The following is a 70,820-nucleotide window of genomic DNA, read 5'->3' as shown; positions in this document are numbered from 1 at the left end:
CTATCGAGCTCACATCGAGCCAGTATGAAACAGTAAAAATAACCTACTTTAACATCCCTATCGAACTACCTATCGAGCTCACATCGAGCCATCATGAAATAGTAAAGACAACCTATTTTAACATCCCTATCGAGCTCCATCGAGCTCACATCGAGCCACTTTGTTAAGGGAATTTTCACTATCGAACTCATATCGAACTCACATCGAGCTTTTAACATCCCTATCGAACTAATATCGAGCTCACATCGAGCCACTCTAAAACAGTAGAAAAACAATCTATTTTAACATCCCTATCGAACTACATATCGAGCTCACATCGAGCCACTCTGAAATAGTAAAGAACAACCCCTATTTTAACATCCATGTCGAACTACTATCGAACTCCTATCGAGCTCACATCGAGTCAGTAAAAATAAAACATGTAAAATTGAAAACAGTCCATAATTAGGTATAAATTGCTTACCCCATCATTGAGCCACGACTGGGGTGTCTTCAACGTCAGAAACCATGCTGGACCGTGACTCCCAGTCTTTACATCCCGTGGGGTCTTGTTGGGCATGTCTCCAAGAAGCCACTTGCACATTGTCCTATACTGTTTGGGATCTGGCTTCTTGAGAGGGTCCAGCACATGTGTAGCCTCTTGTGTAGCCTCGTCTGCTGGTGCAGCTGCAGCAGTGCGAGGTCTTTTCCTCGTGGGATCCGTATAGTCCTCAAACCAATCTGGCTTGCGTCTTTGGCGTCTAGCCCTCTGAAACTGAACCCCAGCAACATCCTCAGGGTTGACAATAACGACTCCCGGAGTCTCAGCATCTGGTGTCACAATGATGGTAGGGGGCGTCGTTGGATCATCAACATAGTCTAGCGGAAGATCCAATGACTCTGACTCTGAATCTTCATTGGACCCCCTCGGTTTCTCCTTAACAAATGTCAGGATCTGACTGAGTACGTCCAAGATCACTGACTGGTTCTTCAAGAGGGTCTCCTGTCGACCCTCGACTCTGTCCAACCGCTCAATCAAGTCGGCCAGCTCAGGGGCTGAGGCTGAGGCTGGTGGTGGGGTTGGTGTTGGGGCTGACACTGAGGCTGAGGCTGAGGCTGGGGCTGATGTTGGGGCACAGGTTGAGGCTGGGGCTGAGGCTGGGGCTGATGTTGGGGCACAGGTTGAGGCTGGGGCTGAGGCTGGGGGAATAGGAGGGGTGGGACCTGCAACCTCCTCCCCCGGGGCAGCATCAACAAATATCTTGGTTGCCTCGGCAGCCTGAGAAACTTTCTCTGCCATTTTCTCAAAAGTCGCATCCTCCTCCTCATCAGTCTCCGAGGGATCCTGGCCAAGCCCAGGATAAAGGGGAAGATCTCCCTCAGTCAAAGACAAGTAATAGTCTTTTTCTGCTGGCCGAGGCTTCAACATCAGAAGAACAATTAACTGCAAACAACATAAAACATTTGGTTAGCTCAAATAATGATAAAAGATAAGCATATAGATAAAAAAAAAACAACATAACTTACATTCTTCTTCAATAATATCGGTGCGATGACGGACTTGGTGAAATCCTTGTTCTTCCGATGCGACCAGCTAAGCATCCTCGGGAACATGTTTCCCGAGCTCACAACAAGCTCCACCGCAAGCTGTTGGATAGCCTCATATGCCCAGTACTGTAAGGCGGGGGCATAACCATACATACTGTATTTGGACTCTTGCTACACCTTGGCATCCTTCTTGGCATCATAGTTGGCCTTTTGCTTCACCATGTCCTTCTTACAAGAATGCAATAGCCTCCTATAAGAGTACTTCCCCCATGGATAGCTGAAGAAGTACTCTACATTCTCAACAATTTTTAGAATATCTCGCCAAATGTGCAGTTTTCCCTCAATGGCATTCAGAACCCCCTCAACAAACAGACATAGACCAAGCTTGTACACATCTTCCACAACCGTACAAGTCTTGAAAGCATGGTCCACCTGTGACAGCTTTACTTTCTCAGCATCGTTGAAATACTCCTTTATCAACCGATCGCTGAGATTATGCCCTTCCAACTCTTCTGGTGACGGGAAGGCACTGAAATCCAACCCCGTCACCAGGGCAAACTCTCCCATGCCGAATCTACAAGACTTCGACCCCAAGAAAAAATGCACCTCATCTTCGTTGTTGCTGGCGATTTTCCTCAGCAACAGTTGATGCACCAAGACTCTGGAGAAAGTAAACTCCGAAGCCAAAAAGAATTGCTTAAAAGGGGATTCCTTAGCCCTTTCAAGCAGCCCGAGCTCCAAAAACCTGGTCTTGATGTGATTTAAAGTACTACTACCCCGATATGTCACTCGACCAGGAAAGTGATCACTGAACGGAACAAGCAACTTAGGCATCTGTAACAACACATGAAATTTTTTTTGTAAGAAAACAGAATAAAAAAATTTTCAAAAAAACACTGAAATAAGTTGTCATCGAGCTCTATCGATCTCTATCGAGCTATCATCGAGCTGAAACATACCCTATCGAGCACTATCGAAAAACTATCGAGTTCCATCGAGAAATATCAACAACCTAAATTTATCGAGCCTATCGAGCCAGCATCGAGCCTATCGAGCTAAGAAAAATCTGTCTGTCTAGATAAATAACCATCGAGCTACAGTCTAGTCTCATATCGAACCATTATCGAACCTATCGAGCTATGAAAAATCTGTCTGTCTAGATAAATAACCATCGAGCTACAGTCTAGTCTCATATCGAACCATTATCGAACTTATCGAGCCCTTGTAATATAATACAACATATCCTACCGAGCTCTTATCGAGCTCCTATCGAGCTCATGTCGAGCTCATATCGAGCCATAATCGATCCATCATCGAACTGTTCAAACTACCTTATCGAGCCTACTATCGAACCATAATCGAACCTATCGAGCCACTGGTTCAAACCCATAAAAAATTTCCCACAAAATCGGACAACCCATTCCACAAATCACAGATTCAACAACGATATAAAGCAAATATGGACTTGGGTTCAAGATTTTACCTTAGTTTTTTAAACTTTGAAGGAAATATGCTCCGTGGGTCTCGGGTTTGACAGAAAAATGGGAGTTTGCAGTGGGCTCGAGATCGCCGGAGAAATGGGAGAAGGTGGGGGCTCGACGGAGAAGGTGGGAGCTCGACGGAGATGCGGGCTCGATGGCTCGACGGAGATGGCGGCTCGACGGCTCGACGGAGGTGGGGGTTCGATGGTTTTTGGGGGATTTTTGTGAGACTGAAAGAGAGAGAAACCGAGACTTAGAGAGAGAAGGCTGAGATTGAATGGGAAGGGTATTTTCGGTAGGAGGGAAAAGCTTAGCATTAATTTGAAAATATTATTAATGTTGGGATTTTTTGGTAATATTAGGTATTATTAGAGATAAAAAGTGAAATTTCCCTTTTGGAAAGGAGGCCAAAAACAAAATGGCCTTTTTATATATAATTGTATAAAAAGAATTATTTTTGTTAGAAAAAAAAAACACATCTATTACAATTAAAAATATATATTTTTAAATAGTTTTTGTAAAAAGAAAATGTAATTTTTATAGTTTTTTTTTTCATTTTTAACATGTATTTAGTATTGTAGTGACTAAAAACCACTCAAAGCAAAGGCCCAAATCGAAGTACCATTGTCCAAGTGGTTACAGTAGCCCACGAAGGCACCAATAAACCCCCTTACTTAGTCAGTAGGTAGTTTTTCTACACTAAACGAACCACAACCCATTCAATGATGAGAACAGATCAAGCACGTGGAATAAAACACCATGAGCTGGACCCATCTAACACTAGCCTAAGAAAATTAGGGTGTGATTTGAAAACAAAATATTTGAATTGTTAATGTTGATTGCATTTTTTGCTATCAACCTAATAACAGATCTTAAAGAAAATAAAAAAGATTAACACCAAGATTTTATGTAACTCAGATTATAAAACAACTGTGACAATCAGAATCTCGTGATCCATACGGGGAAAGACCAGGTAAAGCTGTGTAATCCCACACTGCCTGGGGAAGGTCAGGTGTGATGATTCTAAGACTGTGTAGGTATGAGACTACATAGTTGAAGATGACTTAAATGGATTAATGGGTATTACCTATATCAACAAGATGCATCTTCTTTTCGGTAGCCCATCACTTGAGAACTCCAAAGTTAAGTGTGCTTGACTTGGAGTAATCTCAAGATGGTTCCCAGGAAGCGTGCAAGTGAGGACAAAGCACGCTGGAAAGACTCGTGTTGGTTTGTAGGGTCAGTCGTCAATCCAGTAAGCAATCATAGTGACGTGGAACATTATAACAACCCTAGTCCACAAGTCTTTAGTAATGTTGTTTTTGAAGCTTCAGATGACAAACTTTAATGGAGGTTTTCTCAGGAGGCGTATAGAGTGTTCCGGGTACAAAAATTGTGAATCATTTTACAATTTTTCCCTAGCCCTATTTATAGAGTCTGAGGGTCATTAACTCTCTTAATGAGAAGTTATTACAAGAATATTCTCACATGAGTGAGATTAAAAGCCTAATTAGAAAACCTTTATATGACAAAAGTGGCGGTGGGCCCATGCAGATTGCACGGGGCTCGATTTGCAGGTTGCAACCCACTCTTTCAGGGAAGGCATGTCCCTGACACTATTAGAATACAGCTACATGTTTTCCTGTGTCAATCGGTGTTGTGGTAAATACCAATTGTCGAGTATATGAACTCGACACCACTACTCGAGACACCCAAAAAGTTGTCAGACAATCTTGTGGTGGCCCAAGGCTGCAGTGACTGACACCTGATGCTCTCTCCACGCCTGAGGACAAATTCCTAGACCTGGAGGACTATCGGGTCAAGAAGGCGGGAAGACCGCTAGGGTGGTCCTCGGGACGTGGCCTCACTTGGAAACATCCACGCCTAAAAATGGATGACGGCTTATTGAGGGGAGACTACTCTTCGAGGAGCTTGGGCGAGCTCTACAGATCTTTACTCTCTCCCGAGAAGCTTAATTACTTCTCTAATGACTGACACATGTCCAATGATAAAATTACGAACAACAGTTAATTTGATTTAAAAATAATATTTTAACATTTTAATTGTTTGAGTGATTTGTAGTTTTGCAGTTAAAATGGAGGTGGACCCCATTTGTTTTAGGCATTTGTAGAGAACAATGTATTATCTTTTTCCACTTCTAAAAATTATCTCATTTTCAAAAACTGATTTTAGGTTTGTTTTAGAAAACCAATCAAATTTCATGTGGACCATTTATATTATAAGGAGTCAATAACTTAAAATTCTATTTCAATTCCTAACCACTTTTCACACTCATTTATCTAGGCCTAGCCTTAGGGCATCACAATTTCAATCACTCAAGTCAAGCATTACTTTCTAAAAAGTTCTCTAAAATAACTAAAGAGTTGATTACTTAGATCAGACCTTCACCACCTTGCTAAGAGCAACTCCAACAGGAGTTGCTTTAGGAAAAAACTTGTCAGATGTGGGGTATATTAAATGAGGTGGATAGATGATTTTAAAAAAAAATTGGCAACGTTGCCACTGCTGGGCAACGTTGCCTTCAATATATATATATATATATATATTTTATCTGTTTTTTTTTATTGGTTAAGCTTAATAAAAAAAATTGTGATTTGACAACTTAAGCTACCATGCATTGGAGTTGCTCTAAGGCAGCGTTATTTTCCCTGCATTTACTCTTTATAATTTATTCTCCGTTTGATTTGTTTACTAAGTTGATAGAGTCCTTTTCAACTGGCACCACTCTGTGTCCAAAGACTTTCATGGTCTATTTTTTTTTGGTTCTACAGATTATCAGTGCACACGAACAATTATTCCGATCATTGTAGATTTTTCTGTTTACAAGTATCAATTCTAAAAATAGTATTTTTAAAATAAAATATTTCTAAACTCATAAAATTATTAAAAATAAATAAATTAATAATTTTTCTAGAGATTTTTTTAAAATTGCCCACTTTTATCCTTTGGTAACTATTTAACCATAGATAGTCACATATTTTATTTTTATAATTAATACTCATGATTAGATATAGTGACTAAAATATCATTGGTTTATATTTTTAGACTTGTGATTCATATTTATGAACACGTGGTTTACATTTTTGGATTGTAGTTTATGTTTTAAAGTCTAATAGTTTACATTTCAAATGATTGTGGATTATATTTCAAAACCTAAAAATGATAAAAATATGCATTGTGATTAGAAAAGTGAGTATTAATTAACAGTTTTAAATTTTGATGTAAAAATAAAAATGGCTAACTAAAACTGTGTATTACATGTAATTTCTTCGGAAAAAAAAAAAAAATTGCCAAACCTTGTTATTCATTTAAAAAAAACAAAACCTTGTTATTGAATAAAAAAGAAAACTTGACTAACTATGATTCTAAACATGGGTAATTTTTTAATATGCCAACTTTAATAATCCTTACATTTGTATGCCATCAGCCATCTTTGGAGCAAAAATACCTCTCTGATTAAAAAATCATTTCTCTATCTCTCTCAAACTCTCTCAATCCTTCTCCCTTTCTCTATCACAACGGCACCACCACCACCTTCCCACGTTACCAACGACACTGACGCCCCCACCTCCCACCACCATTGAAGTCGCCATTTTCTACCACCATTGAAGCTCTTTCTTCATTTTTTTTTCTAAATTTTAATGATGACAAATTCATTCCAAAACTTAAATTGAAGAAAAGATTGACCTAAGACATTAATGTATGGATTTTGAACACTTGTATGTAAGATTGTTTTAGTTTTGTTTGGCTTTTATTTTTAGACCTAAAACTTAAAAAATTGCAGAAAAACAATGTCTAATGATGCATTAACGATGCATATGTGATGGTGGCTTGAAAACATGGTTTTTAGGCCAAAAATGATACTTAACGATGCATTAACGATGGTGGGATGAAAACATGGTTTTAGGCCAAAAAGCGATGCCTAACGATGCATTAACGATGTTCTGAAATTTGATGAAAACTTTGGTGATGCATAATTTTTCACTTGGATGTCAGCTTGAGGTGTTTTTTTTTATCAATTTTAATTTTTTTTTTTTTTGAGATCTACATGTTTGGAATAATAAAAAAATCCAAATTTTGGATATATAGAACACAAAAGTTTTATTATTACGCAACACAAAAGTTTAATTATTGTGTTATATAATAATTAAACTTGTGTTTTATACATCACAAATTTGGATTTTCAAACATTCCAAACATGTAGATCTCGAAAAAATACCAAAATTGAAAAGAAAAAAAAAACCTCAAACTCACATCCTAGTGAAAAGTTATGCATCACCAAAGTTTTCATCAAATTTCAGCGTAGAGCATCATTAATGCGTCATTTTTTTGTGTGCCTAAAAACAAGTTTTCAAGCCACTATTGTTAATGCATCGTTAATGTACCGTTAATGCATCGTTAGGCATCATTAAGCATCATTTTTTGGCCTAAATTATGTTTTCAAGCCAACATCATTAATGCATCGTTAGGCATCATTTTTTGGCCTAAATATCATGTTTTCAAGCCACCATCGTTAATGCATCATTAGGCATTGTTAAGTCGTTATTGCATCGTTCTTAACATTCTTAATTATGTCTAATGATGCATATGCAATGATGGCTTGAAAACATAATTTTTAGGCAAAAAACGATGTTTTAACGATGGCGGCTTGAAAACATGGTTTTAGGTAAAAAAAACGATGTTTAATTATGCCTAACGATGAATTAACGATGGTGGCTTGAAACCTTGTTTTTAGACCAAAAAAGCGATGTCTATCGATGCATTAACGATGCTCTGTGCTGAAATTTGACGAAAACTTTGGTATTTTTTCAAGATCTGGATGTTTGGAATGTTTAAAAATCCAAATTTTGGATGTATAAAACTCACAATTTTAATTATTATAGAACACAATAATTAAACTTTTGTGTTCGGTAATAATTAAACTTTTGTGTTCTATACATCCAAATTTTGGATTTTTAAATATTCCAAACATGTAGATCTAAAAAAAAATATACTAAAATTGAAAAGAAAAAACACACATCAAACTGACATTCGAGTGAATAGTTATGCATCGCCAAAGTTTTCATCAAATTTTAGCGCAAAGCATCGTTAGACATCGTTTTTTGGCCTAAAATCATGTTTTCAAGCCATCATCGTTAGTGCATCGTTAAGTATCGTTTTTTGGCCTAAAAATCATGTTTTCAAGCCACCATCGCATATGCATCGTTTTTCTGCAAATTTTTAAATTCTAGATCTAAAAAAATCTTATACATGTTCAAAATCCACAAATTAATATCTTAGGTCTATCTTTCCTTCGATTTAAGTTTTAGAATGGATTTTTCATCAATAAAATTACAAAAAATGAAGAAAGAGCTTCAACGAGGTGCTTTAATGGTGGTAGAATATGACGACTTCAATGTTGGTGGGAGGGGGTGTCAAAGGTATTGGCAACGTGGGGAGGTGGTGGTGGTGTCGTAGAGATGGAGAATGAGAGAGGGATTGAGAGAGTTTAAGAGAGATATAAAAATGAATTGTTAATGAAAGTGATATTTTTGTCTAAAAGATGACGAGTAACATACAAATCTAAGAATTATTAAGATTGACATATTAAAAAATGAGTAATGATATGTATACCCAAAATATGCACCCAAACATTACACATAGTGACATATCATTATTTTTTAAATAGTGAGTCTCATTTTTAATAAATGTGATTGACTAGACTAAACTGTCATATAGCTGTGTGTAATATTTTGATGTATATTTTTGGTGCACATATCATTACACTACAAAAAATATGCTATGTTAAGAAGCATAATTAGGCAGAAATTAGATCTCGTAGCCAGTTTTAGGTAAACCTTTACTTTTTTATCTACAATTTTTAAGTTTTAGTATAATACCCACTATTTTAATCAATATACCTATTATACCCCTATAATTGGTGAATACTGTTTTTAGAAGAGTACCATGTGGTCAAGGGTATTTTTAGAATTTTCTATGATAAAAATGGGTAGAACTAAACTAAAATTATTTTGAAGGTAATTTTAGTTAAAAACTCATTAAACTGGCTAATTTTCAACTTATACCGATAATTAGTCAAGCTTCCCAAGAAAATGAATGACCCAATAGAAGTGGGCCTCAAGCCCAGGTCCAATTAAAGAAGAAAGGCGAAATTGGAAATAAAAACATAGCTGAGGGGCTTTATGGGAAAAAAAGATAATAATAGAAGAAGGAGGCTCCCAAGTCCCACATTTGAATTTCAAAAAAAGAAGGTGCCGTTGGCCAACGATCAAAAATCCCTCCCATTTTCATTTATCTATATATATAATACACTCGCACAACATGTTCTTGTAAGAACGTGAAAGTCTCTATCTTTTTTGCTTTCAAATTCGATCGATCGATATACCGTTCAAAGAATCTGAAGATGGAAAAATCAGTGGCGACAACCGTATCGGCCATGGATGCTTTCGAGAAGTTGGAGAAGGTCGGAGAAGGCACTTACGGGAAGGTTTACAGAGCCAGAGAGAAGGCCACCGGCAAGATCGTCGCCCTCAAGAAGACTCGTCTCCATGAGGACGAGGAAGGCGTTCCTCCCACCACTCTCCGCGAGGTCTCCATCTTGCGAATGCTCTCCAGGGATCCTCATATCGTCAGGTTTTAGTCTCTTTTTATTTTTCTTTTTCTTTTTTTTTTCCATTTATTTTTTATTTTAGAATTAGGGGTTTTGATTTTGATGGGTTTTGTCGGAAAGAGAAAATAAATCACATCTTGATCATATTTTGTTTGAATTGAATTAGGTTAATGGATGTGAAACAAGGGGTGAATAAGGAAGGGAAGACAGTTCTGTATTTGGTGTTTGAGTATATGGAGACCGATCTCAAGAAATTCATTCGTTCCTTTCGTCAAACTACAGAGAAAGTTCCTCTCGATATCGTCAAAGTAATAATCATTTCTCTAACGTTTTGATGTATTTTTCGTTTCAGTGAGTGATTAAGTAGATATGAACTTGTGTTTTGCAGACTCTGATGTTCCAACTTTGCAAAGGTGTCGCCTTTTGCCATGGTCACGGGATCTTACACAGGTTAAAATTCATCTCTTTCTTCATATTTCCATTTATTTTCCCTTTTAAGAAGAGAGAACTCACATTTCTGCTCTACTTATCTATGCAGGGATCTTAAGCCACACAATCTTCTCATGGAGCGAAAGACACTGATGCTCAAAATTGCAGATCTCGGGTTAGCTCGAGCCTTCACTGTTCCACTTAAGAAGTACACTCACGAGGTACTACTACTACTACTATTACACTAGTTCACTTCGTAAATTATGTTCTAAATGATAGACTTTGTAACGTTTTGGATTGTTGTTGCAGATATTGACTCTCTGGTACAGAGCTCCTGAAGTCCTTCTGGGGGCTACTCATTACTCAACTGCAGTGGATATGTGGTCTGTTGGTTGCATATTTGGTTAGGAATCTCATCTCTTCTGTTCCCTTCTCTGAATTTTTCTCCATGTATGTAAACTCATTCTTTTATATTATTTGCAGCTGAGCTTGTCACCACACAAGCACTCTTCCCAGGAGATTCAGAGCTTCAGCAACTCCTACATATATTCAGGTTCGTTGCACTCTCTTAGCTTTTGAAATATTTTAATGTTGTTATAATGTCTTGTCGTTTATACTTGCTGCTCTTTTTGGATCCTTTCTGCACAGGTTATTAGGAACACCTAATGAGGAAATGTGGCCAGGAGTAAGTAAGCTAATGAACTGGCATGAGTATCCCCAGTGGAGCCCTCAAAGTTTGTCCAAGGCAGTTCCTAACTTGGACAAGGATGGATTGGATCTGTTGTCGGTAAGTAATGAGATTACATTATATTAATATTGTTGATACCATTTTATTCATACGATGACAAGTTACTCAAATTTGATTATAAACATATTGTCGAACTTTTGCAGCAAATGTTGCAGTATGAACCTTCAAAGCGCATCTCAGCAAAGAAAGCTATGGAACACCCTTACTTCGATGGTCTCAACAAGAATGCTCTATAACTTAACGAAAACCACGAGTGGGATTGGATTGGGGGGTTGCTGCTATTTGGTTTCTAACAGTTTGGGTCGGTTATCCGTAAGCTTTCTGGGGCTGCCGATGTGTTTCGTTTCTAACAGTTCCGGTTGTTGTTGTTGCTATTTGCTTCTCTCAAGCATTATATTCTAGTTACTTAATAGTTGGTATTGTAGGAACTTGATAAAGTGTGTGTAGTACAAGTAATATGCAAATTTTAATTGCCTTAAATTGCGAGACTATTTCATTTTATAGTAAAATGGAAAATACTGCAAATGTAACATGCTCATATTCGTTGAATGGTTAATTATAATTTCTGGTATGGAATTTACAAGCAGAAAACAAAGTCACTGATTGGTAGGAGGTTTGGATACAATTTTATAAATCCAAAAACATAAAAGTTGTGGGCCCATAATAATAATTGATTAGTTACTCATTTTGAAAAACTAAATTCAAAAGCTAAATTACATTTTATACTAGGAAATAGAAAACACAAATTTCACATTTTCTAGTTTTTTTAAAATTGTGCACTGCATATGTTCTTCTTCCCTCTCATATGTTCATCTATATGATTAAAGTATATATATATATATATTTATACGGTCAAATATAAATAAGTTGGGTGCTTGATTTTATTATTATTACAAAAAAAATTAAGCATATATTAATTGGTAATAAATAAATAAGTGTTAGATAAATTTTCCCAGCATGTCACTAATTAGGTGATAAATAAAATAGAATTGAAATATTGATAAAATCAAAATTCTAACAAAATAAATCCAAATTCTTACAAAATTCTATCATAATCTCAATTTTATCATCTTAAAAATTTGAAAACAGTGCAACCTACAAAAATAATGTAAGATGATTTTGAAAATAAAAATCAATATTATAATTTTGTGTTCTAAAATAAAAAACAAGAAAATCATGTTTTCTGATATTCCAAATCATTGTATCATAAAATACTACAAATATCACTTTTTTATATTTTCAGATTTCCTACCAATCACATATTCAATTTTTTAAAACTCAAAAATTGTTTTTAAATATTGAACCAATCACATTTTCAAAATTATGTTTTCAACTATAAATTCAGAAACACAATTTTTGAAAATACAGTTTTCTAATCGTGAACCAATCAGACCCTTAATATTTAGGAGAAACATTTTTTTCTCTATTGAACTCATTCTGGAATTTACAAACATTTACATAGCATGTAGATAAGCCGGTGATTTTGTAAGGACTAAGGGTACCTGTAATAAAACAGCCCTTTCTTTGACTAAGTTTTTTACTTGAGAAATTATAGGAAATAGCCCAAAATAAAGCCATCAAGAAGTTAATGTCCTCATTTTTAAAATTGTAGATAAATGACCCTTTTACATTGTTGATTACCTAAATTGTCATTTTTTATAATTTATTTATTTATTTAAGACTGTATGACTTTAATATAGTGGTATATGTATATTAGTTTTGTTTAATTAGTTTTTATTTTAAAGTTATATTGATTTTTTAAGTTTTTTATAAGTTGTTGGTATATTATTTTCCAATTAGTATATATGTTATTTGTGGTATGGTATATAATTTTTTTTTGTGATATTTAATTTCTGTTTTATTATACATAGTGGTAGTATATAATTTTGTATTATGGTATATACATTTTAATAGTAGTATATAATTTTGTTAGCATAGTATATACATTTTTTAGTAATAATTTTGTAAGTTTTGATGGTATATTATTTTTCAACTCAGTATATATATTTTGTGGTATGGTATATCATTCAACAATTCATACAAAACGAAAAAAAATCAAAATAACTTTAAAATAAAAACTAATTAAACAAAACTAATATACATATACGATAATATTAAAATATTTATAATAAAATAGTAATTTGTTAAAGGGTGTATTTGGTAATATGTGATATTAAATAGATGATTAGGCTATTTTACTACAAAATTAAAAACATGGACATTTACTTATTTTCACACAACATTAAGGGATATTTTGCACCATGCCCTTTTTACTTTAGTCAAAAACTTTATTATTTTTTCCATCGCAAAGTCAAAAACTGACTTCACTATCAACAACAGTGATTCAATTCATCTCCACCCCTAAAGAGCTTCAAAGAATCTGCCAAGATTCTTAATAAAATTTATGACTTCTCCATAAATTTTTTTTACATGTTTTCAATAAATAAAATTTAATTTAATTTTTTTTTCTTGGCTCATGCTCCTCGGCATGCCTTGTTGTTGTGTAGTGTCCAAAAGGACGGACTCAATAGTAGTTGTAGTACCTGAAGCTGCTTGAAATATATGGTCAAAATGCTCAATTATCAGGTCACAAGCCACATGAAATATGTGCACCAGAAAGTGAGTGAAATTGATGCTAACGCATAGGTCCAGAGCATGATAACAGAACATTCTTTCTCTCCTGCTCCAAACAACTGTGTAATGGTTCCTGAGAGGGAAAATCAAAGTTTTAAATTGTCTTATCCACACAAATATATGTTTTGAAGTAAAAGAGTGAGTTTTCATTGTACCTATGTTCATAGCAGGTGGTAATACAAATTGAAGAAGAAGAACAAATTGGTACAATGGTTCAGGCGGCACCAGACCGAAATGAACTGCCCCCTTAACAACTAATATGCCTGTCAAAGGCAGCACTACATAACGAGCTACTACAATGCCAACAACAAGAGATTTCTGCATTCCCGGTCCTCTTAAACCTGAAAAAGACAACAACAAAATTAAACTGAAGTTCTCAGTTTAGTTTTCTTAAATTTAGTTTGCTTCTGTGGTATTAAAACCTCTAAGAAGATTTCCTCCAATTATAAGTGTCAGGGCTGGGATGGCTCCATCCCTACAGAGTTTTGAAGAACAGTTAAGTTGGTTAGTAAGATATAAAAAAAGTAGTTGAAAAAAGGTATGCCAAAATTCCACTACTTTATGGCATTAAACACAGTTTGTACCCCAACAAAATAGCAGAGTCTTGGATCACTCTAAGTGGAGCACCACTTCCTATCAAAGATTTTCGGATTTGAGGAACCACTCCGATCATAAATCCAATAGTCTATATAACAGAAGATAAGGGTAAGATTTGAGAGTCAATAAGTAAATGCTAAATGTACACAAAATTTGCCTACCGCTCCAATAGTTGAAGGGGGCAACAAGGCATTCAGATTAAGCTCTTTAAACAGCTTCGCCAAACGTTGTTTTATCCCTGAACTTTCTGAAATCCCCACCTGCCACTTAGTTCAAGAGGATGAATAACATGATTGACTGTACAAAGAGGAAGCAGAACTAGAAAAGAAGGCTGGTAAGTATTGTAAAACCTTAGCTGAAGATTCATCGTCGTGTATGGTCTTTGGCAGTGCATTTTCATCTGCAACATCCCCAGGTGGTCCTGCCAATTCTGGGGAAGGAAGTAGTAGTGGTTCTTCTAAAGAACCTCCTCCGGTCTCTGATGAAGATGACTCCCTGGAAGACTTGTCGATGATTGGGATTTCTTTTATGCTCCTTGAAGATACGCGGACAATGTTATACACATAAGTCCACAAATATACGGATCCTAGCTGAAGATTTATCATCACACGCATATTAGTATAAACAACAGAGCAAGCCCCTGAACTTGATTTTAATTTTCAGCAAGCATTGTGTTTGGAAAAGAAGTTGACACACTTACTATGACAGATAAATAAGATTAATAGTAAGAAAGATGGTAGACACCCAAGAGAGGTAGCTCAAATGGTCAGGCACCCACACCACAAGTTTTGACTTTGAGGTTCGAGTTCCTCCTAGATAGTAATTGTTATAGTTTTCCGGTTGTAATTTATCTTAATATAAAGCAAACATAGCAGTAAGTTTTTGTTTTTGTTTTGATAAATAGCAGTGACACTCTGAATTTCAGAAAACAAGAATAGATGAAGCAAAGCAGAAAGCAAAAGAAAGAAACTTACAGCCATTGAAAGAGAAACATAAGCCATTCCATAAGTATAGCAGACATCAGGGTCTCCAAAGGGGCTTCCTTTTTCCTTACAAAGTGCTGGGACTATAATGAGGGGCAAGTTCCCCAAATTTCCTGTTTTTTTTTCAATCAAATCAAGACTTAATATCTTGTTTTCTGTAAATAAAAAGTATAAGAGTGAGTGAGTGAGTGAATGGTGTACCTGCAGCACAGCAACCCAAAATGAGGCCTCGCAAGTGTGGAGGTGGTCTTGTAAAGAGGATAACAACCCATCCAAGTAATGAACCAATAATAAATGTAATGAGAACATTCACAGGCATAAACCACCTACACATATATATACACACAACAAATCTGAATCAAATTCACCATTACAAACCAACAAAGCCTATAAAGATTCTTTCTTTTTTCTTGGTTACTTACAACTTGACCATGCTATCATATGTTATCGTATTTGCGAGGCTGGATCCCACAAGCGCAGGACTGAATACATAAAAAACAATCTGTGGTGGTGTAACAATAACACAAACACAAAACAAACATATTAACAACATAACATATTATATATCATAGATAAGGATTTTGACTTACTATGTTCAGATATTTGATGGCATCTTTCCCCAAAATATTAACGCTATCTAAAGCAAGATAGGAACCAAGTCCGGTAAGCAATAGCACTTTCAACACTGGAACAGATGCTGTCACGAACAGCCCCAAAAGCTCCATTCTTTCTCTCCAACTTAGACCTTAGAAGAAGAAGAGATCAAAGCAAAGAGTAGCTAAAAGGGTCTTAAAAGGCTGGTAAGTGATTTAGCATAGACATATAAAACCATGAATGAAAACCACGTGGTGGTAGAGACACCGTTCTGTGCCCAGCTCATAACTCTTCATAATCATTCATAGATGGTAAACAACATACGAACTGGACATACATACATACATACATACATGTCGTTCGAATATAATATCTTATCAAAATCCAATCTTTAAAACTGAAGCTTATTATTTCTACTCATGACCACAAGGGCACGCTTTCTTTGACTCACAAAAGAAAAAATAACTTTTTTTTTCTTCTTTTCTTTCCTTCTAAGTTTCAAGATGTTTATAGATTAACTAAAAAGAGTTTCTCCCGCTATTATCAGATAACCCTGATTAATTACGAGCCTCTCGTCCATATATAAATATATATATATATCTATATGTAAGTTGATCGATAGGGATGCACATTTTTTTTTATGGGACGGGACCCGCGGGGACCGCTCCTAATAGGGTAAGGAATTTTTGTCTAAATGAAGAATAGAGTGGGGATGCAGATAATTTTCGATCCACGAATGTTAAATGGAGCGGGGATAGGATAGTACTCCCGGTTCCAACGGGACCCAATTTAAATTTTTATATATTTTATATTTTTCTTTATGTGTTTTTGTAATATAATAGTAATTTATTATAATATTTTATATTTTATTTAAAATAGTATTTCATATTTAAAATAATAAATATTATACAATATTTTAATTTATATATAATTTGTGATTTTTATTTTAAAATTTATTTTTTAAATAAATGAGTTTTTCGTGAAGATTCTTTGTCTCAATAAGAATTTTTTCACCTCATTCCCAACAGAAAATAAACGAGAATGAAATAGAAACAGTGATTAAAAATATAAATAGAGATATGGACGGAGACAGGGGCACCCTTGCCAATTCTTCCCCGCCCTGTGTGGATATAGCACTAATTTAGGCTGTCACATTGTGATTTTACAGCTGTATACACATATAGATACTATCCCTATAATTATTTGAATTGATATTTATATATATAGTTTCCTTTCACATGTTATTAACTTTAGAGAATCAATACCTTGTAAAAGCTATATATATTGCAACTTTCTTGACCCCGCAAATTGGTACGGTTTTCAATCATTATGATTTGTTAAATCACCTGCTTGTGGAAATTCGTTAAAAATAACATATCAAATATATTGAAGGAAAAAAAAAGTACTATACTTTGGACATTTTTTTCCATTAACTGTTTAGAGTGTTTTAAAAAATTTATTTTCAAATCTTATATTTTGTAAAATTATTCAAAAACTCATAAATTCAATTTTGATAAGAAAAAAATTAAATATAACAACACAGTTTTTAAATATAATAATTTTATTTTTGTTCTAAATTTTTAGTTTGGTAAATTATTTGTAATTTAAGTTGAAAAAAATTTGATCAAAATCGTATTTAGGATTCTATTTGAAACATTTAACAAAACATAAGATCCAATAAATAATTTGTCAAAATACAACATTTAAACAGATAATAAGACAAAACACAAATTCAAAATAATATAAACCAAAAAAATAATAATTACTTTGCTTGGACCCATTAATAGACTTTTTTAATAATTTTTTTGTGAACACAACAAACGTGACTCATTTTGGTCCATCAACAAGAAAGAATAAAAAAACACCAAACCTTTAATATGAGACCACAAGATTAGATACGTGACTCATATTCTTTGGAATGTTTCTAAAGTCCACATGGGCACAAAGAATAATCCAAATAGATAACACAGAACGAGACACACAACATATGGTGCCACCCATGCCATGGCGTCAGCGCATGCCAGAAACGAATACGCGGCGCCATTCACTATCACCTAATTTCTTCTATCTTTCTATAAAATGAGACTATATTACTACTTTGATAAACTCAATTGCATTATTATAACTATCATTCTGGCCAAATGATACTTTTCTTCCTCAATCGATTTGACATAAATGTTTTAGTAACACGTACTTGCAGTTTTTTTTAAAGGAAAATAAAGATAAAAAAGCACACAGAAAACGTAATCTCTAAAACAAATAATATTTGATTTGAATGAATAGTCTCTCCCACCAACCATCCACCAGCCAACCCCATCATGATGCATGAACGAGCCAAGTGAGGCTGCCGTTGCTAACTCGGAAACGCACACGACTCTCATGTTTTCATGATCTCATGTACGAGTTCCGAGCCTGAAACCTCCCTGAGATTTCCTTCTCACCGGTTGGACGGCTCCCCCCCGCCTATTATGGCTACGCTGCATCATCATTGGCTGAAAATTTTAAAATTTATCAACATAACACATACTATTAACAGTTAAAGTTCAATAGGGTGGTAGGGTGGTAGGAGCCACGCAGTTTCCGATTTAAGAATTTTTCTGTTCATTCATAATATAGCAGGACAATCATTTAGGTGAATATAACTAAAGAAACGTTTCTTTCTACTACAGATATCGATATCAAGTAGCGAACTCCCCAAATAACCATTACCCACCATAAAAAAGAATTCCTGACAGAAAATCTTTAGTGAAATGGCTCGACTGTACTTTCTCAAATAGCACAATGCCACCAAATACCAGCTATTTTAAAGCAGGGCACTACAGCAGTTGCAAATTAGGGGTCACCTTTAGGCAGTCCATGTATGCAGAGAAATCCTAACCCTTTTAATAGTATCACTCCTGCTCAATTAGTAGTACACTCCTTTTACTCATTAAACTTGGGATCTAAATTACTGTCTGCTACTGCAATTTCAAAACCTGGAAATGACAAGGCAAACAAAAGTATAAGCAACTCCATCAAATAGCAAACCCACAACTCATGCAAAGCAAAGCAAAAAAAACAGGGGTGTGTGTGTGTGTAACAAATATAGCCCTGAACTCATCCGTTGTTGGAATAAAACATGAATATAAGGAAACAGTGTCGCACCATGATCGCATCCCTGGGGAGACGGCATTAGCAATAATGATGGGCAGAGACAAAATTGTAACATGCGAGCATAAGCTTAAAACATCCCTCGCGCCATTGGAAAGTGGAAACAATACACAAAAGAAAGAAAAACAGAAAATCAAAAATAGCGGAAAAAGAAAAGAAGGAAAACAGTCTTTTATCATTTAACTGTGAGGTCAAGCAAAAAAGATGTACAAAAGTGATGGCATCCACTGCTTCACCAGAAAGAAACAACAGATACAATTTACCATCTACAAGATTTTTTTGAAACAAAACTACGTGTATTATCTACAAGTTTGGTAAACTAAACTTGAACATTTCATTTCTTTTTGAAGCTACCTCAAGCCTCAAGTAATATAATTAAGAACTAGTCACTCTCACGGACAAAAATACAAAGAATTCTGAAAATGAATCAGTGAAAAACAAACTAAATTGTTAGATACCGCCCAAAAAAAATGTAATTTGGATAATAAAGGCCAACATTTGCAAAAAAAGAACATATAAAAAAAGGGATCAATCTCTTACGTTTTAAAAAACTGAATATTTGCCGGGCTGAGTTCCACCGGGAAGTGATAATGCCTGGTTTGAAATGTCTTCCAGCACACGTTTCAATTCAGCTTTAGCCCTTTTCACAGATTGTTCCGTAGGACCCTCAATAAACAAGTACAGTTTGCGTTCTCCTGGTCCTGCCACTTTACCAGGTGGGAAGAACTGCCCCCTAGTAGTAATGGCAGCTCCAGTCCATTCTGATATAGGTCCCAATGTTTCCTTATGTGTGACCTTCCATCTAGCATTCTGAGGGAAATCATTTATCTCCAGCTCTGCTTCATAGTGTTCAGGCATTGCATCAGCTTGAATCTTTGCCAGGTTATGCTGCAAGTTCATTGCAGCAGCAATAGCTGCTGCCCGTGCTGCACCATCGTTGAGAACAGGCAACCCAGCTCCAGGCACCGCTGCTGCTGTTCCAGGTAACGTCAGACCAATAACACCCGGCAGAGAAACAGGTCCACTATTCGGAAGAAGTTGACCAGCATTAACAGGAGTAGGCATTGAATGGGTAGCAGCTTTAGAGGCTGCTGCGAGGGCAGATATTTTAGCAAGTGCAGTCTGCTGTGAAATGTCACCCCCTGCCTTGCGGACACCTTCATCTTCGTCTTCTGAATCTGACTTGTCTTCTTCGAAACCATATTCTTTGGCCTGTGCTTTCTTAGCTGCTTTCCTCACCTCATCTTCCTCTTCATTGAACTTAAAACCACTTCCTCCATAACCAGTTCCATGTGCTTGTTCCAGTCCCTGATTTACTTTTGCCATGAAACCCTCAGCTAGAGCTTTCAGGTCATCAGGTACAACTTGCTCAGAGAGTTCCAGAGCTTTTACAAGATCAGGAGCATATTTGGAATCTTCATCAGAGATAAATGTTATGGCACAACCTTTACGGCCAGCTCGGCCTGTTCGACCAACACGGTGAACATAGTCCTCATAGTGATTTGGAACATCAAAGTTGATCACCAGTTCCAGCTCCTTGACATCCAACCCTCTGGCAGCAACACTGGTTGCAATCAACAGATTACAAACATTGCTTTTAAAGTCAGAAATGGTTGACTCACGATCTGTTTGGTCCTTAGCCCCATGAAGAGAGAGGCAAGGATAACCATGCTTGAGTAGATCCCTGAACAAAGCATCACACTTTTCCTGAGAATGGACAAAAATCAAAATTTTCCCTTTCTCATACCACTCACCTAGCAGCTCCAATAACCTTAAAAATCTTTCATTTTCAGGCCTCACTTCAACCAGTTGCGCAATGTCCTTATTTACAACACTCCTCCCACCCACCTGTATCTCCACAGGTTTGTTTAACACTTTACGTGCTAAGATTTCCACTTGACGAGGGAAAGTAGCAGAAAAAAGTACAGTCTGTCTATCCGGTCTTATATTTTGAACAATTCGAGTGATTTGAGGTTCAAAACCCATGTCAAACATTCGATCAGCTTCATCCATGACCAAATAAGTGACCCTTCGGAGATTTGTAATTTTCCCACCACTTGTGCAAAGTATGTCAATCATTCTTCCAGGTGTACAAACAACAATTTCAGCACCCCGCTTCAATTTACTAATTTGTTGGGCAACACCAGAGCCTCCATATACAGGCACACACGTAAGGCCTAGTGCCTTCGTGAACTTTACTATATCACTGTGAATCTGCTGGACAAGCTCCCTTGTCGGCGCCATTAAAAGACCAATAGGCCCATCTCCTGCAACCACAGGAGGCTGGTCCTTTATATGCCTCAGCATTGGAAGCACAAATGCCAGTGTTTTGCCTGACCCAGTTTTTGCAATGCCAATACAGTCTCGACCACTCATAATTATAGGCAGTGCCTGAGCTTGAATTGACATCGGCTTTTCATACCCAAGTTTTTTTATTGTATCCAATATTTTACTCGTGAGTCCAGTTTGGTGCCAGGTTTTAACTGGCTTTGGCACATCCTTACCATGTATCTTCAATTCTAGAAGCGTACGGTATGCAGCAACATCTTCTGAAGTCATTCTCAAGATTTCTTTAGATTCAATATAGAAATTCTTTCTAAATGGCTTATAATCAATTTTTGAATGATCAACTATAGACAGCTTCTCAGCTTTGGTCTTCTTTACTCTTTTGATGAACTCATCATCATCTTCATCCTCTGCAGGATCCCCATCATTATCAAGGTCCCCATAATCTGAGTCAGAATCCTCCCCTGGAATGATTCTGCCCATTGATTTATTTGAACCACCCTTCCTACGTTGCTCACCATTGCTTTGATCATCCTTTTTATCCTTGTTCTTCAACTCTGAACTCTTCTTGTCCTGAACTGGAGGGTCCGAAGCACTATTGAGTTTCTCAACTTCAGGCAAAACCATGGAATTCATAAAAGCATCTAATGGATCAATATCATCATCCCCGGAAGCCCCACCAACCCCATTCTGCAAAGGTGGAGAAGTAGACCCATTTTCAGAATCTATTGCCATTTCATCCCCAGCTTGATTATTATTTTGGTTAGCTCCACCATCAATGTCCATAGCCATCTCCACTTTCTCGGTAGAGGGAAGTTCTTCATCATCTTCAGATTCACCGTCAAGGGTCCAAGCCTTTCCAGACTTGGGTTCATCAGCAACTTCCTCCCCATGTGTCTCTCTTTCAGCTTCCTCCTTTTTCCTCTTTAACTCTTGCCACTCCTGAACTCTCCTCCTTCGCTTCTCCATTTCTTCATCCAATTTAAGTTGTTCATTTTCTAACTCCTCTTCACGGGTTGCTTGCTCTTGCTTATCAGAATCATCCCCAGAACTCCTCTTCTTAGGACTCTCTTCACGCCTACTGCTACTGCGTTCATGTTCTTTCTCCTTCTCCTTATCTCTATCCTTCTCCTTCTCCTTGTCTCTATCCTTTTCCTTCTCCTTCTCCTTCTCCTTCTCCTTCTCCTTCTCCTTGTCTCTATCCTTCTCCTTCTCCTTGTAATCACCATCATCTTTCCTACGACGTTTCCTTTCGTGGTCTTTGACATCATGATTGCTATCATCACTATCAACTTCCCGGCGCTTTTCCCTCTCGGTGGTGCGTGTTTTCTTCTCTCTTTCTCTGTCCTTGTCCCTTCTCTCCCTCTCTCTATCTTCTTTCTCCCTCTCCCTTTCCCTTTCCCTTTCCCTCTTCTCCTTCTCTCTTTCTCGATCTTTCTCCTTAGCCCGCTTCTCCTTTTCTCTCTCTCGATGATCCCTTTTCTTGTCTCTAGTCCTCTCTCTATCATCATCCCGACTTCTCGTCCTATCCTTCTCCCTCTCTTTGTGCTTAGTAGAATCCCTTTTCTCCCTCTCTCTATCATAGCTAATGTCAGAATCAGAACTCTTTTCTCTCTCGGAACGCCGAGACTCGCGGTGTTCTCTCTTCTCCCTGTGTTTGTCGACGTTCCTCTCCTTTTCGCGGTGGCTCCTCCTCGTGTCCTCCGACCCTTCTCTCCTAGACTTACGCTTCACCTCTTCCATGGCTTCCTCCTAAAGAACTCAAAACCCTAGCACGTAAATCAAAACAATACTACACTATAACATCCAATCTAGAATTCGATCTTCAAGTTCGAGCACCACCATAGAACATAGGCATAACCGAATTAAACAAATAAGAATATAGAAGAATGAAAACTCACCAAGATCCTGGTGTGGTGTGGGTTTTGCTCTACCACCGAACCCTAAATCCCTTTTGTTGTTCCTGAAATTCGATCTTCTTCTACTTCTATTACAGAACCAGAAATTTCTAGGGCTCTGACTAACTCACCCTTCTTCAAGAGTGGCCACCCAAACTACACGTCGTTTTCTATACAATACGACATCAATAATAATTTTATAAATTTAAAAACATTAAAAAAAATGATAGGTTATTTATTCAAAAAGAACCTTTTTCAAAACTCCATAGTTTTTATTTTTAAAACCAAGTTATATTGCGAAATATAAGAATTCAACATTTTTTCCTCTCAAATAATAATGATAATAATAATAGGAAATTTTGATTATTTATGCATTATGGGAGGTCTTAAATCAAAAATATATTATGTTATTACACATGATAATTTTATGTTATTATTGATCTTGTTTCCAAAAATGTTCTTAGCATAAGTAGTCTTTCACTATTATTTATCTTTCTCATATTTTCTCCCCTCTCTTCACCTCCTTCTCCCCCATGGACGAGCATCTCTATCACTACTCACTCACCTCCATTTTTTTCTTAGTTTTCCCCTCTCTTTCTCTCTTTTCCCCTCCATTTCCCCCTCCCCATTTATGTTCTTACTTAAATTATCCATGGATACTAAAAAATATATTCATAATAGTTTTTTATGATTTCGAACTTAAACACACTAAAAGTTCAATTAAGACATCAATATATGTATTTCGAATAGATGTGGGCATGATTTTTTTGTTTTTCTTGCAATTTTTTCACGATTTTTTAGATCTGAAACGTTAAAATTTGCAGAGAACTCGATGCTTCTCGATGTCCAGCTCGATAGCCCTTAAAACTGATGATTTTCATTAAAAAAAAAGACATGCCTCGATGGACCTCGATGTCATTCATTAAAAATGCATAACTTTTCACTCGAGTATCCGTTTAAGGTGATTTTTGTTTTAATTTGAGTATTTTTTAGAGATCTACACGTTTGAGATATGTAAATACACTTCGAGGCCCATCTAGGTAGCATCGAGGCCCATCAAGGTAGATTTATTTTAAAATTTTGAGGGTCCTTAGATGGTGTTATCGAGGTCCATCAAGGCAGTTTGTTTGACCTATCAATTTTTGTCAAGGCAGATAGTTATATGTGATTTTAGTTGTATTTTTTAATATTAGTTAAAATTTTGGGTCGAGCCTAATTGTAACGACCCAAATTTCCTAATAAAGCTTAAGGCCTTGATTAGGGGGTCAGGATAGCGAATTATGGAATTTTATGATTATGTGATATTTATGTGTATCATTATGTGATTATGTGAGTTATATCATAATATGACTAGGTGTGCATGTTTAGGTGTATTAAATATGCATGTGGACCCATTTCTGTTTAATTGAGAAATTTTCATATTTTGGTTATTTTTGGTATATTTGACATATATGTGGTATGGGTATGGTACTTCATTATCATTTGGTTATGCTTGGGTTACTCAGCACAAGATGATCCTAGGAAGCAAGCTAGTGGGAAATTCACAACGGGATCCGTACTTGACTCGGTTTGAGTCAATGAGTATTTTGGGTAATGAGAATAAATATTTAATGATAAATTAGGAGTTAGTAAGATCAGGAGGGAATTATGAGAATTTTGACTATTTTACCCCCGGGGGTGTTTTTGGGACCCCGAGCATTATGATTTGCTTGAGGTTACTTAAGCTTGAAGTAACTTGTTAGAAACATAAAAAGAACGTTCAGTACGTTCTCTCTCTCGTTCCCTTTTTGACACCGATCACATTTTCGAAGGAAACTTGAGTTTTAGGACTTGGATTTAGGCAAGAATCGAGGCATAGTGATTCTAAGGAAGATTAGAAGCCTTTTAGCCGAAGGATTTAGTTGGGAAACGACTCAATAAGAGGTAATCCAAGTTTTAAGTTTTGAGTTTTTAAGCTTCGATTGGATTTTATGTTTTGATGAGTTTTTGGATGATTTGAAGCTTGCGTTTTATTGGTGTTGGTTAATTATGATGTTTGGGAACTTTGATTTTGGGATTTGGAGATGTTTGAATAAGTTTTTGGAAGGTTTTTAAATGGAGAAAACGAAGGTTTTTGGCTGGTTCATGATTGGGTCGCGGCCCTGTTCTAGGGCGCCATGACCCAGGCTTGATGAAGAGGATGAAGTTGGGTGATGGGCAGGTAGGGCCGCAGCGCAAGGTTGGTGCGTCGCAATGCAAGGTGTAGGCAAAGAGGTGGTCTGGCTTCTGTCTGGAGGCGGGCCGCAGCTCAGGGTTTGGGGGTCGCGGAGCTTAAGGGCAATTTTGCCCATATTTGGTTTTTAGCCATGGGAACTTAACTCTAAGGGTCTGGGATCGATCCTACTTCCTAGTTGGATAGGATTCGACGTCCCGGAGGCTAGGACTTGGTCTAGAAGTATTTATTTACTCATTTTGATGAGGTTTTATATTATGGTTGTGACTAGGTTATCGCTAGGGGCTTGGAAACAGGATCATGCTTATGGCTCGTTTATTGATAACCTGTGCTTGGACCAAAGGTAAGAAAACTACACCCAATATGTGATGCATAAGATACACGTGATTAGGGCATGGCATGAATGTTGAATATGAGATTGATCAGAGCTTGAGTCTCTATAATTGTGCATGATTATGATTATACTTGTGATTATCGATTAAGCATGTTGAATGCCTTATATCCAGAGGTTTGAATGTGCATGGTTATAATTATGCTGGTAATTGTTGATGGGGCATGTTGAGTGCTCTATATATGGACATTGATTGCATAGTAAATGTGTAATGCCCCGAATTTCCTAATAAGGTTTAGGACCTTGATTAGGAGGCCGGGAGGGCCATAAGTGATTTATTATGACATTTAATGATTATATGCATGTTTATACGAATTATATTATTTTTTGATGATGAATGCATGCTTATGGGCTTATATTTTAAATGCAAGGGCATTTTGGTAATTTGGCCACTGTGAGCGTAATTGTATATTTTGGGTGCATGGTTGAGATTAATTATAATTTTACCACATTGTATGTGGATTGGTTCGAGCTTTTCGACATGAGACGATCATGGGATGTAAGTGTTCGGTCTAGTCATAACGGGCTTAAGATCAGGGCTCGGGGTGAGCCTCGGGGTGAATTTAATGATTAGAGCATTACCGGGAATTAAAGGGTAATGGGATGTGAGTTATTGGTATTTGAGAATAGCGGGAATTTGAGAGCGTTAGTTATAATTAACGAGATAGGCGGGAAAGGACAATTTTACCCTTGAAATGGTTTAGGGGCTTTTGTTGGCTTAAGGGTATTTTGGTCATTTTGGGTTTTGGATATATATGACATAGGAAGGCTGTGGAAAAAACAGAACCAAAACAGAGCCAATCTTTATCCTTCTCCCTTCCTTCCCCGTACAAGTCTTTCCTTCATCCTTCTCTTTGAATTTTGAGAGCCACCTTGAGGAGTTAGGCATGGAGGTCAAAGGGAACAAGCTAGGAATTGAGGTTTGGGCTTAGGAACTTGTCACAGCCATTAAAGGAGGTTCAAGCTTGGGTTTAAGGTGAGCTTTATCCACTAACTTTCTGGTTATACCCTGTTTTAGTGTTAGATTTCAGCTTGTGTTTTATGGTGGCTTGTTTGGATTTGAGGAAGTTTTTATTGGGGTTTGCTTTGGGTTTTATTAAGGTTGTGGTATGGAACAAGTTTATGGATTGTATTGGAGGTTTGAGTGGTGTTTAACTGGGTTTGATGGATTGGTTCTAAGAGAAATCGTAGGGGAAGAAAAACAGGGGTTTTTGCTGAACTGGGGGTTGCGCCACGGCATGGCCAGGGAGAGCTGCAACCCTTGGTGTGAACTGGGTTTTGGGCGCCTCTGTCTGGGGGGCGGGCCGCGGCATGGCCAAGGAGGTTCGCGGCCCTTAAGGTCATTTTTGCCATAATGGGGATTTTAGCTTGGGGATTTAAGCTTTAGGCCTCGGGGTTGAACCTACTACCCGGTTGAGTAGTATTTGAGGTCCCGGAAGTTAGGTTTTGGTTTGGGAACATTTTATTATTCATTTTATTAATGGTATCCCATATGTTTGGTTATGACTAGGTGACCGCTAAAGGATTAAAAGCTGATCGTTCTCAAAGGTCGTTTCTTTTATTAATTCTCGCTCGAACCCGAGGTAAGAAAACTGCACCCCGTATGTGAAATGCATGGCTATGATTGATGCATGTTGGATGTTTAAATGTAAACATTGATAGAATAATGAATGCTTGGCGATCTTGCCCATTTGCATATGATTATTAAGAAAGCATGCTGGGTGATTAAGTGTGATGCATGTGATGCACGAGAAACATGTGATTAGGGCATGCCATGAATGATGAATATGAAATTGGCCAGAGCTTGAGTCTCTGAGTTTGTGCATGATCATGATTATGCTAGCAACTGTTTAGTAAGCATGCTAAATGCCCTATTCTTGGATAATTGGCATATGATACATATTGATAGCATTGCTTACTTGTGCATGGCACTGACTAATTAGTCAGGTTTGGCAAAGGTGCTAGTATCAGCTGTGAAGTCGTGACTCACTAGTCAGGTTCGGTAGTGGTACTGGGCACTAGTCACGTTGCACTGAATCGTCAGACAGAATTGGCAAAGGTGTTAGTATCAGCTGTGAAGCTATGACTGAATAGTCAAGTTCGGCAGTGATACTGGACACTGGTCACCCAGAATTGGCAAAGGTGTTAGTACCAGCTGTGAAGCTGTGACTGATTAGTCAAGTTCGGCAGTGATACTGGACACTGGTCACATAGCGCTGACTGATTAGTCAGAATGGTCTTAGCGTGGTTCACGCAAGCCAACGGAGATTAGATCTAATCGTCTGCTAGCATTGAATGACTCAAGGAGCATTAATGCCTGACCGACCCTGAGGGTCGATGAATGAAAACAGAGCCTGGAGGCTAGTGGCTTACCTAACAGCCACTCTCCAGCTAGAAAAGAGAGCTTGGAGGCTGGTGGCTTACTTAACAGCCACTCTCCCGCTAGAATTATGTGATGTTTACTCATTGGTTTGGAAGCTTTATGCTCCGTTTGATTATAATGATAATCATTTGATAATGTTTATGAAAAGTGTTATGTTTTCTTGCTGGGCTTCGGCTCACGGGTGCTATGTGGTGCAGGTAAAGGCAAGAGGAAGCTGGACCATCCTTGAGTTGGAGAGCTTAGGTGATGGCGTGTACATATGTAGCTGCTCGACCGCCACGACCGAGGTTTAAAGTGGAACTAGGGTTGAACCCTGTTTTGCCGCTTAGAACGGCCTGTTGTAAATATTTTCTGTAATAAACTCTGAAATTTATATTTTTGGGATCCCAATGTATATATTAAACGTTCTAGTGAAGCGTTACATCTTAACCAAAATGTTTAATCCCTAAACCGCTAATCATACTTAGATCACGATTTTGGCCAAATGACTCGATTAGCGAGTTTAGCACTGTTTACAAGGCACACCGTAACGGTCCCAGGAGTTGGGGCGTTACAACTTGGTATCAGAGCGAGCCAAGGTTTATGGTTCCTGAAGACAAGCTGGGCATGTACACTCATCACTGAAGATAGCTTCACTCAGGGAATGGTAACTATTTTTGTAGCTATGTGTATAGATGTTTGAATAAAATGTGAATGCTTTACCTTTACTTTGTATTAGGGATCATGAGATTCTGATAGAGCCTGGCTCTTGACTATATGATTATGTGCTCCATGGAAATGTTTATGAACATGATTATTTGATTGCCTGCTCCATGAATATATGATTGTCTTATTTGCATGCTGGGGTTTGAGGCATGGTTGAGTATTGGAAGAGCAGGGGTTATGAGTATGTATGAATGTCATGGGCATGTTTGCAGCACTGGAAGTGGTTTATGATTGTGGTGTGGTAAGATTTATCCCGTGGGAAAAGCCCTTGATATGGTTATTGTGACTAATGGGTCAAGTTATTGACTGCAGATTGAATCAGCAGGTTTAAATTCGAGGTAGATTATGAGGCCTGGTGATAGTTATACTGGGGCTGGGAGTTACAGCCAGGGTATTAGTTCTTCGTCTGCATCCATGAATGTTCAGCAGACGCTTACAGATTTGCAATTAAGATTGCAGAGGCATGAGGAAGAGATCAGGTATTTGAAGCAACAGCGGAGTCTGTTGGGGAGTACCCCTTCCTTTTCTATGCCAGGGGTGGCATCAGTTTCAGCTCAGCCTAGGGTTGAGAATAGATGGGAATTTCTCTGTGGAAGATTCCTGAGGTTCTATCCTCCAATCTTTGAGGGAGGCCTAGATCCATTCAGAGCTGAGCAATGGATGGGTATGATCAGCTCCATTCTTGATAGTATGGGACTGGTAGATCATGATAGAGTGATCTGTGCTACATGTGTACTGCGGGATGATGCTCGGACATGGTGGGAGGTAGTATCCCAGACACGAGACACAGCTGTGATGGACTGGAAAGAGTTTAGGCAGCTGTTTAATGAGAAGTATTACTGTGATGCAGCCAAGACTGTCAAGATGAATGAGTTTCTGAATCTTGTTCAGGGCAATGCATCAGTGACCGAGTATGTTACTGAATTTGATGGGTTGGCCAAGTTTGCCTTAGACATGGTACCCACATATATAGCTCGGAAAGAAAGATTTATTCAGGGTTTGAATCCTGGAATAGCTCAGGGCATTAGAGTTGCCCCAGTGAATGAAGTCTCTACCTATGCTCAGGTGGTAGAGAAGGCTCTTGCTGTTGAGAGAATAGTAGTTGGGCAGCAAAGTGCTGGAGAGCATAGAGCCCAGATAGTGGTACCTCCACTTATTGGAACAAGTAAGAAAGAAAGCTGGAAAACTCGTCCCATATGTGCACGGTGTAGGAGGCGTCATGTGGGAGAATGCCGAGCGAAGTCATGCTTTGCTTGTGGCGTGGTTGGACATTTCCAGAGGGATTGCCCAAGCCGAGAGGCAGAGCGTGAGCTAAGGGGGAAAAACAGCTCGATTCCAACTCGAGTGTTTATTCCAGGGCAATCAGAATCTGAGACCGAGACTAGCTCCTCGGGGATGACAGGTCAGTTTCAACCTAACTTCGATGAAAACAAAAGCGATTGTCTAGTCTAAAGGCTAGTTACATAGAGTCAGAGCTATAAGCTCAGGTGACTGATATGTCACATGGTTAGGAGGGTGTGGGACCTTAGAGATGGACTTATCAGTCATCTGCACAAAGATAGACTTATCAGTCATCTAACAGAGATAGACTTATGAGTCATCCATACAGAGATAGACTTATTAGTCATTTATAAGGAGATAGACTTATCAGTCATCTACATAAGGATAGATGTAATGCCCCAAAATCCCTAATGAGGTGTTATGGCTGGATTAGAAGGCCGGGAGGGACATAATTGATTTATTATATCATTAAATGATCATATGCATGTTTATGTGAATTATATTATTATATGATGATAAATGCATGCATGTGGGTCCATTTTTTATTATAAGGGTATTGGTAATTTGGCTCGTTGATAACATATTTGTATATTTTCATGCATGTTGGTGATTTATGGATAAGGCCACATTATAATGTGAATTTGTTCGAGCTCTTCAGCATGAGAAGATCTTTGAATGCAAGTTAGCGGTTTGGTCATAACGGGTTGATTTCGGGGTTTGGGGTGAGTCTCGAGGTAATTTGATGAGTAGTACTGTAACACATTGGATAGCCAAGACCATTACACTGTGTGTTTATAAAGGTGCAAGACTTGCTAATCAAGTCATTTAGTTAGGAACGTGTTACCGAAACTACTGTTGAACTAGGGTTAAAAGATTTTGGGTCACAAAAGTTTCACTTAGTCATAATCAAACGTTTTTACATGGGATCCCAAAAGTAGCAATGTTAAAAGACAGTTTACAAAATTTCAGGATTAAAATATAGTCACTAGCCACTCTAAGGGAAAAATAGACAATTAGGCTCTTCTCGTCCTATACCACTCCTCGGCCGTGGCGGCCGATCAGCTGACTATGTACATTCAGCCCCAAAGCTCTCCATCTCAGGACTGGTCCACTTTGCCCTTGCCTTTACCCGCACCACGTAGCACCTGTGAGCCAAGGCCCAACAAGAAACCAGATAACAGAGCATAATCACTAGGCAATCAATTTGCAAATCAGCAATCAAACAACTCATAATGCATAGCCATATACTCAACAATCCATAATGTTCATATAAATAGATATTCAGCATACCACACTCATCATTAAACATTTATAACCAATTCACATAATAAACAGGGACGACGCCCTTAGGCCGCACCCCCTATATACCCCCACTGACTCTGGTCCGCTTAAACTGAGCTTAGTGAATATTAAGTTGTCCTCAGCTACCAGTGGCCGAGTTGTGCCTTGTGCGCAAATATTGATTATGACACTCTTAGGCCGTTTATCACATGTCCCCTGGCATAATACCATCTATGACACAATTCATGTATAGGGAGCTCTTAGTCCCATCATTAATACATAACCGAGTGCAGTTTCTTACCTTTAGATTCTGATAGCTTTGTTCAATTCAACTCTCAAGCACGATCCTGGGTTAAAAGATTTTGGGTCACAAAAGTTTCACTTAGTCATAATTAAACGTTTTTACATGGGATCCCAAAAGTAGCAATGTTAAAAGACAGTTTACAAAATTTCAGGGCAAAACAGACAATTAGGCTCTTCTCGTCCTATACCACTCATCGGCTGTGGCGATCGATCAGCTGACTATGTACATTCAGCCCCAAAGCTCTCCATCTCAAGACTGATCCACTTTGTCATTGTCTTTACCTGTACCACGTATCACCCGTGAGCCAAGGCCCAACAAGAAACCAGATAAAGAGCATAATCACTAGGCAATCAATTTGCAAATCAGCAACCAAACAACTCATAATGCATAGCCATATACTCAACAATCCATAGTGTTCATATAAATATATATTCAGCATACCACACTCATCATTAAACATTTATAACCAATTCACATAATAAACAGGGTCGACGCCCTTAGGCCGCACCCCCTGTATACCCCACTAACTCCGGCCCGCTTAAACCGAGCTCAGTGAATATTAAGTTGTCCTCGGCTACCAGTGGCCGAGCCGCGCCTTGTGCGCAAATATTGATTACGATACTCTTAGGCCGTGTATCACATGTCCTATGGCATAATACCATCTATGACACAATTCATGTATAGGGAGCTCTTAGTCCCATCATTAATACATAACCGGGTGCAGTTTCTTACCTTTAGATTCTGATAGCTTTGTTCAATTCAACCCTCAAGCACGATCCTGTCTGAGCCCTAGCGTACACGTAGTCACGGTCACAAGTTAGAACCATACCAAAATTCAAATCCAAAACCTCGCCTTGGGAACAATTCTGAGCCCTCGAGAAGCTCTAATTCCACCAAACGGGGTGGTGGAATCAAACCCCGAGTCCCCGGGCAAAAACCCTAAGAAATAACCCAAAAATCTCATTCTAGGAACAGGGTAGCGCTACAAAGCCCTAAAGTGGGCGCTACAGCGCTACAAACAGAGCCAAAAACTGCCCAGACCACAAGGTCTAGTGCTGTAGCGCCCAAAGGCTAGCGCTAGTCACAGCACAACCAACCCTGTTTTTCCTTCCTTCGATTTTCCCCGAGCCAAACCTTTCCAAACTTCAACCAAACATAAAAACAAGCCTACCAACATCACCAACTCACCCCAAATGACCTAACCATATGAAATTTGTAATGCCCCGAATTCTCCGATGTAAGTAACGGCGTGAACAGTAGGCCGGGAGGGCCGTACTTGCTTAATTATGTTATTAAATGATTGAATGCATGTATATATTGATTATATTATGATATGATGTGAAATGCATGCATGTGAGTCCATATTTGCAATTACAGGGGTGTGATGGTAATTTGACCCGTTGAGGGTAAATTGATTATTTATTCGCATGTTGGTGATGTAATTTGAGACCACATTATGATGTGGGTTTGTTCGGGCTATTTGGCATGAGACGATCGAGGAATGTTAATTATCGGTTTGGTCATAACGGGCTTAAGCTCGGGGCTCGGGGTGAGTCTCGGGGTGCTTTTAATAATTAGAGTGTTACCGGAGATTAAAGGGTAACGGGAGGTGAAATATTGGTGTTTGAGAATATTGAGATTAGCGGGAATTGGGAAGCGTTAATTATCATTAACGGTGTAGGTGGAAAATGTCAAAATTGCCCTTGGGTGGTTTTAGAAGCTTTATTATGCCTAGGGGTATAATGGTCTTTTGGTATTTGGATATATATGATGTATGGATGGCTGTGAAATAGAACCCAAAACAGAGTTTGCTTCATCTTCTCCTTCCCGTACATTCATCTCCATAGTTTCTCTTCTTTGGAATTTTGAGCTCAAGTGTGGAGCTAAGCTAGGAAATCAAGGGGCTAAGGTTGTGGTTTTAGTTCAGTCATTGGAGAGGGTTCAATACCAAGTTTGAGGTAAGCTTTGATCATTACTTTTCTGGTTTTGCCCTGTTTTAATGATAAGTTTCAGCTTGTGTTTTTATGGAGGATTGTTGGAATTGATGGAGGTTTTAGGGGGTTGTCTTGGGTTATGATGAGGGAGAGTTTTGAGTGTTGTTTAGGGGTTTAAATGGGTGTTTGAGAGAGGTTTGGGTGGTGTTTAAGTTGGGTTTGAAGGGTTGGTTCTAAGTGAAATCGTAGAGGAAGAAAAACAGGGGTTTTGGCTGAACTGGGTGTTGCGCCGCGGCATGGCCAGGGTGAGCCACGACCCTTGGTGAAGGCTGGGTTTAGGCGCCTCTGTTTGAGGGGCGGGCCGCGGCATGGCCAAGGAGGGCCGCGGCCCTTAAGGCATTTTTGGGCAAAGTGAGCTTTTTAGCATGGGGATTCAAGTCTAAGGCCTCGGGATTGAGCCTACTACCCGGTTGAGTAGTGTTTGAGGTCCCGGAGGTTAGGTTTTGGTTTGGGAACCTTTTATTATTCATTTTATTGATGGAATCCCATAATTTGGTTATGACCAGGTAACCGCTAAAGGACCAAAAATTCGATCGTTCTCAGGGTCACTCTTTTATTTGTTCTTGCTCGAATCGGAGGTAAGAAAACTGCACCCCAAGTGTGACATGCATGGATATTTGTAAGGCATTTTGATTGTGTAATATGGACACGGATTGAATATGGATGCTTAGCGTATGTTGTTCGCTTGTGCATAGCACTGACTAATTAGTCAGGTTTGGCAAAAGTGCTAGTATCAACTGTGAAGCTGTGACTGATTAGTCAGGTTCGGCAGTGGTACTGGGCACTGGTCACGATGCACTGACTTATCGGTCAGAATTGGCAAAGGTGTTAGTGTCAGCTGAGAAGCCGTGACTGATTAGTCAGGTTCGGCGGTGATACTGGACACTGGTCATTTAGCGCTGACTTATTAGTCAAGGATGGACTTAGCGTGGTTCACGCAAACCAACAGAGATTAGATCTAATCGACCATTAGCATTGAATGACTCAAGGAGCATTGATGCCTGACCGAACCTGAGGGTCGATGAACAAACAGAGCTTGGAGGCTAGTGGCTTACTTAACAGCCACTCTCCCGCTAAAATCATGTGATGTTCATTTGCTTGTTGAAGGCTTTATGTTTAGTATGATTATAATGATAATCATTTGATAATGTTTATGAGAAGTGTTATGTTTTCTTGCTGGACTTTGGCTCATGGGTGCTATGTGGTGCAGGTAAAGGGAAAGAAAAGCTCACCTAGCCTTGAGTGGAGAGCTGATGTGGTGGTGTGTACATATGCGGCCGCTTGACCGCCACGGTCATGGTGTTCTCAGAGGAACTAGGGGGTTTACCCTATTTTTGCCGCTTAGGTCGGCGGGATTGTAAATTTAAAACTGTAATGACCATTTTGTACTGAGAACCACTTGTAAATGTTTTGTTTAGCTCTGCAGAGCAGTTTGTAATAAAATCTCCATTTCTTTTTTATTGGTTTTATACCTTAACATGTTAATTACACCTAGAGCACGTTTTTGACCAAAGGACTCAGGTAACGAGTCAAATTTCCGGTCCACCGTTCACCGTAACTGTTCTGGGGTAGCCAGGGCGTTACAAAATTCAATCACATGCACCCCAAAATATAGAAATCACAATGGCCGAGCTTAGAGCTCAAAAACTCAACAGTGCAATAGAAATCTCAGAACTTAAAGCCAGAACTTCTTACCTTTGATGGATGAATTCAACCTAGGTTATCTTCCACACTTCCTTAGCCTTCACCTCCTCAAATCCTTTGGCTTAATTCCCTAGAATTCCCACAGAAACTCAGCTTAGAAAACCAATTCAACACCAAAACCAAGAACTGAATAACAACCTCAAAATCTTACCTTAATTGGATGAGTAATCCTTGCCAATCCCTCAAGCCAAGTAAAGAAACCTAGTGGTGAGCCTTAGCCTAAGCCTTCTCTGAAGTTTAGCTCCAAATTCCAGAAAAATTGGTGAAGAGAAACCTAAACCGCGTAAGGGAATAGTGCCCTGCTTTCCCCTTCTTTCTTTTCTCCTTCTTTTCTTTTCCTTTTCTTTTCTTCAGTCTTCTAAAACTTTCTACATAATCCACTAAGGCATAAAAGCAGCATGACCCTTATCTCTGATTTTAAACACCAAAAGACCAAACTGCCCTCCCATTCAAAACTAAGCTTTTAAGCCTCCTAAGGGCATTTTGGTCATTACACCCAATTCCTGCTAATTCCTCAAATGTCTCTAATATTTATCGCTTACTTCCCGACACCCAACTAATCACCAATTATATTCCTCAATATCAAAATAGACTCCAATATATTTCCTAAATTCCCAGAAATACCCCCAAGCCAGGTATAAATCCCCGTCGTGACTTTTTCGCTTAACCGCTCACTAGGATCGCCTCGAGTCACAAGCTACAAATATATCCACATAATAATGTAGTCTCAACAATTTATCACAGTTATTTACATTTATGCCCTCAACGGGCCAAAATTACGAATATGCCATTCTAATCTAATTAGGGCATACATGCATACTAATACACATAGTCATGCATCACAGATATCCAAATAATCATACAACATGCTTTTAATCGTTTAAATTACATATAATCTAGTTATGCCCTCCCGGCACACTAATCAAGGCCCTTAAGCCTTATTAGTAAATTTGGGTCGTTACAACTATCCCCTCCTAATGAGAATTTCGTCCTCGAAATTTACCTAAACAACTCGGGATACTGATCCCGCATCGTTGACTCAAGCTCCCAGGTCGCCTCCTCGACCCTACTATTCCTCCACAACACTTTAACAAGAGGAATCGTCTTATCCGTAGTACTTTATCCTTCTGATCCAAAATATGAACCAGTTGCTCCTCATTGGCTAGATCTGTCTGCAATTCCAAGTCTGCATACCTTAACACATGTGTTGCATCTGAGACGTACTTCCGGAACATAGAAACATGGAATACATCATGGGCTCCTGACAACGATGGTGGCAAGGCTAACCTGTAAGCCACCTGACCGACCCTTTCCAGGATCTCAAAAGGTGCGATGAACCTAGGGCTTAGCTTGCCCTTCTTCCCAAATCTCCTCACCCCTCGCAGTGGTGAAACTCGGAGAAATACGTGGTCCCCAACCTGGAACTCCACGTCCCTACGCTTGGGATCAGCGTAGCTCTTTTGTCTGCTCTGTGAGGCGAGCATCCTAGCTCAGATCTTCTCTATTGCTTCATTTGTCCTCTGAACCATATCTGGCCCCAAATACTTCCTCTCACCCATCTCATCCCAATGATTAGGTGATCTACACTTCCTCCCATATAACATCTCGTAGGGAGCCACTCCAATTGTTGATTGGTAACTATCGTTATATGAAAACTTAATCAACGGGAGATACTTACTCCATGACCCCTCAAAGTCGATCACACACGCTCTGAGCATATCTTCCAATACCTGAATCGTCCTCTCAGACTGTCCATCAGTCTGAGGATGAAAGGCTGTGCTGAACTTTAAATGAGCTCCCATAGCCTTCTGCAAACTACCCCAAAACTTGGAGGTAAAGATAGGATCCCGGTCTGACACTATAGACTTAGGAACCCCATGGAGATGCATGATCTCCCTCACATACAACTCTGCATACTGATCCACAGTGTATGTCGACCTCACTGGAAGAAAATGGGCTGACTTGGTGTATTTGTCCACTATCACCCACACCAAGTCATGAAGCCCTACTGTTCTGGGTAAACCTCCCACAAAATCCATCATAATATCCTCCTATTTCCACTTGGGAATACCCAAGGACTGAAGCAACCCTGCCAGTCGCTGATGCTCAGCTTTCACCTGCTGAGTCCCATCGATTTCTATCAAGGTGAACGATAAACTTTAGAAAAAAATCCAGATCTAAGTATTCCCAGCCCTGATCTACCAAAATGCAATATAAACAAAAAAACAGTTCGAGCCCTTACCTTCTACGATTTCTGGCTCCTTTGATTGTCCCTTCGAATCCGTCCTTCTGATTTGTCTATCCGAACGTTTTTCCGACACACCAACGTTAAGGAGGACTCATATTCGATCAATGCCCAGGGATTTTAGAGAGGAAACGATGGATTAGAGGCGAGATTCTAGAGTTTTTTTGCGGGGGTTTTGCTTCCCTTTTGCTCTGACACCGAGAGAGAGAGCCTAAGAGAATAGAGAGAGAAATTGGAAAACAAATGAAAAGGGTATTTTGTGGAAACACTAGGACAAATATCACATGTCAATAGTGGTTAGCATAGTTTTGAGTTTGACCCCATTTATTGTATAATTACCCAAATTTCCCATTTAAAATGTATTTTTTTAAGAAGCTAGGATTCCTAACTTTTTTCAAAAGGCCTTTTTTAGAAGTTATTTTTCAAAGCAGAATAATTTTTATTATTTCTAATTTACTTATAAAAGATCTTTTTTGAACTTTTTATTAAAAAAAACATCTTTATATAAGATATGAATCATGACTTTTACCCTTGTCTTAGCTTTCTAAATAAAATATTTCATGCAATTTAGAAGTGTGTAGAATAGGATACAAATTTATTTATTTTAATGCGCAATTCAAAATCTAATATATTTATTTATGTTAATGCATAATTCAAGATCTAACATCTAAGCTTGTATATTGCTAAATTTGACTTTATTGTTTGGCTTTTCTGTTCTCTATATAATTACCAACATAAATTATCATTAATAAAGTGAAGATTACATTTTCAATATTAGTATATTCAGCTATACTTTAGTATTAAATCATATTATACAGTTTCTTTTACAAAGTTACAATCAAATAAACAAAATAGTTAAATTACATTAGATTGGTTGTGGTGTACTTGAGAAAGAACTCCTCGTCTACACAATGCTCGAGCATCACTTTATAAACCTCAATAAGGAGTCTCGGAAATCGACTTGAGAAGTAACCATCGAATCCCTCAGGAACAGGCCCTAACAATTCTTGAATTTCTCGAGGAAGTTCGCGGTAGTGATTCAACTTGTTTCGAATGACGCGCAACAAGTCTCGAACGCTGCCATACTTGTATCGCCGGTAGCGGCCGATGTTATTGATGAACGCAGCTTCCAACTTTTCATCCCATTTCCCATTCACTGCGACGGCTGCAGTACTTTCTAATGCATTCAAGAGTTCAGATTCATTCTCTCTATCTTCTAGTTCAACGCGATCGCTAGTGTCTCGAAGAAATGAGAGTCTCATCTCAGAACTCCAAAAGAAAGGATGATGCAGTACATCCATGGCTTTTGGCCTAAAAATTTATTAGAGCCCCTTATCAAATGTTCATTTTACAAAAACCGTAAAAGGATTTCGTACTCTGGAAGCTAATTTCTCCAAACTAAACTCTATGCTATAATATAATACGACTGAGAAAGAACCTTACCTCAAGTCAGGATTGGGATCCAAGAGACGAGTAAAAAGGTCCATAGCTTCTGGCATATTCTCCACCAAGAATAGGTCTTTTCGGTCGTTCACAATATTGACATCACGCTCGATGTTGTCGCCATACGGGTGTTTACCCCCAGTAACACAAAAGAAGAGAACACAACCTAAGCTAAATAAATCTACGGCCCGTGTTTGGCGCTGATGAAGAAGTTGCTCTGGTGCTTGCCAGCCTGAACTCCCATATCCTACGGTTGAAAAAAATAAGAAGATTTTAACTCCATAATGTAACCTGCCTAAATTTTAACAATTCAGATTCTTACCAGTAGCATGCTGTGTTATGGATGATTGATCTCCTGGGAGTTTTTTACTAATTCCCATATCTGAAAGTTTTGCAGTTAAAAATCTATCCTTGTTGATCAAAACATTCTGGGGTTTCAAGTCTCGATGTATAATGCCAAGTTCATGCAGATGGACAATCCCAGAGACCACATCCCTATAATTGAGAGCACATATTTGGTCATAAAATACACTCTCATGATAGCTCGTCATTGATACTACTCAACATACACACACATAAATCTATCTATCTCCATATATTTATATATATATATATATTGAACTAGGCTCCTAGAATACAGAATCTGTATGGACATTTTTGAAGTTAAATTCGAAACTTAATAAGTAATAACTCTAAAACACAAAATAATAGTAAATTTGCAAAGAGGAAAATAAATAATAGGGAAGGAGATTTAACAAACCTCAGCAATTTCAACAACTGAAGAGAAGGGTATCCATTAGCTTTCCACAATTCAACATCCATGTTCTTCTCCTGTATACTGTATAGTTGAAGAGTATACTCATCTACAAGCTCTAAATCCTGATCCTTGGCAGTAACTTGACTTTGAAAAGTCTTGGAGCAAATATAAATCAAGTCATTCAAGCTGCAAATACAACGCTCCAGAGAAAGATATACAAAGTCTTGATCATACTCGACTCCATACCAACGAACAACATTTGGGTGTTGATCAGAGGCAATTAGATTCTGAATCTCTTTCAAAGCCACATCATGATGAGTCCGCACAAGCCGTTTAACAGCTACAGAACGACTGTCATAGATTCCCTCGAGTACAACAGTCCCGTTACTTCCCTTAGCAATTTCTTTACTGGAAACAACTAACTTACCGATTCTACGTCCATCAATACGATCACTGGTATCCGTAAATGTCAACAGGAAGTTATTTTTACTTCCTTCATCGTGAGCATCTCCAGCCTTATAGTCATCATTGGTGTACTGTAGGCTTTTCTCATTATTGGCATTACCCTTTTTGTTTCCCAATCTCCGAGTTTTCTTCTTTTTGGGAACAGCGACTTGCACTTTAAATTCCTCAAACGTCTTTTTCAATTCATTCTGCTTCCTAAACTTGACATAAAGGTGAAAGATAAAACCGATGACGAACATAAAGGCAAAATAAAATAACGAGTTGCCATAACCTTGTGTGGGCAGAAATGGAATGATATATTGTAAAGGAAACCTTGCAACAATTCCAGCTGTTAACGTCATGAAGATCATTTCAGTAACACCACTGTCATTTACCCCATTATTTTCATTGCTAGGAGAAGGCAGGGCAAGTACCTGTCCGCTTGTAGTGTGTTTGGAAGCTATTGGAATTTGGCTAAAAGGTACTGGGACAAGACTGAGTTCGGAATCAAGCTTAGGCAAAGGGAGCGGACTGCCACCAGGAAACCCATTAAATCGTTTGTCATATAAAGAAAGTGACTTCTTCCAGCTATGATCACGAATTCTCAGGATGACAGGCTTAACCTCATGAGGAAACTTAAAAGTTGCATCAAAGTCAGAAAATGCCACATTCCACAGAACTTTTCCAGTGACGGGAGAATGGTGCTGCAATGCATAGTCTGTTCTTGTGATGTAAAGGAGTTGCTCAACTGTTTCAGAGTCCTCAGCCCCAGATGATAAGAACTCTTTGGCATCTTCCTTCAACATAACTTGATTTTCTACCTCATTCTGAAAACCCAATACGGATGGAGTATCTGCCAAATTATATGTCCGAATTAGCTTTCCAGTATTAGCATCAACAAGATAAACGGTACTTCTCCTTGATCCTACTGTGACTCCTCCATCCTTAGACACATGTGGAGTACTTCGAATGTAGTCTTCCACAGTCTTTGAAGGTTTCTGAAGCAAACAAAACATCATAAATCTCATAATGCAACCATAAGATTTAGAACTGAAAACCCATACAATGCAAACTCGATTATGTGACAAGAAAAACATAACAAGTAAACCTAACAATACAGATATTTTCATGAAAAGGTTAAATGGTGTACCACTTTTGTAAAGGGGTTTCTACGATAGAAATATAGTTGCCAATCATCATCAATATCAGCGTACTCAATTACGGGCTCAGATGCATTAGTTTCATTAAAATTCTGATACGAAGCATAGATAGGAAATCCCGAGGACCATGACCATACAACTTTCCTCGAATTAAAGTCCCACATATACACTTCTCCATCAACATCAATAACTAGTGCTACTGCTACATCTTTCTTGCTGAAGAACAAAACACCGCAAATGCAAAAATTAAAATAAATATATACAATTAAGAAATTTAAAAGACAAAATTGACTTGATTCTGCTACTCACTTGATAACGGGCAAAAGGGAACTATATTGTTTGAAGGTGGTGGGATTTGAAAAGGTAAGAGAGGTTTCTTCATTGGCAAAACATCCCGTTAACGAAGAGAAGACAATCTTCAGCAGAAGAAGAAAGATGAAGGGCCGTCTCATTCGTACAATTCAGAAAAATTTGGCCTTCAAATTAGGACTGATTGGTTCACGATTGGCACACTGTATTTTTTATAAAATAAAATAAAATAAATAAATAAAAGTGAATATGAATTAAGAATCTAAATTTAATTACTGATTTTTTTTAAAATGTAATCAGTTGAACTGTCTAATTATTATTTCTAAATTTTAAAATATTGAGTCTGTGACTGGTTGCAAATTATAAAAAAATATAACAAAAAATAAAATATATGATTGATTGAGCTGCATTAAGAAACAATTTTAATTTAACCGAAATTTTATTTTTTAACTACAAATTTTATTTAATTAAAATTTAGAATAATAAATTAAATCACATCCTAACATAATAAATAATTAAAAAAAAGCCTCATAACATTCTATCTTATTAAAATAGGATTAAATAAACTCATACCATCATGCATGATCAGCATAATCTTTCTTTCATTCATCCAAGCATTATATAAATTATCACAATCATGCATTTATACTTCAATATATTAACTAATGAGAAACTTTTCCATACTAGTTCGCTACTAAACTGCAAATAAACTACAAACGAAAGCTAGAATAACCATCTCTCATACACTAAAAAACATATGAACTGAACATACTCGTCAAGTATGGCAATAATTTAGAAATTTGGGCTAAGGTGGTGAGCCTATAGTAAGATTAAAATATGTGGAAATTATTAATCAAAGAATAATCTTTTACTTTCATGAAAATTTAAATTTGTTAAATTACAATTTACAATATATTATACACACGAAAGGCCTATTATGTTTGGCATGCAAACAATCAAGTAAAAAACAATAACTTACATAATTGAATGGAACTAATGTACGCGCGCACAGGCACATACATATTACATAATTGAATAGAACTAGCGCGCACACGCACACACACACATATTACATAATTAAATGGAACTAATGCACACGTGCACACCCGCATATTACATAATTGAATGGAACTAATGTGCGACGCACACCCACATATTACATAATTGAATGGAACTAATGTGCGCACACGCGCACACACATATTACATAATTGAATGGAACACACACATTACATAATTGAATGGAACAGACACATTACGTAATGGAATGGAACCAATGTGTGTGTGCACACATGTTACATAATTTAATGGAACTATTGCGCATGTGCACGCACACACACGCACAAACAAACACATTGTATAATTGAATGGAGCTAATGCATGCGCGCGCACACAGGCACACACAAACAAGTTACACAATGATGCGCACACGCGCACACGCATACACACATGTATTTATATATATACACACATTTTCAACTCCAAAACAATTATCTAATAAAGACCAAGTCACTGTCTGCATTTTGTGTGTGGTCAACAATTAAATTTCCTGTTCTAACATTTTGAGACGCTAGTAACAAAGCCATACAGCCTCGACCGATCCTATTTCCAAAAAAAAAAAGCAAGGACAGATTTTGGTGGTTCTAAATGGAGAACGTCATCTTCATTCTTCAAAGTTTCTTGCTTGACTAATCAATGCCACCTTAATTAAAAATTGTTCTTTCTTTCTATTAGGCTGATACATTTCACTAGATCTTTTCTTAATTTTCATTTTAACAGATAAGTTTTCTTTATGTAATTCAAAATGACAAATAGATGAAAAAACTACTAATTTTCTTTTTTCTTTTGACAGTTTCTATCTATAAGCTCTTACTGACTCTGACTGGCAAACAATATTAAACCATCAAAATTTAGTTATTAGTTTAAGCATACGTTTATGTTACTTTCGAACTTATAATTTGTTATGAAATTAAGAATTTATAGGTAAAATTCATAACAATATGAATTATAAAAGTCCGTTCAAAATTCTAGTTGCCTTCTTCATCTTCCCTACTACAGAAACAACTGAGATTCTACTTGCAAGTAATTAAAACAGTGATTGGTGGCACATAGAAATGGAAGATTCTAGAGGATTTCCAGCCTAATCTCATGCTAAGTAACTAAAAGATTTTGATATATAATTTCTTGACAAAATAATTGTAGAAATAGCTGTCAAAAGATGAAACATATTTTTAGAAAAATGAAACATATACAACAAAAAGAAGAAAGTTAATTTAATCTAATAATGGGTGTCGGTACATAAGCTATAGTATACTATGGTTATTAAGAACAAGGCCTCGCTTATCCTACTAATGAGTCATGATCAAATTTTTCCTAAATATATTCATAACTAACTTAGTGCAAAAATACATCTAGAAAAACCTTTTCAGTATGGTAATACTCCTTGGAAAATAACATCCCAAAAGTCGGTCCTCTCTATAATGATAGTAGTTGATTTTTATCCTGATTATCAGTTGTAAGAGAGATTAGGGTAAGGCATCGGGAGGTTCTAACCAACCACGCTGAATAATACACACTCTTTTCATACCTCACCTTGGTCATCATAAGAGGACCATAGTAAGCATCACAATACCCAGTTCACTGTAACATTACGAAAAAAGAAAAGATTATCATGAATATTATCATTAATATATGCCCCAAGGTAACTAATATGCGACTGTATGTGCTCCCACAAACACGTGCTTTTATTACTATTGTAGGAAATATATCTTTTGATTCTAAGGTAGGAAAGAGAGCTTTTGCTAATGATTCTGGTGTCAATGAGAAGAGTAAACTTAGATTGTTATGGAAGAATTTCAACAAAATGCTGAATGAACCTTCTATCAATATGTTTAATAACAGTAATATTAATAAATATCATAATGAAGTTGTGAAGCTGTTGAGAGATTATAAATCTAAATTTCAGGAATTAAAAATATCAATGAAGATTATAAGTTGCACTCTTTACAGACACAAATCGAAGATCTAACTATGAATTTTGATGAAAATAATGCGTTTCCAAGTTCAATTAAATTGATAAAGATGTTAATTGGGGATAATTCCATTTCAGCAAAGGAGTATCTAAAGCAGAAGAAGCGTGGATGTCCGAAGAGTGTTTAGCTAATCTGAATGTGTTAGGTCTATATAAACTTGAGGCAATAATAATTCATTAGGGTCTGTGTCAACTGTTTAAAGGATTTACCCGCTGTTAGGCTATCTACTTTGATCGAACAACTTGATAATACAGTAAGAGTTCAAGCTGGAATGAAGATAGCAGCGAAGTTAAAGAAAAGCAAAGTGAGTAGGAAAGATTATGATATCGGGGTCTGCTTGGTTGAGTTCTTGGTTGAACGAAAATTGATTATTGTGAAAACTGTAAACGGCTACACAGAAGATGTATTACAAGTATATATGGGGAAGGGTGCGTTAAAATGTCTCGCTATGTGCAATTTTGACATAAGTCTCCCACCGATTAAACTCAATCTACCCATGGTGTGCAAACCATTAGATTGGACATCTAAGAAGGGGGATTCATCTAGAACGTTAGCTGATATTGAAGTTGGATACTTAAGCGGAGTAACGGAGGATTTCTACAATAGGTTTCGTCTATTATCTTCTCATGACAATGAGAATTTCTATATCCTGTTGAAAGACCCACGTCTGATGTGAAATGTATTGAATAAAGTTCAATCTCAAAGCCTTATCAATTACAATTTTTCCACAGAGACATTTTGCGACCTTTTAGAAGAGGTGGATATTCTTATGGATCAACGTCTAGCGAAGGTGAATCCCTAAGGCGCATCTGACCTATTGAGGTCATGGCCACTCAATTCAATCTTCTGTTTCTAATAACTTCCATAAAAGTTCAACAGTTGTCATTTCAATAGCAAAATTTTCACAGACATTTTGTCAAACATTAAATATCAACTAAACAGAATACAAACCTCTAAGAGTGAATTCAACCAAAAACTTAAAGCATAGCAAAAGCACAAAGATTGACAGAAGATGTGAGATACAAGGGCATCAATTCTCAAATTCTCCAAAATTAGGTTTCACATCTCATCTGGTTTCAGCTCAAATTCTCAGTCGGAATCAAATCAAAGGCCAAAGGCCAAATATAAGAATCTAAGACAATTTATTAATTAACTACGAAAAAACCCACTTAACAAAAGAAAACATATACCCGAAAATCTAAAATTGGGAATTGCATATGTTAAGAATAACAACATGAAAAAGAAAGGAACCTGCAATGGTGGCCGCGGAGTTCTCAGCTCAGAGTTGATTACGACTAATTCAAATTCAGCTATGGCGATCCAAGGAGGTGGCGGCGGCGCGTGATTTAAGTTCGGCGATGGCGATCCAAGGAGGTGGCGGCGGCGGTGGTGGTTAAAGAAGCTACGGCTGTATATTGATTTGATTTCTCTTTCGGAGTTATTTCGCGACATATTTAGGCAGCCCCACTTCAAAAAAAAAAAAAAAAAATTAAAATAAACTTAAATTTTAAATTGTTTTTCATTCTATTTGTATTTAATTTAATCTTTTTTTACTTATTACAACAAATATTTAAATTGTAATAAAAAAAATAGAAGAAAAATTGTATGCATAAAATTAAGAAATATTATGCTTATTTATTTTTTTAAAATGATAAATGAAGGCTTTTTATAAAATCTTAGTCAATAGCATGCTCATTTTCTAAAAACAAAACAAGTTTACAAAGCTTGTAAGTTGATTCATGAAAGTATTTATCATCTTAATAAAAATTTAATCATCATATATATATAGACCAATCTAATTTTAAAATATTCATAATAAAAACACTTATTGTTGTTTGCTCTTTATTTAACACATTTCCACTGTAATGGCCGAATAGTACTTTTATTATTATATTGAAGAAATTAGACTAAGTGCCCACTTTTAAATAATCATTTTAATTTTTACTCATTTATTAATCCTCTTACTTTTATATCCAGATTTATAATGAATATTCTCATTATACCATTTCTCTACACAATAATACATTACAACAACACTTAGAACCATATGCTCAAATAAGGATAATTTGGGAAGTCTCATGATAATAATGGGTCAAATTCAACTAAATATATTTAGTGTCTAATTTTAGTTAACTATTACTAAAAGTGGGTAGTTCTCAACTTTTCTCTTTATTATTACTTTCTCTTAACCTATAGTGATATTTTTTTATCAATCTAATCAGTAAATTTTGAATATTATTATTATGGGCATTATATTTGCACCCAAAATTTGATTAAGATACTCTATTTTTATTAAAATTTAATATATAATATATATTTTTATCAACTTATGCTCACATTTTTCTATTTTTTCTTTTTTTTCATATTCTAAAAAATATATTTTTTAAATATTTAAATAAAATAAAAATTAAAACAAAAAATATATAAAAACTTGTTAAAGAAATAGTTTTTTTCTAAAAAATTATACATTATTTAAAAAAATTTATATAAAATTAACAAAAAAAAAAAGAATTTAATGAATGTCAAAAAAAAAAATTGAGAAAAAGTGTTAAAATGAGATACAAATTTAATGCTCCTTATTCAAAATAGAAAAATGGAATAAATAAATATAATATTATAAAAAATAATTGTAAATTAAGTTATACAAAAAATAAATCTTATATATTTAATTTTTTTTTTTATAATTTTATATTTATTAGATGGGAAAATACCAGTTTGACCCCTGTGTTTTTCCTAAATACACAATTAGCCCATGTGTTTTGTTAAATGATAATTCAGAACCTGAGTTTTACAAAATGGATCAAAATAGTATCTTATACCCAATTTTGGTAAAAAAAAATTCAAATATAATCTTTCATTCTCAGCTCCTCAACTACTTTCTTCACTTCTCTGAACTCATCGCATCACTAACAACTCGAGAATTGATTTTATAATTGAAAATATTTTGACCAAAATCGAGTCTAGGGTACTATTTTGATCTATTTTGTAAAACATGGTTTGAATTGTCATTTAACAAAAGACGGGAGTCAGTTACGTATTCGGTAAAAACATAAGGGCCAAAATGGTATATTCCCTTAGATATTTTAAAATATTAATTATTTTAGTAATTTTATATCAACAAACTAAACTAATTAGTTTATGAAATATTATAATATTACTTTTACATCTCATGATACTTTCAAATAATTTACTAGGCCACTTTAGTCTACATCACAATTAAAGCTAATGGGTGAATAAGCCACACCTTTTCCAAACTGCCCTATAACCTATATTTAATTACTAATATTTATTTATTATGTGTAGTTATTTAGTATTTTATGTTTATCATTATTTTTCTTCTAATCTTTTAAAATTGATATGACAGTTTAAAAACTTATTAGAAAGTCAATCCAATTTATATACTAATTGGATTAATTATATTTGATGTTAAAGAAAATAGATAGTGTTGCTCGTATTTTTCGAGTAGGTCAACATGTGCGACTACTCGAGAAACACGTGACTTCCTCAAACATGTGTTAAGTCGTGGAACCTAGCGAGGAGCTAGTCAACGAGGAATGTCTAGGTTTCTGAGGGCCATGAAGTGTGTGAACTCTAAAGACCGTAAAGGTCCCGAGTGCACGATCTTCGGGGTAGCCCAAAAGACAATGTTCAAGTAGCATCTCCTTCTCGAGAATCATCCTCAGCCTACGAGACACACTTATCCACAAGTCTGCTTATGAGAGGCGGGGACAACTTTGATATGTTTGCCCACCTACCTTTGACATTAGTGGTAGTTGCCTAGGAACATGGTTGTCACATCCATGCGACCAACAAAGAGGACGTTAGAAGATCAGAATCACCCTTAGAATTAGGTGGTGCGCCACCTAGCACTGACACCACTACCCCAATCATGGTCGTACGCGCAAGGACCTAGAGGTATTTGAGGAGCTACTCGAAAGGCAAAACTTACTGTTAAGTTTATGGCTTTACATTTTTTTAATCAACAATGCATAATAGGAAAAGTTCAATATTACAAACTTTAGATGCTAATCAAGAAACTTATTCAAAGTATGAATGCAAATCTTGATAATCAAATAAACATGTTCATGGCGTGAATGCAGATCTTGAAAAATAAAGGATTAAGTGATTATAAGATGAACATAAAAACATTTAAACATCAATACTAACAACATAAACACAATAGAATGACAAAATACAAAATTAGGGTTAGAGAGATACAACCTTTCTCTTTGAGCAACTTGAATCTTCAACTTGGGGAGCTTCTAAGGTTTATACACAATAAGAATATTGTTGTCCAAAATATCTATTACAAGTCTTCCCTAATTGCTTGAAGCTTCAACCAATAGAGTGAGATTTGGGATTGAACAAGCCTTAAAACTCAAGCAAGCCAAGCAATGCTTGATGAGTTTCGTCGATAAAATTTTGGTATTTGAGAGCTAGAGAGAGAGAGGTTAGAGAGAGATTGGAGAGAGTCATCAAATCTTCCAAAACTCTATAAGGACCCTTTTATAGTGTAGGTACCGTCATTAGGTATAACCAATAGGATTAGAGATAATTAACTCGTCATTTGGAGCTTATTTTACGTGTTTGTATGGACACGTCAAGCGATACGTCGCCTGCATGTAGGCGATGTGTCGCCTACTAACAGGCGATGTATCGCCTGCTTGGGGCGTTTGAGCCCCTTTTCATTTAGGCGATGCAACGCCTCTTAGGAGGCGACACATCGTCACCCCTCTTACTTTTGACCCTTTTAATGGTCCTAAAATTGCTCCAAATGCTACCAAATTTTTTGGGATCCTTAGATACTTCCATGTATCACTTTTTAGATCCATAAAAGTCACTTTTAGATGCCTACTATACAATCTCATGTTTTCACTTCAACTTAAGTGAAAAATAGTTAAATGTTTTGCACCTCATTGTGTAAACAACTTAACCATTATATTTAACCAATTTCAATATTCCCCTACTTAGTTGACAAGTCTGGGCATCCTCGAGGACCGCCTTAAGTGCACTTTACACCATTTTTCTAATTGTAATTTGTGGTTAACCTAGTAATTATATTTCCTATATACTAAACCCCGATTATAGGGTATTAATATCCCTAAGTTGCCTATAAATAGGGTTGCAAACTTCTCGTGGTAAAGGATAAGCGAAATTGTGCATGTAAAAACGCAGTCAAACTGCAATTCCTAAAAGAACTTAAACCCATGCAAGTTCTTCATCAATACAATAGACTTGTGGACCAGACTTAATTAAAAGCTAAATCACGTAAAAATTCTCATTGTCGTTTACATTTCTCTAGTTCTCGTTCATTTATTTATTGTTGACAAAATCTTGCGTCAACAGGTATAAATGACCAAAATTCAATTTATAATTTGATTGAACTAGTTAAGATAAAAATGTTGGATTAGATTAGTTGTACATTATTTAAAAATTAAGCTCAACACAATACATCCTAATTACTTTTTTTTGTTTTGGAAAAGGTATCCTAATTATTTATAAAGTAGTTGCAATTTTCCATTTTCCCGGACTAAAATTCTTGTGTCACATATAATTCACTGACAGAAACTATCATACTAATTTAATAGGTTCATCATCATCTATTTTAAGTCTTTCTCAAATCCAATCCAATTACAAAAGAAAACATTGAATGAGAAATAAATAGCCAAAGGCAATGGTAGTGGCATTGGGTCCCTTTACAACAAGATACAATAATTTAGCCCAAGAATGAGAGACTCCATCAATAGACTTAAGCTTCATATACTTTGCACTCCTCGTCAGCAGGGTTTGTCTTGCAAAAATCTTCCAATGGATCTCCGCTACCGGCTTCCGAGGTACCTGGCCACTTGTTGGCCACCAGGTGAGCCAAATCAACCACCCTTTGGCTGAAATACAATAAGAAAAACATTTGAGAAAACAACTCAAAGAAGCGATTAAAAATGTGTATTTTTAAAAATAAAGTAGGCTTACCTGTAACCCCACTCGTTGTCGTACCAGGCAACCACCTTGACCATATCATCACCCATGACCATAGTCAAGGAAGAGTCAATGGTGGAAGACACGTCGGAGCAACGAAAGTCAACAGAGACGAGAGGGACATCACAAACATCCAAAATGCCTTTGAGTGGGCCCTCGGCGGCCTTCCTGAATGATGCATTGACATCTTCGGCGGAGATACCTTTCTTCTCGACGTTGATGACAAGGTCCACCACTGATACGTTGGGGGTGGGAACACGTAGAGCGATCCCATTGAGCTTGCCCTTCAGCTGGGGCAGCACTAGGGACACTGCCTTGGCTGCTCCTGTGCTTGTTGGCACGATGTTTAGTGCTGCTGCTCTTGCTCTCCTCAAGTCTCTGTGTGATGCATCCAAAAGCCTCTGCACCAAATTAAAACACACCACTCCTTTATTAGCACCACTTTTTTTTTTTTCCCCAATGTATGATTGTTTGGTTCTTTCTCTTTGACTAGATTCCCATGTAAAGCATTTCTGTATTGAGTTTTTTCCCACTAGATTTTGCATTTTAGGAGTTTTAACAAAGCTCTGCTAGAGCATAATTTTAGTAATTTGGGCGTTTAGTTTTATATGCTTTTCTTACCTGATCTCCAGTGTAAGAGTGAGTGGTTGTCATGGTACCCTTCACAATACCTGCATTTGAACATAAAATGTGCTATCAATTGTGACCACTGATCATGATGAATTCATCATAGCACAACTAGATGAACGAGTGAGAATGCATACCAAATTCCTCATCCAAGACTTTCACAAAGGGAGCCAAACAGTTTGTGGTGCAAGAAGCATTGCTGCAGCAAAAGAAAAGAACATTTAAAAAATAAAAAACAACATTAAAAAGTGCATTATGGATTAAAAAAAAAGTTATTTTAAATAATATTACTTCGTAAAATACCATTCTCTTAATAGATATTTGTAAAGTAGTCTTCCTAGTAGGGTGTTGCTGTGTTTGGAATGCTATTTTACAAAGAATTATCAAAAGAATACTATGTCGTGAAGTGACATTAGAAAATGAGTAACGAGTGAAAATAACAATTTTTAATGTCACTTCGAACAATAGTTTTCCTCCGATAATTCTTGAAAAATAGTTTTCTAGACAAGGTGGTGATTGCGTTTGGAATGTCATTTTGCAAAGAATTATTGAAAAAATGCTATTATACAAAGTGACTATAAAAAATATTTATGTGGCCAGAACGCCCCAAATTGTATAATAGTACTGACCTGACTATGTTGGCAACCTCATGTGAATAGTCTTGTTCATTTACTCCAACAACATAAGTTGGAATATCAGCACCTTTGGCTGGAGCTGTGATGATAACTTTCTTAGCACCAGCTTGAATGTGTTTCCCAGCTCCAGGTCCATCCACAAACACACCAGTTCCCTATGGTTTGGTTCAAAATTTTCAACAATGTTAAAGCAAAACACTATACACAAAAACACATGTTACAATGCAAGACTCAAATTGATGTAGCAGAATCTACCTCAATAACAATGTCAATGCCAAGCTCGGCCCATGGGAGCTTAAGGGGGTCTCTGCTGGAGACAACCTTAATGTTCTTACCATCAACACTTATGGTTGAGTCATCCACAATTTTCACATCAGCTTTGAAGGTGCCAAGCATAGAATCATATTTCAGCAAGTGGGATGCCTAAATGTGTTTGGTTTTCAATAACAAACATTGAATCATCAGACTCAATCCAAACAAACAATAATGAAGATTTAGTTGTTTTACTAGTTCATTGGCTTTGACTCACATTCCTGACACCGCCACTGTCATTGACGACGATGACATCAAGGGGCGAGTCTTTGCGGCCATGCCAGCACCGGAGAAAGTTCCTACCTATGCGTCCAAATCCATTGATTGCCACCTTCAATTTGGCCACGGTTTGTCCTTTGACAGGGGCTGATCCAGATGTCTGAAAAGGGGATATTGAACTGTTGTTATACAACCTATATAGCTCTTAGATTTGTTGAATGATTTTTTTTAGAGTACACGGTGAAAATACTTTTTTTTTATTATCATTTTACTAAATATTTGTCTTTTGATAATTCTTTGCCAAGGGGCTTTTTGACAAGGTGCTCAGAAAAGTAAATTTACAAAGAACTACATTAAAAAAAATGTCATTTTGCAATGTCAAGATAAAGAGATCTATCTATATTCTCAGATTGTAAGATGATGAAGTAAAAAGACAATTATATTTATATATACATATATATTTATAGGAAAGAGACAGACCATGGGAGTGAGTTGAGCAGCCACAACATCAAAGAAGGAAGCCTCTCTGCCATTCTTGGCAAAGGTCATACAAGAACTGGATCTTAGCCCAGAAAATTCAGCTACTTCAAGTTTCTGCAGAGCCAAACAAATTATGAAAATCATACTACATAATAACCCACTTTATTGTTACACACTTCTATGGATCATGTTAACCTGAGTAGGAAGACAATCAATGCATACCTTAGAGAAGCATTGAGTGGGGAAAGAGTGGGAAGGCTTGGAGGGCAGCCTAGTATTGGCTGGAATTCTTGAAGAAGCAAGAGCTGCATGGGATGCCATGGCTGCAAAACTAGAAGAGCTAGCTTACTAACTCTTCTCTCTATTTAGTTGAATTCGTTTTTATAGTTACTACGAGCTTTCTTCTAATGTTGTGTTATGTTTATTTTTCTTTTATTCATATATTAATGTTTGAATTACAAATTATGGTCTCAAATGTATTGGACGAATGTGTGGAGAAAATGAATCAAGATGATTTATAAGATAAGGTCATAAAATAATATGAACCTCAGATCATTCACACTCTCCTTTTTAGTCTTTTACTTTATTACCCTTTAATTTTTTTATGTTTATTTTTCAATAGCAAAAGCTCATGAGTATTGCTATTTATCACATTAAGATGTCCAACACCTACACCACATGAGGTGACAAACTATAATTGGTTAGCAATATTTTATAATACTTATTAAATTCAAATGTGTAGATTGCAACAATAGTGTATATCACATTCTTGTGGTGTTGGGCACCAGTGGTGTCCCTTACCATTTCTCAAAGCTCATAGTGGCTATAATTATGTCAAAACGTAGGTGTCCAATTGCTCCACTTGCAAAAGTCTATTGAACAAGAAGGAAAGGCTCCTTTATCCATCCAAATGAGATTTTCTTGTTTTGAAAGATTTATGGCTGAAAATAAATCATGGTGGATGGTGGAAAATGCATTGGTTTTTATCTGTTAATTGAAACCAAAGCATTGAAAGCCTGAAATTTAAGTCAAGGATGTAGGTCTTATTACTTCAATTGATAACAATCATAATATGTTTTTTTTACTTCAACCTTGATTAAGATAATAGAGCCTGCTACTCAAATTAAGCTGGCCATTTACATTGTTAAAACAACTTTCTTCCACAATTTACAGCATCCCAAAAGTAGAATATCGCTGCCATTGAAAGGGCAATAAGTGATTAACGATTTGTGGTAACAGAAAAAGACTTGAGTTTTTATCACACAAGTCCTTATTCATGGCAGCAAGGGGCAAATCTATCTCCAGCTCATTCATTTTGGTAATATGCACAAAAGAAAGTAGCAAGAAAAGTGAGTACACCATTCAAATATTAGCAATTCTGAGACCAACATGTTCGAACAACAACAGAAAATCTATATTCCCAAGCTAAGAACTAATACTCCCAAATGATAATCTATAATGATTCATGAGCACATGGTTCACTACTTTGCGAGAAGTTCAATTATTATTTTATCAGAAACTGGTACCATATTGCGACTGAGATCAGTCTTATATGGTGGCTTCAATTTCATCCGAGCTCACAGCTACTCCATTAGGGCCGTCTTCTGATCGGAGCTGAGAAGAAACATCATCTATGGCAGAGTTGAGTTGTGCGATCTTCTCAGCCAATACTTTTCGAGTTTTCTGAAGTAAAATTTGCACAAAATGTTATTTCATGTAAGAACGGTCATGCAAAAATGGTATCAATATTGGTCAATATTTTACATGCATCATTTGAAAGACAAACAAATATAAACAAAAGGAGGAAATGAATTTTGTTTTGCGATTCGAAAAATATTACAGCTCATGATACACAATTAAGTGTTTCAAGAACAATGCCTCATGATAATTTATGGCATAAACAGTCAACAAGAATGTCTAATTTAAACCATAAAGTGTAATTCTAAAGAGTAACGAAAGCAGCAAATGATATAAACAGGACACAAAATAAACCAGGTAAGTAGCACATTAACGAACGGAGAAGAATGTCAAAGCATTCAAGAAAACAGAGTCGAGAACAACTTCTCACCTCCAAAGCCTTTTCCTCGTCATAGATGAATTTGGGCAGTTTCCTCATTAAATCCTTTCGGTCAGTTGCAGTCAGGGCTTTACTGATCTGTTATATTATACGGACAAAAGATTAAGATACTTATCTAAGTTCCTTAGCTGCACACGGCCATAAATGTGAGGCAACAACCAATATCCAAAAATCTTCAATACATGAAAATTTCACATAAACCAGCTACTAAATAATAACATAGCCACATGTATAAATATACAATCGTAATACAGTAGATAGATATTACATATGTTATCAATGACATTTCTTCACACTACCCAACATTTCTTCACATTTCCACTAAACAAGGCAATAGGTAACGGGTAAAACCTGAGGTGCGTATACACAACCCAGTGTGCCAACTATAATTCCTCCCAGAACAAAGCCACCAATAAAGATGCTTGCACTACTTGGCCTGCCACCATCACTGTAATCAGACAAATAGGAGTCACGCATTAGAACCCCATGTAAAATCATATTTGTGAAGCAACGGGGAGCAAACAATGCAGGAAGGGAATTTCAATTTTCAGAAACATTTTTTCTAGACACTTCCAAAAATCAAGTGAGATATGGAGAAATGACATTTATTAGAGATCTCTTTACCATTAGGAATAATTTAATTCATATGAAAACAAGCTATCAAGCAGCTTCACGAAACATTAGTACACGAAGGATGAAGATCCATTATTCTTTTTTTTCATAAGCAGGAAAAAATATCTCTAAATACACACACATACAAAGAGAGTAAAATCTTGAGAAAGTTTAAAATTAACCATATCTTTGCTGAAATTAAAACATGGAGTAAGCAAAACCTAGCTATTTGTTCATAAATGCTACAGCAGATTGAGTTCTTCAAGTACACAAACAAATCCATAGCAGCAAAACTCGAGCTGAGCGAGTAACATGTAAAGCATTTTAGACCAGCATACCATAAGGAAACCAAACCAAGGAGATATATATACCTATAGGCAGCTTGAACTGCCAAGGACTTTCTGGATATAGAAAGTTGAGGCTTCTCAGCACGCTTGGGATTGAAATTGAAAGACAAGTTTGCACTCCCCAAACATTCGTTGGATCGCTTCAGAGGAGATCCTGCCATAACCAATTACACCAATCGAAATATTCAAAATTCCCGAAACCCCACATAAGAATCACCTGATGGCACTCTTTCAAATATCCCCAACGAGCTATTCCCAATTCCATCACTAACCCAATCCCACAAATTGTTTTTTTCCCCTTAGCACAACTTGAAGATACATACAACTATGTTCCCAAGCTACTATTTTACTTTTTTAGATCAGTTGCATCCGATACTCATAGAATTTGATTTTTTCGAGTTGAGCTTAAGCAAGGTAAAACTAAAGAACGAAAATCACATTACAAAAAACACAGAAGCATGCAAATTATCAGCCGAAACAACAAATAATCTTTTTTTTTTTTTTTTTTAAATATCAATACCAGACGAAAAGTGAAGGGCTTGAGCTAATGGCACTCTTCCAAACATCCCCATTGAGCTATTCCCATTCCATCCCAAACCCAATTCCACAAATTGCTTCTCCCACTTACCACAATTTGAAAATCTGCATAAACTAAAACTAATTCTATTCCCCTGCCCTCAAACTATTTCCCTATTTTAAATCAGCTGAATCCGATATAGAATTTAATTTTGCCCCGTTGATCTAATTACATTAATTAAAAGAACGAAAATCACATTGCAAAAAACGCAGAAAAATACTAATTATCAACCAAAAACAACAACAACAACAACAAAAATAATCAATACCAGAGGAAAAATGAAGGGCTTGATTCTTAGTTAGAATCAAGGAGTTGGAAATAGCAGTCATGGTTTGGGCTTGCGAGAACAGATTGAAGAGAGAGAGAGAGAGAGAGAAAGAGAGGGAGAGGAGCGGGTATAGTTTTTGGAGGAGAAAAACAAATAGCAGTGGCGATAATATCTAAGCTTCAGTCATTTCATTTCTTTGGATCAAAACTAACTTATTTAATGTAATAATTATGATTTCTTTTTTCTGCTGAATGTGTTTTCTTCTTCATTTTTCAAAAAAATGGTTTTGTCGTGAGATTATCTTATCAATGCTTCGTGGGCCTGTTGGATTTAGACCACACAACACAAATAAATGGGCCTAATAGCCCAATTGCTATTGTAAGGCGTAAGCTCGATTGGTAACAAAATAATTCATTTTTTTTAGGAAATTACATTTTAATAAAATTTGCAAAAATATGAATTTTTTTCAAAAAAAAAAAAAATTATTCTATGGCTTTTTCTAAGAATTTTTGCTTTTATGAATTTATTTTCCTATATTTTTGTATGAAAGTTGTTTTATGTCATTGTTTTACTCTTAATCAAGTTTCTCATATTTAGTCACTTAGCAATTGTGTTTCTCATATTTTATTTTTTTTCTTTAATAAATTTTTTTATATAAATTAAGAAAATATAATCCTCATTTTTTTGTATAGTAATAGCATAAAAGCTATATTTATGAATTTTTACGATTATTTTTTTAAATATATATAATTTTAAAATACCATAATCACTAATAATTGTTTTCACATCTAATAGAAAGAAGGACATCAACTAGCTTATAACATCATAAGTATTGCTACAAGATGCCATGCTATGATTAGTACAATTTAATATTTAATCTCATATTAAATTGCACTAACAATAGCATGTCACGTTAAGTGGCGTTGGACACCATAAAATGCTATAATAATATTCTAAGATCAAATATTACTCTATTTATTACGTTCATTCTACCCTATCTATGGATACACAACAAACCCCCTCGACTATTATAAAAAACTAAGACCATCTTCAATTCAAGATTTAAATATTATGTTAAATTTGGTATGAAAATTGTATAATATGATATATATTTAACACAATATTTGACATTGTGCTGCAATACAAAAATAACATTTTATGATGTAAATTGATACGAAACGATAAAATATCAATAATGATTCTTATATTTTTGTTTTCACTAATAGTATTGTAAGTATAAAAGTACATTTATTAATGTGTCAAATTTTGTACACCATTAAAGCATCTTTCTTTTATAAAATGCTAAAATACAGTAATATATTACTAATTTAATTAGTACTCCATTTAAGATGCCCTAATAATTTGGTAAATATATATACTAAATATATACCAATATCATTAAAAATAAAAAGTATAGTTTTTAATTTTTGGAAGAAATGTAGAGGTAAGTTCCTCATAATACTATGCTTTGAATAGTCAGTCAAAATAAATAATAAAACAGCCGCTTCCTTGGTTGTTGTTAGTTCTTAATACTATATTTGTTTAAACATCGGATACTTCCATAAATATTCTCTCATCAACTTAATTCCAACAACTAAATAAAGTGAAGATCTCATCATAAGATTTATCGAAGTAATTATAAAAAGACAAGAAAATCTTTTGATATATATGATTTGCAAATATATAATATCAACTTTTGACATGTATAGGATGAAGTCCCCTTCGAAATCGTTGTATTATAGAATAAAGGGCAAATTGGAAATTTCCCCCTAAAATATGGCTTTTATAGATTTTTGTCCCTGAAATTTTTTTCGTGACAAAAATCCCCCTTGAATTATAGTAACTATTGTAAATGTGACTCTTATATTGTATTTCGTTCATTTTTAAAAACAATTTGCTCATGAAGTACTAATGTTGCGCTAATGTGGTAGGATTCGATAATCCAAACAGACAAATACATACATACATAGTGATATAATGATAAATTTTAAAAATATGTATGTGCATTTTTAGAACTAATTTTTGTATATTTAACGTTAATAAACTCGATTTTGGCTAATTTTAGTTAGCTAAATAGACTATCGTACTGTAACTATGCATGTGACATGTGGCTGCATAACAAATTGCTTAAAAAATGAACAATTTGTAACAAAAAAGACATGTTAGCAATGATTTTCATAGTTCATCAAGGAGTTTTTTTGGCACAAAAAATAATTTAGGGGGCAAAATTCTACAAAACCTATAGTTCAGGGAGAAAAATTACTATTTGTCCTAGAACAAATATACAATATATAATATTATGTAATTTATTTATAAGTAATATAAAATTATGTTATATTTGTATAATTTTACATATATATAATTATATTATTTTGTATAAAATATCTTGAACAAAAATACCAGTCCAAAGTCATATATATATATATATATAGAGAGAGAGAGAGAGAACTATATTAAAATGAACCTATGAGATTAGCAATTGCAATCGATAGAGTACATATGAGAATAAAAGGGCAATGGGAAAGGAGTTATATATACTTAATATTAGTGAAAGATTTATGTGTTTAATTAGATCTTCTAATGAACCGTTCACCTTCATCAACAACTAATAAAAAACACAATTAATATATATTATAGAGAATTAATAATACTTGTGTTTCTAAATCTTCTAATTATACTCTGTTTTAAAAGTTGAATGCTAAAGTGTTGTTATTGTAGAAATCTATTACAAATTAAGGTACTAAATATTATGTCGGATGTGGCTACAATGGAATTAGCCGGCCCATATATATATATATATATATATGATATTATTGTCTAGTAATAATGCATGCATTTGGTCCCATTACACAAAAGACATCAATTATAAGACAATCACAAAAACCACAACACTATTATACCATACACAACGCGATATATATATATATATATATATATATTATTCACATATTGTTCTCTTATTCCAAACTTATCAGTACTTATTAATTCTAAGCATATTTAGTTATTCTCTCCTCTCCTCATAATAAACTGATCAAAACCCAAGTTCCCAAACTGTGATACTAGCTATAAAAAAGCAATTGATCATCAAAAAAATAAGTGTATATATACATATACATATAAGGTAATATTATAGGAGATCAAGCAGGGGTAGCTAGGGCAGGCATGGCTGCTGGTGGTCCGGGAGAAAGGACTCTTCAAGAGACACCAACATGGGCTGTGGCTCTTGTTTGTGCTGTTTTTGTTATCATTTCTGTCCTTATAGAGCATGCAATTAATTCTCTTGGAAAGGTATACTTACTCATCTTACCCACTACTACTACTACTACAAATTTAACATGCGACGTACTTCTGTTAAACATCAATGTACGACTTCTTAACTCGTCATACAAGAAAGTTTTTGGGGACCGATACAAAATTTAATATTTTGTTCTTCAAGTAATTCTCTAAATTTTTTAAAAATTTTGATTTTATTTTTAAATAAAACATATATATTTTTTGAAAATGATATGGCATCTCTTGAGCCTAATCTTGCTGGTTGCATGAGACGCGAGTTCGACGTCTCATGCACTCATAAAATATGGACGATAATTTAAAAAAAAAGTTGACGTTTTTTGCCCGACGTTTAAATTCTGGTTTTTGGTAATGATTACATTGTTATTACGCACTAATATACCTTTTTTTTTGTAATGCACAGCTATTCCATAAGCGAAATAAGAAGGCCATGGTTGAAGCTCTGGAGAAAATTAAAGCTGGTATAATCAAACTAATTTTGTCTAATACTATACATATATATAGGATATGGTAGTATATATATATATGTCTCCCTATAAATAAATATATAATTGGGTTATTATTAATTTATTATCCATATTTTTTTGCAAGGACAGAACTAATGCTGCTAGGGTTTATATCTCTACTATTGACTGTGGGAACACAATATATTTCAAAAATATGCATTCCTGCAAAGTTGGGAGATGTGATGCTTCCATGTAAGTTTACAAAGGTCAGAGCAGATGGTGGTGATGACAGAAGAAAATTGCTGTCTTATGATGCTGAATATGAACAGCTTATATGGCGTAGAGCTTTGGCATCCACTAACAAAGATGACTATTGCTCCAAATATGTAATAACTAAGACAAAACTAGCCTAATTTTAGCAAAATATATAAATTTTTTTACTTTATTTATATATAATATTTTTTTTTGTAAAGTAGCATTTCCGACATTTGTCGAGAATGTTACTTTACAAAAAAATATATATTTATAATAAACTATAAAAGTGTTTGGTAAAATAATATTTTTATAATATTTTACAAAATGACGTTCAGACGTACTTGACATTTTGTCTTAAAATTTTAACATCTTGCTTAGATTCTTAATACCTTGTTTAGAAGGTTAATTATTTACTTATTTTATAAAAAAGATATACATATTTTGCAAAATGACATTATAAAGAATCTATTTTCCCCATTTATTCTAAAGTATATAAAATATCAATGTTTGTTTATTGTCAATTTTAGGGGAAAGTTCCATTGATTACATATACAGGAGTGCACCAATTGCATATATTCATATTTGTCCTTGCAGTGTTTCATGTTCTCTACAGCGTTTTTACCATCGCACTCGGAAAGGCCAAAGTAAGTTTATAATATAACAAATTCATCTAAAAAAAATAGTTTATAATATAAATATATATTAAATATTGTTAATTATATGTTTAGAGTTTACTAATAATTAATATAAGTAATGATATTTGCACCTAAAATATATACTCAAACATTACATACAGTGACGTGTCACTGCTTTTTAAAATAGTGGGTTCCAGTTTTAATAAATTTGATTGGCTTTGTTAAACTGTCACATCACTGTGTGTAATGTTTGAGTAATGATATGTGCACCCAAAATATACACTCAAACATTACACACAGTGATGTGACAGTTTGGCCTAGCCAATCACATTTATTAAAATTGAGACTCGTTGTTTTAAAAAGCATTGACACGTCACTATATGTAATGTTTTTGTGCATATTTTTTGTGCACATATCTTTACTCTAATTAATATAGTCATAGTTTTTGCTAGCTGTTAACTAAATCAACACAATATAACTTTTTTAATTTTAATCTCTACTTATAGGTACTTTTAGTACATAAATAAGTTGTACGTCCAATAATTTTTTAGTAAATTATGAATAATTTAAGATGATAAAATTAGAATTCAAACAATAATTATTGTATACGTGCTTATTTTGATATTTATAAATGTGTGTATCAAATTATTTCTTGAAAATTTGTGAGAAACCTCTGTAGAGTTGCAATTTATTAATGTACCAAAAATACTAAAAATATGATTAAAAACAATTACTAACCAATAATTTCCCTCGTTTAATATAATTAGAAATAAATAATATATTAATATTTAGTATTAATCGACCAGATGAAGAAATGGAAGGTTTGGGAATCGGAAACATCCTCATTCGAGTATCAATTTACAAATGGTAATTTTCCTTTTATAATTTATATATATATTCTACTTATTATTTAGAGGTTTTTAATTATAGCATAAATAGTTGTATAATTTTTGCTATAATTGAAATTCTAGCTTTATATATATTTTTGATAATTATGTCTCTGAATTTTAAAAATTAAGACAACTAATATAAGTTTATGAGTATTTCCCCATTATATTATACATCCAAAAAAAAAACTCCATATATATATATTGAAAAAAAAAAGTAAATAATAAGAATTTAATTGTTATTGTTTTTAAAACTCGTTAATTTTCAAAATATATTACTAGAGATATCCTAATAATAATGAATTAATGAGTGTTGTTAATTAATTTTGTTAGATCCTGAGAGATTCAGGTTTACTCGTCAAACATCGTTTGTGAAACGCCATTCTGGTCTTTCTAAAACACCTGGAATTAGATGGATTGTAAGTACTCGATCTCGATCACATAAAATTAAAACTCTTTTTTTATTTTCTTTAATTAATTTTTACATTATTTTTTTATTATAATATCTGAGTTTTGAAAAAAAAAAAAATATATATATATATATATATATATATGCAGGTGGCCTTCTTCAGACAATTCTTTAATTCAGTAACAAAAGTGGACTATATGACAATGCGTCATGGATTTATAAACGTTAGTAATTAATTAATTAATTAATTCACACTCTCTTTTTATTTAATTTTGTGTTAATAATAATAATAATAATACTTGCAGGCTCATTTTGCTCCAAATACAAAATTTGACTTCTGTAAGTACATAAAGAGATCCATGGAAGATGATTTTAAAATGGTCGTTGGTATTAGGTAGGTTTCTCTCTCTCTCTCTCTCTTATATTATTTGTGAGAATCTTTGTTCATAAATTATATTAAAAATTGTAATAATCAATTAAGAAAAGTATTACATTTTTATATATATATTTTTTTGCAGCATACCACTATGGATCTTTGCCGTTGTCTTCTTGCTTCTAAATGTTTACAGTAAATATCTCTCTCTCTCTCTCTCTCTCTCTCTCATACATATTAGTACATAGTTATTAACTATAAAAATAAATACACTACAAAATACAAGGGCTATACCGAGAACAAAAGTCGTCGGTAGAAGACCGAATGTTCTCGGTACAACTTCTATCGATGACATGTTCTCGATACATTCTCGTCGGTAGAGGAAAACTTCTACCAAGGACATTGAATATGTTCTCGGTATAGGTTGTACCGAGGACGATAGTTCTCGGTAGAGGTTGTACCGATGATGATAGTTCTCGATATAGAGTTGGCAATATCGTCGGTAAAACCTGTCTAATTTTGTCATTTGGATGGGCTATGCCGAGGACACTGTCCTCGGTATAGACTGAACCGAGATTTTTTTATATGTGCAATGTTTATTCATTTATATATTTATTTATTGATTTAATTTGAAATCAATATAAAACAATAGATTAAAATTAAAACCCTTACATTAAACATATAAATAAAAACATAAGAGTACGTTTGCTCAAACAAAATAAAGAGTTGTCCTAAACATAAAAATGTAATAGTCCATAATAATAAAACTCATACATAAGTCCTATTGACTCGGTGCTCCAACATCGAGATCATCAGGTGGTGGTGGAGCACATTGAGATCCCGGGGTGATACAATGAGTCCGGATGTGCTCCTCTAATTGTCGAACACACTCTCTAATCTCAGTCATCTCTAGTTTGTGGAGAATCAATAGTAAATGAAGTTCGGTCCCTTATGTTAAGGATACATCCATATCCTTTCTGGTCACCACGTCGTTTTCCGAAGACAGTTTGTACCAAAGACAAGTCATCATCTTCAGGCGCACTCGAAACTGGTGTGGAACTCTCAGTATCAGTTGTCTGTGTCTGCTGTGTGTCGCGATATGCACGCAATTCATCCTATGATACAATATATAATGTAACTATATATTGTAAACAAATAATTAAGAATTTGAAAAATGTTTAGAAAAACTTAACATACCCAGGTTTTTTTGGCTATTTCTGTCACCCACCCTGTGCCTGATTTATGGTGAGTATCCATCCAGCTATCCGGGATCAACTCAAGTTTCCCAGTCTCTAAATTGCGCTGTCACGTACATATTTTTAAAAAAGCGAGCTTGAAGAAAGTGCATAACTCAATAATAGTTGTACTAATCGATTTCTCTAGGAATGCATGCACAGAAACTGGCAAAAAGCGTTGCATAATGATGTGACAATCATGCGATTTCAAACCAATGATCTTATTGTCATTATCAATCACATTCTTCCTTAGGTTAGATGAAAAATCATTTGGAAACTTCACTAATTTAAGAAATCGAAAAAACTTTTGGCGATCTTCAACAGTGAAAGTGAACTTGGTCGCGGGCTTTTGTATCCGACCATTCAACTTCTTCAGTTGTAACTCTGGTCTCATCTTCATCTTCTCCAAGTCTACTTTGACACTAACTGTATCTTTGGTCTGATTCTTCAGCCCAATTATTGTGCCTACTAAATTATTGCATACATTTTTCTCAACATGCATGACATCTAGATTGTGTCGTACATTATGTTGGCTCAATATGGGAGCTCAAAAAATATTTTTTTTTCCGCCAACCTACTTGCTCTTTTGTACGCTTTCTTTTTTGGCCACCATATCTTACATGCTTACCAAGAAGTGAATAGAGTATAAAACTCATTTGTGTGAACATATCTTGCATGGTTAATGACTTTGGTGGTAGTCTTTTTTCAACAACACCATATGTCTTCTTGTCCCTTCTAATAGCATGTTTGATTGGTAAAAAATGTTTATGGCCATAAAAAGCAACATTCTTTTGTAAACAAATAGATAGTGTTGCCACATTGCATGTAGAGCAAGCATGATAACCTTGGCCAGTCCATCCAGAAAGGCTACTCCTTGCTGGGTAATCGTTTATAGTCCACATCAAAGCTGCTCGAAGAGTGAAGAAACTACCATCGACTACATCTCGAGTTTGTACATCGGTCACCCATAATTCTTTTAACTCAACAATTAATGATCTTAAGAAAACATCAAAATCTTTTCCTGGCGAATGAGATCCCGGAATTAATAAGCTCAACATGAAATTAGTTTATCTCATGCACAACCATGGTGGCAAGTTATATTTCGTCAACACAACTAGCCACATACTATAAGAAAGACTCATGTTACCGAAGGGATTGAATCCATCTGCAGCCAATCCAAGACGCATATTCCTAGGTTCCATTGCAAACGCTAGATTATTTCGGTCAAAGTCCTTCCAAGCTTTCCCATCAGCAGGATGACGCAATACACCACCTTCTTTTATACGTTGCTCGTGATGTCATCTCATATGTTGAGCAATGTGCCTCGATGCATATTTTCGCATTAACCTAGGAGTTAACGGAAAATAACGCATCCACTTTATGAGGCACTTTCTTTCCCTTAGTGTTCTTGTCCACCCACCTCCTCCCCACAAACAGGACATTTGCTTTTTCCAGCATGTTCTTTCCAAAACAGTGTGCAATCATATGCTTGCAGACATGGATTGACTCGTAGCTCAATCCAAGTTTACGCAACAACCTTTTCGCTGCATAATGCGATTTTGGAAGCTTATCTGGGGCTGAAAATGCATCATGTAACAACTCCAGTATTCCATCAAAAATTTTGTTGGGAATTTTGCCCAACACGTTGAAATGCATCAACTTCACTAGAAAATTCAATGATGTGTAATTTTGACACCCAGGGAATAATAGAGCCTCGATCTTAGCAAACAAATCGTTATAATGTTGCCCACCCCTGTAGTCTGTTGTAGGTATCTCTTGATCGCGCTTATTCTCTTCATATTCGTCATTGTCATTTTGCATAACATCATTGAGAATATCCATCATTTCATTTTCATCATTTTGATCTATCACTTTCCCCATTGGTATTATTTCATCCTCTCCATGCCAATGCCAATTGGTATATTTTCGAAGAAAACCATTTACAAAGAGATGATTTTCTAATACATCGATCGTCTGAAATTTAACGTTGACACACCTCCTACACGGACATTTCACCAATCCCCTTCAGTCAATGCACTGCCTAGCTCTCTGAAGAAAATCCATCACACCAGCTTCATACTTATCAGGTAATCGATCTGTCAAATTAATCTAGCTCTTGTCGATCGACATTGTATGAGTGTAGCACTACACATAGCACTTATTATCAAACTTACAATCAATTTGTGTGTGTGTCCTAATTCAGAGAGAGGCAAATTTAAGAGTCTTCAATAACTCACCCTCTCCGAACAGGTCTAAGGCTTCTTGTGATGAACACTAATAAAATAAAAAATTATCACTAGGTGATAATAACACACTATCATATCTTTGGTAATAATTTCTTATTACCAAAGAAAAATAAATTTTATTAAATATTGTTTTTATAAATAAATTTGATTAAATATTGTTTTTATAATGTCTTAAAAGTTATTTAATTACTATAGGATTTATTACTTATTTAATTAATATTCAAGATTAATGTTTATTTTTATTAAAATTTGGTTGCATAATGTCATTGTTAATTTTATTTAATCATAATTAAAAATATATTATTTTACTTATCAATTCACTATTTATTAAATTAGAAATTTTATTGAGTACTTTTAATTCTATAAAAAATTTGGCAGCATAACAATTGTATTTTCATTTATCCCAAAATTTAAAAACTACAAGTAGTACATAAAAAAATATCCAGTCTCAGAACATATACAGAGCAATACATATACATTGCAAACGACTATGTAATTTGTAACTATTAGTCTTAATTTTATTAATTATTCAATTTTTTATTCAATATATCATAATTTTACTAAAAATTAACAACAAAAACAACAAAGTATCAATATTCATCAACACTAAGATTAAAAAAAATAACAACAATAACAAAATTCAATTTAAATAAACAAAACCCACTCTAATAATCAAACTTTAATAACCCAATCTAATAATCTAACACTCAAATTATTTAACCCAATCTAAAAAATTAACACTCAAATATTATATTTCCATTAATAATTATTCAACACATTTTCAAACATTTTTATTAACCTAAAATCTTATTTTCATTATAATTATTTAATTAACAAAATAATATATATATATATATACCGAGCAAAACGTGGAGACAGCAACAGAACCGAGGCTAAGGAGGGTCGGAGGGGCTGAGACTCGTCGAAGTTGCTGCCGGAGGGGGTTGCCAGAGCCGTTCGTACGACAACTGCAAAAAATGGAGGAAAACACATAAAAAAATGGTGAAAATTAAAAAAAACAATAAAAAAAAAGAAAAATCTTACTAATGGAAGTTGTGTGAACCTCATAATTGTATTTGTACACATTAAATCAAGCCAAAACCTTCATAGAAACAAAAAAAAAAACATAAATTTCGGATTAAAATAAACATAAAAAACTAAAAAAATTCATAGAAAACCCACACATACCTTAAAATCAAAGATGGAGACTCACAATCTAACAAGGAGTGAGTTGAAAATGGGGTTAGATGAGATTTTTAGTGAGAGATTATAGGTTTTTTTAGAGAGAAGGCAAAGAAAAAATAGGTTTTTAGAAGAGAGAAAGCATTGTTCTCGCAATTGGAGGAAGAAGAAGGGTTGCAGAAGTTTTAATAATATTGATGACATCTACCGACAACATGTCATCGGTAGAGTCACTTAAAGCCCCAAAAAACCGTGAATTATTGGCGGTTTTCTAAAAATTCTTTACCGACAATAATTTTCATTGTTCTCGGTATATGCGTTGTCGGTAGAAGTCACTTATACCGAGAACATATTCTTGGTATAGGAACTAAAAATTTCCCAGCCTGCGAAAAAGACCCGCCTTTGTGAAAATACAACTACCGAGAACATATTCTCGGTATAACCAATGTTTTTTTGTAGTGATATTTATTTGAACATCATTTTACAAAATAACTTTCTTTTAAAAACTTTTTACAAAACAACACCTTTTAGACACTCGATACCTACTCAAAATTTGACACTTACGTGACAATGTGTCGAGTGTGTTATAGAAAGAATATATTTTTAAACTTTTTATTTAGATAAATATCATTTTACAAAGTGACATAATTTAGTATTTTGCCAAACATAGCAATCATTATCACGATTAAAATGACATAAAATAATATTTTGCAGAACATCCCATAATATATATATATTTATATAAATAGATATATTGATAATAATGTTGGGATATATGTATTTGGTGTGGTGCAGAATGGTATACGCTCACCTGGTTGTCATTTGCACCGGTCATTGTAAGAAATTAATTAGTAGCTACTAAATATGTATTTAATTTATATATCAGTGATGATATTAATGCATATATATATAGGGATATTTATTATAAGTGTAATTAATTAATTTATTTTTATGTTGTTGTAATATCAGATTGTTCTGTTAGTGGGTACAAAGCTTGAATTGATAGTGATGGAGATGGCCCAAGAAATCCAAGACCGAACCACCATTGTGAAAGGAGCTCCTATAGTAGAGCCAAGCAACAAGTTTTTCTGGTTCAATCGCCCCCACTGGATTTTGCTCTTGATACATTTCACTTTATTCGAAAATGCATTTCAAATGGCATATTTCCTCTGGACATGGGTGAGTGTTCAAATTCTATTTATTCTAATCTACTATTTTTCTTACATGCTTATCAATAATAATTAACGATACATAAAATATAATTTTTGGTACATATAATATAATTTTTAGCATATAAAGTATAACTCTTGGCATGTAGTGGGACCGCGGGTACCACAAAGACACCGAATCCAATGCCTATTATATTATTACTACTTAAGAAAACAATATTACTTTTTGATTCTTATGTTTAATCTAAAGACTAGACTTGACTATTATTGTTTTTGAAAATCAGTTAAAATTGATTATCTACTTAATTTCGGTCAAACTTTTTTAAATAAGATAAAAGAACCTTTGTTGTTTGACCAAAATCGAACGAAGTGCTGATTTTGATAAGTTTTGTATAACAAATTGTTATTAATATTGATTTTCATTATTACTAAAACCTAATAGAATTTGTAATCTAATTATGTAAATAAAAAAATGCAGTACGAGTTTGGGATCACATCTTGCTTCCACGAAAACTTAGCAGGAATTCTGATAAGAGTGTGTTTGGGGATAGCCTTACAATTCCTTTGCAGCTATATAACTTTCCCGCTCTATTCATTAATAACACAAGTAAGTAAAACTACTCAAACTTATCACTATATACTATACTAGTGTTATAATAAGTCCTTTCAAGTGTTATAATAAGTCTTTTCAAGTGTTATAATTGATTTATATATGTAACATGTATTTACAGATGGGATCTCATATGAAAAAGACAATATTTGAGGAGCAAACAGCAAAGGCTCTAACGAAATGGCACAAGGCTGCAATAGCAAGAAAGAAACGAGTGAGAAAAGGCCCAATGGACATGATGAGTGGCTCTTCATCAGTAGGGTTTGGTGATATGATGATGAGTAGTGGTGAAAACACACCAAGTCAAGGTACTTCGCCACTCCATTTGCTTCATAGCCATACCAAACACAATTATTACTACTACAACTCCTCTCAAACTCAAGATCAAGCTCAATCTGAAGTCGGTCTGGTCGGTTCTCCTACAATGATGTCCGATGATGTTGATCTATCAGATATTGAAAAGCCCACTCTTGCAACTCAGATAGACAAAGAACAACCACATCATCATGCCATGGATTTCTCCTTTGATAAGTCTTGAAATGAAAAATGTTTCAAAATGATCAATGATTTTATTAATACAATGCCTTGTAGTGTTACTTAATTTCTTAGTTGTATAGTTTAGTTTTATTTATTAATTTCATTTATAAACATGTTTTATTATACATATATATTATTAACATTCATCAAGATTGTACGCTACGATTATGAATCTCTTGAAGCAAACCTAATTCTTTGGTTTTCTTTTTCTTCTCAATATTGTTGTAGATAAAGCTATTTTTTTAGAGTGATGATATGTGCACTAAAGTCTAAAACATTACATACAGTGACGCGATAGTTTTTAACAACCAATCACATTTATTTTAGATGAAACCCACTTTTTTTAAAAAAAAAATTAGTGTCATGTTGCATATTTTAGGTGCACATATCATTACTCAATTTTTTATTTTCTAGGCATCAAACCAAAATTACAATAAAATTAAATTCACATATTTGTACTGTTGGAAATTTATTCAACAAACAGATTAATCTAAATACTTAATTGATCAAACACATCAAAGATATAATTAGTGAAATTTAAACAGATCAAATCAGCAAGAATATAAAACTAGAAATCAAAGAAAGAACAACACATAATTTTTATCCTGGTTCCGGTCCTAGAGATCAATTTGATCCCTGGCCATACTCCAGTTAAGCATCATCATCTCAAATCCAATAAGAAGAATCTGAACTTGTACAAATACTAATGACAGAGAATCTCTCAAGTTCACAGCACTCAAATGTAAGAACAGTCTCAGTTCTCCCCCAAAACCCGAGTACACCCAGAGTTCTTAATCACAAAGAACTTAATTC

At 35.5% G+C, this 70,820-nt stretch overlaps 7 protein-coding genes across 17 annotated transcripts; 2 read left to right on the top strand and 5 right to left on the bottom strand.

Moving 5' to 3' along the window:
* Nucleotides 1–9,296: 9,296 nt before the first annotated feature.
* Nucleotides 9,297–11,387, top strand: LOC133804606 (cyclin-dependent kinase B2-2-like). The gene is made up of 8 exons (XM_062242750.1): nt 9,297–9,662; nt 9,806–9,947; nt 10,028–10,089; nt 10,178–10,289; nt 10,378–10,471; nt 10,552–10,621; nt 10,717–10,855; nt 10,960–11,387. The coding sequence occupies exons 1-8, from the start codon at nt 9,433–9,435 to the stop codon at nt 11,050–11,052; spliced, it is 942 nt and encodes a 313-aa protein (XP_062098734.1). The 5' UTR covers nt 9,297–9,432; the 3' UTR covers nt 11,053–11,387.
* A 1,696-nt stretch (nt 11,388–13,083) lies between these two features.
* LOC133804605 (protein PIN-LIKES 3-like) lies at nt 13,084–16,174 on the bottom strand. Of its 2 annotated transcripts, none has more exons than XM_062242748.1 (10): nt 15,621–16,174; nt 15,453–15,532; nt 15,232–15,356; nt 15,022–15,143; nt 14,398–14,637; nt 14,209–14,313; nt 14,035–14,135; nt 13,873–13,925; nt 13,606–13,791; nt 13,084–13,523 (listed from the first exon to the last, which is right to left on the bottom strand). In XM_062242748.1, exons 1-10 carry the CDS (start codon nt 15,753–15,755, stop codon nt 13,399–13,401), a joined length of 1,272 nt encoding a protein of 423 aa, XP_062098732.1. In that variant the 5' UTR covers nt 15,756–16,174; the 3' UTR covers nt 13,084–13,398. The 2 variants fall into 2 exon arrangements, with proteins under 2 accessions (XP_062098732.1, XP_062098733.1); XM_062242749.1 differs by having other exon boundaries at nt 14,209–14,307.
* Nucleotides 16,175–17,378: 1,204 nt separating this feature from the next.
* On the bottom strand, nt 17,379–23,114 carry LOC133803388 (DEAD-box ATP-dependent RNA helicase 42-like). 10 transcript variants are annotated; one of them, XR_009877931.1, is made up of 4 exons: nt 19,315–23,063; nt 18,468–18,599; nt 18,338–18,352; nt 17,379–18,116 (listed from the first exon to the last, which is right to left on the bottom strand). XR_009877931.1 is itself a non-coding variant. In XM_062241415.1 (3 exons), exon 2 carries the CDS (start codon nt 22,801–22,803, stop codon nt 19,318–19,320), a length of 3,486 nt encoding a protein of 1,161 aa, XP_062097399.1. In that variant the 5' UTR covers nt 22,804–22,829; nt 22,962–23,114; the 3' UTR covers nt 18,161–18,599; nt 19,315–19,317. The 10 variants fall into 10 exon arrangements, 2 of the variants coding, with proteins under 2 accessions (XP_062097399.1, XP_062097400.1); XR_009877932.1 differs by having other exon boundaries at nt 17,379–18,101; XR_009877927.1 differs by having other exon boundaries at nt 18,338–18,599.
* A 15,067-nt stretch (nt 23,115–38,181) lies between these two features.
* LOC133807315 (serine/threonine-protein kinase/endoribonuclease IRE1b-like) lies at nt 38,182–46,069 on the bottom strand. Its single transcript, XM_062245566.1, has 7 exons — nt 45,854–46,069; nt 41,572–41,774; nt 41,253–41,478; nt 39,662–41,100; nt 39,224–39,396; nt 38,902–39,148; nt 38,182–38,769 (listed from the first exon to the last, which is right to left on the bottom strand). Exons 2-7 carry the CDS (start codon nt 41,712–41,714, stop codon nt 38,319–38,321), a joined length of 2,679 nt encoding a protein of 892 aa, XP_062101550.1. The 5' UTR covers nt 41,715–41,774; nt 45,854–46,069; the 3' UTR covers nt 38,182–38,318.
* A 4,110-nt stretch (nt 46,070–50,179) lies between these two features.
* Nucleotides 50,180–53,273, bottom strand: LOC133807007 (glyceraldehyde-3-phosphate dehydrogenase B, chloroplastic). The gene is made up of 9 exons (XM_062245112.1): nt 53,074–53,273; nt 52,852–52,965; nt 52,370–52,531; nt 52,096–52,263; nt 51,835–51,995; nt 51,343–51,404; nt 51,200–51,249; nt 50,573–50,979; nt 50,180–50,487 (listed from the first exon to the last, which is right to left on the bottom strand). Exons 1-9 carry the CDS (start codon nt 53,170–53,172, stop codon nt 50,352–50,354), a joined length of 1,359 nt encoding a protein of 452 aa, XP_062101096.1. The 5' UTR covers nt 53,173–53,273; the 3' UTR covers nt 50,180–50,351.
* Nucleotides 53,274–54,189: 916 nt separating this feature from the next.
* Nucleotides 54,190–56,945, bottom strand: LOC133803278 (uncharacterized). The gene is made up of 5 exons (XM_062241251.1): nt 56,733–56,945; nt 55,912–56,041; nt 55,280–55,376; nt 54,920–55,006; nt 54,190–54,534 (listed from the first exon to the last, which is right to left on the bottom strand). The coding sequence occupies exons 1-5, from the start codon at nt 56,791–56,793 to the stop codon at nt 54,400–54,402; spliced, it is 510 nt and encodes a 169-aa protein (XP_062097235.1). The 5' UTR covers nt 56,794–56,945; the 3' UTR covers nt 54,190–54,399.
* Nucleotides 56,946–59,894: 2,949 nt separating this feature from the next.
* Nucleotides 59,895–70,008, top strand: LOC133806499 (MLO protein homolog 1-like). Its single transcript, XM_062244592.1, has 13 exons — nt 59,895–60,020; nt 60,427–60,484; nt 60,620–60,855; nt 61,252–61,368; nt 62,166–62,226; nt 62,580–62,665; nt 62,805–62,879; nt 62,961–63,049; nt 63,174–63,223; nt 68,487–68,527; nt 68,661–68,870; nt 69,339–69,467; nt 69,592–70,008. Exons 1-13 carry the CDS (start codon nt 59,895–59,897, stop codon nt 70,006–70,008), a joined length of 1,695 nt encoding a protein of 564 aa, XP_062100576.1.
* The last annotated feature ends 812 nt before the right edge of the window (nt 70,009–70,820 follow it).

Source organism: Humulus lupulus, chromosome X (assembly GCF_963169125.1).
Source record: "Humulus lupulus chromosome X, drHumLupu1.1, whole genome shotgun sequence".
Classification (NCBI taxonomy): Eukaryota; Viridiplantae; Streptophyta; class Magnoliopsida; order Rosales; family Cannabaceae; genus Humulus; species Humulus lupulus.
This window is presented reverse-complemented; position numbering and strand designations above follow the sequence as displayed.

Coding starts and splice junctions, on each gene's coding strand:
- LOC133804606 (XM_062242750.1), top strand. CDS start 9,433: ATGGAAAAATCAGTGGCGACAACCGTATCGGCCATGGATGCTTTCGAG. Junction 10,090..10,177: donor GGTCACGGGATCTTACACAG/GTTAAAATTCAT, acceptor TTATCTATGCAG/GGATCTTAAGCCACACAATC. Junction 10,856..10,959: donor ATGGATTGGATCTGTTGTCG/GTAAGTAATGAG, acceptor GAACTTTTGCAG/CAAATGTTGCAGTATGAACC.
- LOC133804605 (XM_062242748.1), bottom strand. CDS start 15,755: ATGGAGCTTTTGGGGCTGTTCGTGACAGCATCTGTTCCAGTGTTGAAA. Junction 15,144..15,231: donor TTTGGGTTGCTGTGCTGCAG/GTACACCATTCA, acceptor AAAAAAAAACAG/GAAATTTGGGGAACTTGCCC. Junction 14,136..14,208: donor CCCCTTCAACTATTGGAGCG/GTAGGCAAATTT, acceptor TCTGTTATATAG/ACTATTGGATTTATGATCGG.
- LOC133803388 (XM_062241415.1), bottom strand. CDS start 22,803: ATGGAAGAGGTGAAGCGTAAGTCTAGGAGAGAAGGGTCGGAGGACACG.
- LOC133807315 (XM_062245566.1), bottom strand. CDS start 41,714: ATGAGACGGCCCTTCATCTTTCTTCTTCTGCTGAAGATTGTCTTCTCT. Junction 39,397..39,661: donor CAGTTGTTGAAATTGCTGAG/GTTTGTTAAATC, acceptor TCTCAATTATAG/GGATGTGGTCTCTGGGATTG. Junction 39,149..39,223: donor CATAACACAGCATGCTACTG/GTAAGAATCTGA, acceptor TTTCAACCGTAG/GATATGGGAGTTCAGGCTGG.
- LOC133807007 (XM_062245112.1), bottom strand. CDS start 53,172: ATGGCATCCCATGCAGCTCTTGCTTCTTCAAGAATTCCAGCCAATACT. Junction 52,966..53,073: donor CCACTCAATGCTTCTCTAAG/GTATGCATTGAT, acceptor TTGGCTCTGCAG/AAACTTGAAGTAGCTGAATT. Junction 51,996..52,095: donor GCATTGACATTGTTATTGAG/GTAGATTCTGCT, acceptor ACCAAACCATAG/GGAACTGGTGTGTTTGTGGA.
- LOC133803278 (XM_062241251.1), bottom strand. CDS start 56,793: ATGACTGCTATTTCCAACTCCTTGATTCTAACTAAGAATCAAGCCCTT. Junction 55,377..55,911: donor GCAGTTCAAGCTGCCTATAG/GTATATATATCT, acceptor GTCTGATTACAG/TGATGGTGGCAGGCCAAGTA. Junction 55,007..55,279: donor GTTGTGTATACGCACCTCAG/GTTTTACCCGTT, acceptor ATAATATAACAG/ATCAGTAAAGCCCTGACTGC.
- LOC133806499 (XM_062244592.1), top strand. CDS start 59,895: ATGGCTGCTGGTGGTCCGGGAGAAAGGACTCTTCAAGAGACACCAACA. Junction 62,227..62,579: donor CGAGTATCAATTTACAAATG/GTAATTTTCCTT, acceptor TAATTTTGTTAG/ATCCTGAGAGATTCAGGTTT. Junction 63,050..63,173: donor AAAATGGTCGTTGGTATTAG/GTAGGTTTCTCT, acceptor ATTTTTTTGCAG/CATACCACTATGGATCTTTG.